General features: G+C 36.5%; 4 protein-coding genes across 4 annotated transcripts; 1 reads left to right on the top strand and 3 right to left on the bottom strand.

Moving 5' to 3' along the window:
• Positions 1 to 32,391: 32,391 nt before the first annotated feature.
• Positions 32,392 to 36,374, bottom strand: LOC127689504 (olfactory receptor 5B2-like). The gene is made up of 2 exons (XM_052189213.1): positions 35,464 to 36,374; positions 32,392 to 32,419 (listed from the first exon to the last, which is right to left on the bottom strand). The coding sequence occupies exons 1-2, from the start codon at positions 36,372 to 36,374 to the stop codon at positions 32,392 to 32,394; spliced, it is 939 nt and encodes a 312-aa protein (XP_052045173.1).
• An 8,062-nt stretch (positions 36,375 to 44,436) lies between these two features.
• On the bottom strand, positions 44,437 to 45,381 carry LOC127689469 (olfactory receptor 5B12-like). Its single transcript, XM_052189189.1, has one exon. It carries the CDS (start codon positions 45,379 to 45,381, stop codon positions 44,437 to 44,439), a length of 945 nt encoding a protein of 314 aa, XP_052045149.1.
• Positions 45,382 to 56,225: 10,844 nt separating this feature from the next.
• On the top strand, positions 56,226 to 62,622 carry LOC127689514 (olfactory receptor 5B2-like; the record flags this gene model as incomplete). Its single annotated transcript, XM_052189219.1, has 2 exons — positions 56,226 to 57,140; positions 62,608 to 62,622. Coding segments are annotated over exons 1-2 (930 nt in total), but the record flags the coding sequence as incomplete, so codon positions are not given.
• A 4,068-nt stretch (positions 62,623 to 66,690) lies between these two features.
• Positions 66,691 to 67,653, bottom strand: LOC127664980 (olfactory receptor 5B2-like). The gene has a single exon (XM_052157645.1). It carries the CDS (start codon positions 67,642 to 67,644, stop codon positions 66,691 to 66,693), a length of 954 nt encoding a protein of 317 aa, XP_052013605.1. The 5' UTR covers positions 67,645 to 67,653.
• Positions 67,654 to 72,089: the final 4,436 nt, after the last annotated feature.

Here is a 72,089-nt window from a genome sequence, read left to right as displayed (position 1 = left end):
AAGAAACATGTAATTTCAACGAATTGTTGATCATATTTTAATTTGATTTATGTCAACATAGAGGAAAATAAATATTACACAAATATTACATTTATATAAAGAAAAGTTGATATTAGATTATTATCACTATATTACCATTGAAACACAATCACTGAAATCAATTTATAGAAAAAATAGTTTATTTAGGATTACAGTTTCAGAGCAATAGAAGTCCATTATGACAGCAGGCTTAGCGACAAGAGGCAGGCATTGTGGAAAGAGCTGGAAGCTGAGAGATCACATATTCTACCACAAACATTAGGGAGAGCAAATCCTGAAAATGGGGGAAAGGCTATAAAGACTCAAATGTCTGTGTCTCCCCTAGCAAGGCTCTACTACCTATAACGCTTCAAGTAGCACCACCATCTGGTGAGAAAGTGTTCAAACAGGTGAGCAAGTGGGAGACATTTCTCATTCAAAACATCACATTTTCCAAATGCTTTAGTCATTTTTAGAGTTCTCCTGAGAAACAGCATCAATAGGATATAATATACCTGAACAAATAGAAGATATTTACTGTGGGAATTGGCTCATGTAATATGTAGGTTGGAATGTAACATGCTATCCTGCCTTCAAGCTTGAGAAGTGGAGCTGGTGATTAATGCCATTTGACTTAGACTTGAAGATCAAAACCTAAATCGTCTGGAAACTTGGTTATAGCAAATCTATATTCTTCTCAGAATAGATTTTCAGGATTTTATGGTAACCTGCTTGTTTTTCTGCCATCCCACTGATACTAAAATTTGATTAAACCAAAGATCTGATGTCTGAGAGTGAGAGATGAATGGTCTGGGCAAAGTGGGAGGAAAGGAAAGGATAGAGGAGATGAGTTAGTGAGGAGCATAAAGAAAGAGGAAGGGAGGGACTGGAGAGAAGGAGGGTAGAGAGAGGGAGGAGCTAGAGAGAGGTAGAGGAGAGAGAAGAAAGGAGAAGAGATGAGAGGATAGGGAGCAAGAAAGTAGTAGAGAGAGTGAGGAAGAGAGAGAAAGATTCAGGTCAAGAAACACAGAGAGGAGTGTTGTATTTCTTTCTGACCTAAGTAGTAGAATCATGTTCACACACATAGAAGATAGACTGTCTTAGCTCATAATTTAACTGCTTCTAATTCCTGACACCTGAATACTTGAAAATATGGGCACAGATATACCAGTAATGCAGTAAAATGGAAATATATAAATAAGCAACACAAATAACTACATTGCAAACACAAATCTATAAAATTTATCATATTCATGTCCATATCAGGGAACACCTCCATGCACTTTGCTGTTCATGCTATTTATTTAAAAAATGTGTATTTACATGTGTATTACATGTCCATATCAGGGAACACCTCCATGCACTTTGCTGTTCATGCTATTTATTTAAAAAATGTGTATTTACATTGATATGTAGTAGGAAAAATACCTGTATTAACTAATATATCAGTAGTGTTAATGGAATTTGAAAAATTCTAAGCAATCATATATTATCCAAGTATATAATTTTGTATAAAATATTTTCCAAGTTTTGAAGAAGAATGGATACCATTTTATCTATGCAAATTTATTGTGGACTTCAACTCTAATTCCACACAGGGAGGAGATCTGCGAAGAATGAGGTTACAAACTGCACCATACAAAGTTAAATAAAAATCTTCTTTTTTGCTTTCTTACAACAAATGAATGCATTCTTCAACCTTTATTATGTAGTATCAACTTTATAAATGCATTCTTCACATCCTTATTCCTCAGACTGTGAACTAGAGGATTCAGCATGGGTGTTATTGTTCCTCTGTTTCCCTTCAGAGAAAAGCAGACCTCAAATGGATATAATCTGAACATGGCACAACAAGTTACAATGATCCTAGGCATATATCCACATAGAAAGATTGGGCAATACAGCCCATCATCTTTATCATCTTAGTGGCTTAAGGAGATAAGGTTTAGTGTAAATTACAAGGGATTAATATGTGAGTGACATGTCTGTGAGTGTTTTAGTATGAAAGATAAATGCTATACTTAATCAACAAGAAAATAGAATATTTGAGAAATGTGATACTCCAAAATTACACAAACTGCTTGAAGAAGAAAATGTCTAGATTCAGGAGATGAATACATTTCTTTTTAATCTGTACGAGACAGAAGTAAAAAGTATTGGATTACAGGGAAAGAATTTTAAGGAATATTTTCATATTTCAAGATGGATCAATTCCCTCCTTTGCACATTTGTTTGTATTTTGTGATTTCCAGTGAGATGAAAATATATAACGAACATGATAAGGTCACCACTTACTAACCAAAGTGTCATCTGTCTTATTCTTTGTTTATATTTTTGTGGATAGAATCACCCTGATAAATAAATCACAGAATCTCTGTAGTGAATATTGTGACATTTTTTGTTGAAATAAAATTTTATTTATATTTTATATTTTAACTATTATTATATCATGTACATCATAATATGGCTTAAAATATTTTCTAAATGCCATATTTTGGTATGTATAGTTTTTTACCATTCTTTATAAGTTATATTTACTAGCTTCACTAAGATTTTATGAAATATTAGAAGCTTAGGCTTATATATTAATTGCCATTTACCATTAGTATTGCAAGGAGGAAAATAATTGACAAACTGGAGGGAATCATATTTAGGGGACAACAGAAGGTCCCCACAAACCCATCAGTGGTCATTGTCATCATCATCATCATCATCATCATCATCATCATCATCATCATCATCTTCATCATCATCATCAATCATCAAGCAGTCATTTTTTAAACAGGCCAACTGAGCATTGCATGGCAAGGTACTCTGCAAGGTTAATGAGAGAGTGTCTAGGACTGCCATTCAAACATTTCTATTTATGCTAAATCTTTCCACCAACACAGGCATTTACACACAAATGCTGATGACTTCCATGCTAAGGCCACTGGCTACATGATTTTCAGAGATGGCCATTCAGAATTGATTAAATAAAGCTACATAATACACTTCTTTATGATGTCATTTAAGCAAAAGAATCTTATCAGGTGGTTAAGAGAGTGTTTTATAGTTCTGGCATATTCACAGTCATTTTTTTAAATTAGATGTTTGCTTTATTAACATTTCAAATGTTAACCCCTTTCCACATTACCCCACTGAAAATCCCCTATCCCATTCCCTGCTCCCTGTGATACCCTCTTCCCCAGTTTCCTGACTTGCATTTCCCTATTCTGGGGAATGGAGATTTTACAGGGCCAATGGTATCTCCAGTCACACATGTAGCAGAAGATGATGATTTCAGACATATTGTGACATTTACATATACTTCAGACTCACATGTGTTGGATCATATGGATCATCCACCTTGAACAGGTCTGAAAACACTTTTGGTTTTTCAATGCATTTATAGCAGATCTACACCACCCTCTGCTTCTATTTGTACTAAACTTATTAATTTAGTGTTTATTCAATGTAGATACTTGACAGATTTCTATAACAGACAGAACATTTACCAAAATCATGAAACCATGTGTGGAATGCTGGACAGGTATCTTCTGAGGAGCACTTTCAGCTAACAGTCAAAAGTTCCAACCTTAGTGAGGCAGAAGAAGAACATGTAAAATCATATTTATATAAGCCAAGTTCTGAATTTATCATTTATTTTTCTCTGCACTTGTAAGAGTTACTTACTTCTTTCATATTTGAAAAATTAATATATTAAAAATCATATCTCTCATTCAGTTCTCATGTTCTATCTATAAATGACAAACTACTGTGGCCTCTAGCATAACATTTGAAAATCACTAAATGCAATTTAATGTAATTTTCATCTTTAGCTCTTTACCTTAATCATATGTGCAGGCTAATAGCAAATCCTGTGACAAGAGTGACTGCCATTCAAAGAAATGAAGGACATTCAATGAGCATAGCATGTCCTTCCTATAGAGAGATGCTGTGGAGTTGGCAGGTGTTTGGGAACAGAGATTGGGGTAGAGATTTATAGACTTGGAGATCTCTAGAGTGGTTTCCTTTGAGAATAACTGAAGCTGTTCATCATGCCATCCTAGGGAAGAAATTATTATTGGCCTTTAGGGATCAAGCTAGTTTCAACATTATATACATTTGTAATTTGTAAATAATAAATTTATCAACTTATTCATTTTCACTGTCAAATGTTAAAATCATTAATTGTGCATATTACTGTGGTATGGTATCATGAGATGTTTTCGTAGATACATGCACTGTTTAAAGTTAAAAGTCATGCTAAGCATCTTTGTCTTCTGAAATATTATTTCTTCACGATAAAGACTTAAAATATAATATTTTTCTAGCTTTTAAAAATAAAATATACAATTCTTTTCTATTTATAGTCTATTTACTGTTCAATAGGCTACTGCTTCTATGTAGTTGTAAGTTATTTTCAGTTGCTATTTTAAGTTTCTAAATATAGATGAAGCTTAAGCAGAAATCAAATATTTTAAAAAGCAAACCTTGATTAGGCACACATTTTATTCAGTATCTATAACTAAGTAGGTTAATAACATATTAAAAGGCCTACTAAGTTTAGCTAAGGTTTGAAATTAAGTTTCTAGGGACTAGAGAAATAGTAAGCAAAATAAAGCGCTTGCTTTACAAGTATTAGGGTGTGAGTTGAAATTGTCACTGTGTATTGAAAAAAATTAGGGTCTGGTGGGGTAGGGATGGGTGTAGGCACACCCTTTTAGAGACAGGGGACAGGGAGGTGGTATGAGATGTGGAACAGTCTGAGGGTGGACAGGGAGGAAAATAAAATCTGGAGTTTAAAAATAAACAAAATAAATAAATATATAAATACATCATAAATACATAAATAAGTAAAAGATAAAAAAACACCTTGAGTGAAATTACAAATGAAAATTGATTGCTTGAATAATGCTTATGTATTTGGTGATATTAAAATATTGTTAGCTTTCTTTTTAAAAATGATACTTGCACAATGACCCACAACTCGACAATGTGCAGAGAAAGAGAAACTTTGGCACACTCAGTCCTAAATGAGATATCTTCTATAAACCTTTACCACAGATTACAAATCTAAGTGGAAGAGGAGGTAGAAAGATTGTAAGATCCCCAGGTATGTATGGATACCTCTAGAGAACCAGGGTCTTCCATACAGGACAGGACTGATGCACATATGAACTCACAGTGACTAGCAGCACACACAAGGTTTTCACAGGTTCAAGCCAGACAGAGTCCCAGCTACAAGATTAAAGGGGAAATTTGTACACAAGGTCTTTCTCATAATCAAGAAGTTATTTGTGATTGATACTCTCTACAAAGAAAAGATAGTTTTCTCCAATCAAGTATCTTTCAGTATATGAACTATATTCCAGAGCAGGCTCTAAGCTCAGGAGTAGATGGCCAACACAAAATGACCTTTTTTGTTACATTCTGTGTGAGAATAGTTTTTTGTTTATTTTTTGACATATTTTATCATATTGAGGTTTGGTCAGTAGGGAGATGAGAGGTATATGGGAGGAGTTGGGGAAGAAAAATAATCAAAATGCATGGTATGATAAAGCCCTTTTAAGTTAAAAAGGATTAAGTAACTGCCTAAAACATTCTAAATCAGAGAAAAATTGAAATAACACAAATTCCAAATTTTAAACACGTTGACTCAAAGTTTTAAAATATTTATTTATTTATTTATATGTTGGAATTTTTAAAAGGGCTTTAGTCAAAATTAAAATGTACTCCTTTGTTCTAAAATGTCAGAAATGTACACAATATGTGCCCCATGCCATTATTGGGGAGAGATTTATTATCAAAATTAAAAGCTCAAATAAGTTTTTCCTCAAAGGGAGTTATAGTCAATTGGCAGACCCCCACTTTTATGATTTTAGCTTTAAAACTAGAGGAAGAATACAGATTGCACAAGTCTCCGGTCTCTCCAGGCAAGACTCCAGATGGCGCATGACTAGAGAAGTTCCCCAGAGCATGGTCAGAGATTTGGCATGGGAGAGGCCAAATGAGTGCCTCCCATTGTCATAAGCCTAAATACTGATGCAATCCCCATTGGGGTACAACAATACCCCATGAGCAGAGAGGCCTGGGAGGGCATCAGCCCACATATACAAAGACTCCTAAGACTAGGCATTCTGGTTCCTTTTCAGTCTCCATGGAACACTCTGTTGCTGCCAGTTAGGAAGCCTGGCACTAATGATGACCGGCCAGTACAAGATCTAATAGAAGTTAATAAAAGAGTGCAGGATATCTACCCCACTGTCCCTAACCCCTACAACCTGCTCAGTTCTCTACCTCCTGACAGACATTGGTATACAGTTCTGGACTTAAAGGACACCTTCTTTTGCCTGAGACAACATCCTAGCAGTCAGGCAATCTTTGCTTTCGAATGGAGAGACCCAGATTAGGGACAGGCTGGACAATTGACTTGGACACATCTGCCCCAGGGATTCAAGAACTCCCCTACTCTCTTTGACGAAGCCCTCCATCGGGATATGGCTCTGTTCAGGTCAGAAAATCCTCACATTTCCTTGATTCAGTATGTTGATGATTTACTATTAACTGTGATCACCAAGAAAGAATGCAGACTTGGGTCTGAGAGATTATTGACTGAGCTGGGTGAGTTGGGTTCCATGGCTTCAGCAAAGAAAGCTCAGATTTGCCAAACAGAAGTAACCTATTTAGGTTATACTCTTAAGGAGGTGAAGTGATGGCTGATATAAGCTAGGAAAAAGATTGTGACACAAATCCCTACTCCTGCAACCCCAAAGCAAGTAAGAGAATTTTTGGGCACTGTGGGGTTTTGTAGACTCTGGCTACCAGGTTTTGTCACCTTGGAAGTTCTACTCTACCCTCTCACTAAAGAAGTGGGGGTTTTCTTGTGGACCCCCAAACGCCAGAATGTTTTTGAAGAAATTAAAAGTGCTTTACTCAGTGCATCACCTTTGACCCTACCAGATGTAACTAAACCTTCTACCATCTATGTAGATGAAAGATCAGGAGTGGCACGAGGGGTCTTGACCCAGGCCATGGGGCTGTGGAAATGACCTGTAGCTTCCCTATCAAAAAAACTCAACCCTGTAGCCAGTGGATGGCCATCTTGCCTGAAATCCATTGCTGCTGTAGTGCTACTCCTCAAGGATGCTGACAAACTGACCTTAGGACAACAGACTATTGTAATAGCCCCCCATGCTCTAGAAAGTATCATCAGACAGCCTCCTGACTGCTGAATGATGAATGCCCACATGACTTATTACCAAAGCCTCCTGATGATTGAACGAGTGACTTTTGCCCCCACCCCCCACACTAGCTGTTCTTAACCCTGCCACCCTACTGCCTGAGATGAACCATTCACTGCCAATACATCAATGTGTAGACATCCTGGCAGAAGAAACTGGAACACGGAAGGACCTCACCAACCAGCCTTACCCAGGATGCCCTAATTGGTACATGGATGGCAGCAGAAGGTAAGCAGAAAGCCAGGACAGTGGTGTTGTATGGGAAATGGACCATCTGGGCTAGCAGTTTGCCTGAAGGAAATTCAGCTCAAAAAGCAGAACTGATTGCACTCACCAAATCCTTGTGGCTGGCACAAGGAAAGACTATCAACATCTGCACAGACAGCAGATGTTGCTTTTGCCACTGCTAACATACATGAAGCAATCTATAAACAGAGGGGCTACTCACGTCTGCTGGAAAAGACATTAAAATTGAAGAAATCTTGAGTCTGCTAGAAGCCATAAATACTGGCCATTATATATTGCTCTGGCCATCAAAAGGGCCGAGATGCCATTGCCAAGTGAAATCAAATGGCTAACATGGCAGCCAAGCAAGCAGCCCAAGGAGCTATGATTCTTATAGCCAATCAGGGGATTAAAAAGTCCAAAGATTATTATGACATCAGAGAGACCAGTTTCAGGTACACCCCCAAGGATCACTGCCAGATGGAAAAATTAAAAATAATATACAGCTACAATCCTTATGGAGTAGCAGAGACAGAAGATGGGAAATCTATCCTACTCCAAAAAGAGGGACAGCAATATTTTACCAATTTGCACCAATTCATCCTGTTGGGAACAAAGAAATTAAAGGACATTGTACACCAGGATGTACAGTCTGACTATCATGTCAGGGACCTCTCAGATATTGCTAAAGACATAGTTTAAAATTGTAAGGCCTGTGCCTTAACCAATGTGGGACATCACATAGGCACCCCTGGTAAATGCCTACAAAGAGATAGGCCAGAAGCATACTGGGAAGTTGACTTCACGGAAGTCAAACCAGCAAAATATGGTAACAAATACTTATTAGTTTTCATAGATACTTTCTCAGGTTGGGTAGAAGCTTTCCCCCAAAAAAGAGAGACAGTCAATGTAGTGGCAAAGAAGATACTAGAAGAGATTTTCCCAAGATTCAGCATTTCTTAGGTAATTGGATCAGACAATGGCCCAGCCTTTGTTGCCCAGGTAAGTTAGGGACAGGCCATGCAGCTAGGGATTGATGGGAAATTACATTTTGCTTATAGAGCCCAGAGTTCAGGACAGGTAGAAAGAATGAATAGAACCTTAAAAGAGACCTTGACTATATTAGCCTTAGAGACCAGCAGAAAGGACTGGACAGACCTCTTGCCCTTTGCCTTGTTCCGACTACTAAACACCCCAGGAATATTTAAAGTCACACCATTTGAGCTCCTCCATGGGGGACTGCCACCCTTAGGAGAAGCCGGAGGGATACTTGAGCCTGATGCTTCTTTCTCCTAAACAATGATAGCTCATTTAAAGGCTCTTGAACTGGTCAGAAAGGATGCCTGGGAACAGCTCAAGGGGGCATACGAACTGGGAACCACAACCATGCCATATAAGTTCCAAGTGGGAGACTCTGTCCTGGTCTAGCGTCATCTATCCTGTATCCTTGAGCCCAGATGGAAAGGACATTACCTGGTACTTCTAACTATTCCCACCGCCATCAAGGTTGATGGTATCCCAGCTTGGATCCATGCATCTCACGTCAAAGCAGCGCCTCCTACAGCCCAAGAAGATTCCTGGAAGCTGGAGCCGACTGATAATCCTCTTAAGCTGAGCCTACACCACCTGCTCACTACCAAAGAATAGCAACCCCCACCAGCCTATGACCCTTACTTGGCAAGTATTATCACAAACAGTGGACATGGTCCGGTCCACTTCCAAAGTCACCTCCCCAGGTACTTGGTGGCCCTCTCTGTTCCCTGATATCTGTGTCCTAATAGTTGGATTAGACTCATGGGACATTCCTGAGCTAACCCATAAGTATGTGCACCACCTACAGAAACGTTGTATGGTTAGGAGCCCTCATTCCCCATACCAAATGTCCCCTAAACAATATGAGGCAGCTTATCCCAGCTGTAAGAGCTTACCCGTCAGCAGAAAACTTCAACAAACCCCTTTTTATGTATGCCCCAGAAACGGCAGGTCTAGACCAGAAGCACACAGATGCAGGGGCCTGGGACAATTTTACTGTGGACAATGGGGACGCAAGACTACCAGAGATGCTTCCTGGCATCCCACATTCTCATGGGACTTAATCACTGTCTCCCGGAAAAATGACTCTCTTAATATCGCCTTTACAGACCCATGGAAATGGTTTACTGCTTGGCCCAAGGGATGAACCTGTGTTCCTAGGTTCTATATGTCAGGATGTGACAACAGGTTCACATTTCAGGTTAGACTAAAGATTGCAAGCCCTCCAACAGTTGTTACAACAGCCTGTATAAAGTGCTTGCAGAACAGGGACCCCTTAAGCCGCTAGACAAAGGAATCATTCCAAAGCCTGTGTCATAACTGAGGCTCCCACTAACATTCCCACCTCAACTCTAGTCACTCTGCCCCCCCACTGGAGACAGGTTACTAAACCTAATTCAGGGGGAATTCCAAGCTTTAAATGCTAGAAACTCCAATGCAACTATATCCTGATGGCTCTGTCTGGCAGCAGGTACCCCTTATTATGAAGGGACTGCAGTCACTGGTCCCATCAATGCTACCACAGACTACTGTCCCTAGGGGTCCCAAAATAAACTAACTCTGACTGAGGTATCAGGGACAGATTTATGTATAGGCCACATGCCCTCGACCCACCAACATCTTTGCAATAATACTCTGGTTGCTAACACCACTGGATCTAAGCAATATCTGCTCCCTAATAATAATAATTGGTGGGCATGCAGCACTGGCCTCACTCCTTGTGTTTCTACTACTATCTTTAATCAAAGCAGAGATTTCTGTGTTATGATTAGATTAGTTGCCAGAATCTATTACCATCCAGAAGAAGTGGTTATAGAAGCCTATGAGAGCAAGCATCAGCGCGAGAAAAGGGAACTAGTCTCCCTTACTTTAACAGTTATGCTAAGACTAGGATTAGCAGCAGGAATAGGTACTGGAACTACTGCCCTTACTAAGGGACCTGCAGACCTTCAGCATGAACTAAATACCCTCCAAATGGTCATGAACCAAGATCTAAGAGCTTTAGAAAAATCTCTCAGTCAACTGGAAGAGTCCCTCACTTCCTTGTCTGAGGTGGTGTGGCAGAACAGGAGGGGATTAGACTTACTGTTTCAAAAAGAAGGGGGCTTATGTGCAGCTCTAAAAGAAGAATATTGCTTATATGTAGATCACTCAGGAGCCATTAGGGACTCTGTGAACAGACTCAGAGAGACTAGAAAAATGCCAACAGGGCAGAGAGGCTACTCAAAGCTGGTTCAAGGGTTGGTTCTGCAAATCACCATAAATGACGACTTTGCTTTCAGCCCTGACAGGTCACTTACTGATTTTGCTCTTTCTACTAACTATAGGACCTTGCATAATTAATAAGCTGATTTCTTTTGTTAGACAAAGAATTAGTGCCATATTGCACCAAGCAGTATCAAAAGTTAGAAAAAGACAATGTACAGTATGTAGAATCAGAAATTTAATTGTTTAGTTCTAAGATTAGAACCCCCCACACTAAAAGGAGTGGGAAATGAGAGACCCCCAAACTCAAAATTTTAAAACCCTAGCAATTATCCTAGACATAGTGTAACTTAGAAAACCATCAACCTTAAGGTCCCCCGGCTTCAAAGACTAGCACTTCCCCCTGCTTCAAGGACTAGAACTCCCCCCACCGTGGCTTCAAGGACTAGTGCTCCTCCTTACTTCAAGGACAAGTGCTCCCTCCCTGCTCAAAGTAACTGTGATTGCCCAAGATAACCTGTAACCTTCCACTGAGCCATGAATTACTGCTTGATCTCCCCATTCCTTATGACATAGATCACTGCCTAAGCTTCCCCTCTCCTTTTCCTTCATAGTCTTCTTCTTTAAAAACACCCAGCTGCAGCTGCCCATGGTCTAACTCCTCTGCCCCTGTGCTGGATATGAGTGTGGCCCCAGTGCACCAGAGAAATAAACCTCATGTGTTTGCATCAAGAAAGGTCTCTCATGAATTTTCTGGGGCATCATCTTTTCCCGATACTTGAGTGAAAATTTCCCGGGATTTGGGACTCTTTCATGACCAGTTTGAAAGAGAGGATAGTCCAGCCAGCTGCTGATTACTGTTCATTCCCTCAATCATTAAGTCTATTTTCCTGATGAGAAATAATCCAGAAAATAGGCCAGAACCTAAACCAAAACCAAAAGCAAAACCAAAACCAAAACCAAGGTATAGGAGATTAATTTAAAATGAATTTCAACCTTTGACTTTCTGTGTCATATTACCAGTATCCTTTTTTTTTTAAAAAAAATACTATATTTTCATTTATGAGCTCTTTGAAGAGGAAAAAAGAATAAAAGCATTTGTACATAAATACAAGGAGTATCTTGAATAGATAATTGTAATATGTAGTCATTGAAATTTTAGAACATGCAACTTTCTTAGGAAAAAAACGTAAAGGCAAAACAAACATCTTTACATCTTTGAACCAGTTCCAACCTCAGGAAGGGGATTCAGTGTGATGATCTTCAAGTTTACACTGTGGCCAGGAAAGATTCTTTTGCTGCAAGCTTTCCCAGTATTGTTGGTTTGTTTGTTTACTGTCCCTACCCAGCGTCTAGCTTCACCTTCAATATAATTGCTTTAGAAACATCTTTTGTACTACCTATATTATATTTTGGTTTAATTGCAATTCAGCTTTATCATTATTTTTTTATTGAATTTTGTCTTTATCGATATCCCCCTCCCCTAAGACCCTCAATTCCTCCCTCTCATTACTCTCCCTGCCTCCACATATATGCCCCTCCACCTGATACACTCCCATCTCCTCCCCTTGGTTTCCCTTTGTTGGGGCCTCTGTTGCACCTTTACCTGACCAAGGACCATTCTGTCCACTAATGCCCAACAAGGGTCTTCCTCTGCCACATTTTTGGCTGGAACCATGTGTGTCCCTTGGTTGATGGTTCAGCCCCTGGGAGTCTTGGGGCATCTGGGTGGTTGAAATCATTGTTCTTCTCATGGGGCTGTAAACCCCTTCAGTTCCTCTGGACCATCCTCCAGCTCCTCCATTTGGGGTGCTATGCCCAGTCCATAGTTGGCTGCTAGCATCTGTCTCTGTATTTATAAGGCTCTGTCTGGGCCCCTCTGGAGACATCCATGGCATGCTACTTTTAGTATACACTTCTTGTCCATAGTAGTGTTGGGGTTTGTTGGCTGTTTATAGGGTGAATCCCCAGGTAGGTCGGTCTCTGGGTAGCCTCTTCAGTCTCTGCTCCACACATTGTCTCCCTTATTGCTCCTGTATTTTGCTCCTTTCTTCCATTTATTTATTTATTTATTTATTTATTTATTTATGTGAATATTAGCTCAGAAATTCTGAATACCCAAGACAAAATTCACATATCAAATGATTCCCAAGAAGAAGGAAGGAGAGGTCCTGAAAAGGCTTGTTCCAGCATTGTAGGGGAGTACCAGGATAGAGAAGTAGGAGGGGATTGATAGGAGAATGGGAGGAGGGAAGAGGGCTGAGGGAATTTATGGGGAGGGGGGAACCGGCAAAGGGGAAATCATTTGGAATGTAAACAAAGAATATAGAAAATAAAAATAAAAAACCAAAAACAACAAAAAAAAAAACAAAACAAAAAACAAAAAAGCATTCCAAATCAGAGAAAAATTAAAATAACACAAATTTCAAGTTTCAAACACATGACTCAAAATTTTAGATCATTTGTTTACTTATTCATTGTAATTTTTGGGGGGGTTAATATTTTTATTTTCTATATTCTTTGTTTACATTCCACATGATTTCCCCTTTCCCAGATCCCCCCTCCCCATATGTCCCATAAACCTTCTTCTCTCCATCCATTCTCCAATGACCTCACTCCTTTTTTCTCTGACTTTATATTCCCCTCGAATGCTAGATCAATCCTTTCCAGGATCAGTACCTTCTCTACAATTCTTCATGGGAGTCATTTGTTCTGCGATTTGTGCCTTGGGTATTCAGGGCTTCTGAGCTAATTAATATCCACTTATCAGAGATTGCATTCCATGTGTATTCTTTTGTGACTGGGTTACCTCACTTAGGATGATATTTTCCATATCAAACCATTTGCCTAAAAATTTTGTGAATTCATTGTTTCTAATTGCTGAGTAGTATTCCATTGTGTAAATATACCACATTTTCTGTATCCATTCCTCCTTTGAGGGGCATTTGGGTTCTTTCCAGCTTCTGGCTATTATAAATAAGGCTGCTATGAACATAATGGAGTATGTGTCTTTATTGCATGCCGGGAATCCTTTAGGTATATGCCCAGGAGAGGTATAGCAGGGTCCTCTGGAAGCCTCGTGTCCAGTTTTCTGAGGAAGCTCCAGACTGATTTCCACAGTGGTTGTACCAACTTACAGCCCCATCAGCAGTGGAGGAGTGTTCCTCTTTCTTCACATCCTCGCCAACACCTGCTGTCTCCTGAGTTTTTGACCTTAGCCATTCTGATTGGTGTAAGGTGAAATCTCAGGGTTGTTTTGATCTGCATTTCCCTAATGACTAATGATGTTGAGCACTTCTTAAGGTGCCTCTCGGCCACCCGAATTTCTTCAGGTGAAAATTCTTTGTTTAGATCTGTACCCCTTTTTTTAATAGGGTTATTTGGTTCCCTGGGGTCTAACTTCTTGTGTTCTTTGTATATATTGGATATTAGCCCTCTATCAGATGTAGTGTTGGTGAATATCCTTTCCCAATTTGATGGATGTCATTTTGTCCTTTTAACAGTCTCCTTTGCCTTACAGAAACTTTGTAATTTTATGAGGTCCCATTTGTCAATTCTTGATCTTAGAGCATAAGCTTTTGGTGATCTGTTCAGGAACTTTTCCCCCGTGCCCATGTCCTCTAGGGTCTTCCCCAGTTTCTTTTCTATTAGTTTCAGTGTGTCTGGTTTTACAGGGAGGTCCTTGATCCACTTGGAATGAAGTTTAGTACATGGAGATAAGAATTGATCAATTCGTATTCTTCTGCATGTTGACCTCCAATTGAACCCGCACTATTTGTTGAAAAGGCTATCTTTTTTCCACTGGATGTTTTTGGCTCCTTTGTCGAAGATCAAGTGACCATAGGTGTGTGGATTCATTTCTGGATCATCAATTCTATTCCATTGGTCCACTTGTCTGTCACTGTACCAATACCATGCAGTTTTTAACACTATTGCTCTGTAGTATTGCTTGAAGTCAGGGATACTGATTCCCCCAGGATTTCTTTTGCTGTTGAGAATAGTTTTAGCTATCCTGGGTTTTTTGTTATTCCAGATGAATTAGAGAATTGCTTTTTCTAACTCTGTGAAGAACTGAGTTGGGATTTAGATAGGGATTGCATTGAATATGTAGATTGCTTTTGGCAAGATGGCTATTTTAACTATATTAATCCTGCCGATCCACAAGCATGGCAGATTTTTCCATTTTCTGAAGTCTTTTTCGATTTCCTTCTTCAGAGACCTGAAGTTCTTGTCATATAGATCCTTCACTTGTTTGATTAGAGTCACACCAAGATACTTTATATTGTTTGTGGCTATTGTGAAGGGTGTCATTTCCTTAACTTCTTTCTCAGCCTGCTTATCCTTTGAGTATAGGAAGGCAACTGATTTGCTTGAGTTGATTTTATAACCGACCACTTTGCTGAAGTTGTTCATCAGCTGTAGGAGTTCTCTGGTGGAGGTTTTCAGATCACTTAAGTAGACTATCATGTCATCTGCAAATAGAGATAATTTCACTTCTTCCTTTCCAATTTGTATCCCCTTGACCTCCTTATGTTGTCTAATTCCTCTAGCTAGAACTTCAAGTACTATATTGAAAAGATATGGAGAGAGAGGACAGCCTTGTCTAGTCCCTGATTTTAGTGGGATTGCTTCAAGTTTCTCTCTCTTTAGTTTGATGTTGGCTACCGGTTTGCTGTATATTGCTTTAACGGTGTTTAGGTATGGGCCTTGAATTCCTGTTCTTTCCAAGACTTTTAGCATGAAAGGATGCTGAATTTTGTCAAATACTTTTTCTGCATGTAATGAGATGATCATATGGTTTTTTTCTTTGAGTTTATTTGTGTAGTGGATAGCATTGATGGTTTTTCTTATATTGAACCATCCCTGCATCCCTGGGATGAAGCCTACTTGATCATGGTGGATGATCGTTTTGATGTGTTCTTGGATTTGGTTGGCAAGAATTTTATTAAGTATTTTTGCATCAATATTCATAAGAGAAATTGGCCTGAAGTTCTCTTTCTTTGTTGGATCTTTGTTTGGTTTTGGTGTCAGCGTAATTGTGGCTTCATAGAATGAGTTGGGTAGAGTTCCTACTGTTTCTATTTTGTGGAATAGTTTGAAGAGTGGTGTTAGAAGGTCTTCTACGAAGGTCTGATAGAATTCTGCACTGAAGCCATCTGGTCCCATACTTTTTTTGGTTGGGAGACTTTCTATGAACCTTTTTATTTCTTCAGGTGTTATGGAACTGTTTACATGATCTATTTGATCCTGATTTAGTTTTGGTGCTGGATATCTGTCTAGGAAACTGTCCATTTCCTCCAGATTCTCCAGTTGTGTTGAGTATAGGCTCTTGTAGTAGGATCCAATGATTTTTTGAATTTCCTCAGTTTCTGTTGTTATATCTCCCTTTTCATTTCTACGTTTGTTAATCTGGATACTGTCTCTGTGCCCTTTGGTTAGTCTGGCTAAGACTTTATCTATCTTGTTGATTTTCTCAAAGAACCAGCTCCTGGTTTTGTTGATTCATTGTATCATTCTGTTTGTTTCTACTTGATTGATTTCGGCCCTGAATTTGATGATTTCCTGCCTTCTACTCCTCCTGGGTGAAATAGCTTCTTTTTGTTCCAGGGCTTTCAGGTGTGTCATTAAGTTGTTAGTGTATGCTCTCTTCATTTTCTTTTTGGAGGCACTCAGGGCTATGAGTTTTCCTCTTAGCACTGCTTTCATTGTGTCCCATAGATTTAGGTATGTAGTGTCTTCATTTTCATTAAGTTCTAAAAAGTCTTTAATTTTTTTCTTTATTTCTTCCTTGACCAAGGTATCATTGAGTAGAATATTGTTTAGTTTCCACATGTATGTGGGTTTTCTGTTGTTTTTGTTGCTATTGAAGACCACTTTTACTCCATAGTGATCTGATAGGAGGCATGGGATTAGTTCGATCTTCTTATATTTGTTGAGGTCTGTCTTGTGACCAATTATATGGTCGATTTTGGAAAAGGTACCATGAGGTGCTGATAAAAAGGTATATTCTTTTGCTTTAGGATAGAATGTTCTATATATATCTGTTAAATCTAATTCTTCCAAAGCTTCAATTAGTTTCATTGTGTCCCTGTTTAGTTTCTGTTTTCCTGATGGGTCCATTGAGGAAAATGTAGTGTTGAAGTCACCCACAATTATTGTGTTAGGTGCAATGTGTGCTTTGAGCTTTAATAACGTTTCTTTTATGAATGAGGGTGCCCTTGCATTTGGAGCATAGATGTTCAGGATTGAGAGTTCTTCTTGTTGTATTTTTCCTTTGACCAGCAAGAAGTGTCCCTCAGAGTCTCTTTTGATGACTTTGGGTTGAAAGTCACTTTTATCTGATATTAGAATGGCTACTCCAGCTTGTTTCCTGAGACCATTTGCTTGTAAAATTGTCTTCCAGCCTTTTACTCTAAGGTAGTGTTTTCTTTGACCCTGAGGTGTGTTTCCTGTATGCAGCAAAATGTAGGGTCCTGTTTGCGTGTCCAGTTGGTTAGTCTATGTCTTTTTATTGGGCCATTGAGTCCATTGATGTTAAGAGATATTAAGGAATAGTGATTGCTACTTCCTGTCATTTTTGATGTTATTTTTTAAATTTGATTGGTTAACCTCTTTTGGGTTTGATGAGAGAAGGTTACTATCTTGCTTTTTCCAGGGTGAATTTTCCCTCCTTGTATGGGTGTTTTCCTCCTATTATCCTTTGTAGGTCTGGGTTTGTGGATAGATATTGGGTAAACTTGGTTTTGTCATGGAATATCTTAGTTTCTCCATCTATGGTGATTGAGAGTTTTGCTGGGTATAGTAGTTTTGACTGGCATTTGTATTCTCTTAAGAGTCTGCATGAGATCTGCCCAGGATCTTCTAGCTTTCATAGTCTCAGGTGAAAAGTCTGCTGTGATTCTAATAGGTCTTCCTTTATATGTTACTTGGCCTTTTTCTCTTACTGCCTTTAATATTCTCTCTTTGTTTAGTACATTTGGGGTTTTGATTATTATGTGACGGAAGGTATTTCTGTTCTGGTCCAGTCAGTTTGGAGTTCTGTAGTCTTCTTGTATATTCATGGGCATCTCTCTCTTTAGGTTAGGGAAGTTTTCTTCCATAATTTTATTGAAGATATTTGCTGGCCCTTTAAGTTGTAAATCTTCACTCTCATCTATGCCTATAATCCTTAAGTTTGGTCTTCTCATTGTGTCCTGGATTTCCTGGATGTTTTGGGTTACAAGCTTTTTGCATTTTGCATTTTCTTTAACTGTTGAGTCCGTGGTTTGTATGGTATCTTCAGCATCTGCGATTCTTTCTTCTATCTCTTGTATTATGTTTTTGGTATTTGCATCTATGTCCCCTGATTTCTTCCCAAGGTTTTCTCTCTCAAAAGTTGTCTCCCTTTGAGTTTTCTTAATAGTTTCTACTTCTGATTTTAGATCCTGGATGGTTTTGCTTAGTTCCTTCACTTGCTTTTTTGTGCTTTCCTGTAATTCTTTAAGAACTTTTTGTGTTTCCTCTTTCATGACCTCAGCCTGTTGACCAAAGTTCTCCTGTATTTCTTGAAGTGATTTTTGCGTTTCCTCCTTATTGGATTTTGTATTTTCCTGAATTTCTTTCAATGATTTTTGTGTTTCCCTTGTAAGGGCTTCTGACTTTTGATCCATTTTCTTCTGAATTTCTTTAAGTATGTCCTTCATGTGTTCCTGTACCAGCATCATGACCAGTGATTTTAAATCCAAATCTTGTTTTACTGGTGTGATGGGGTAGTCAGGACATGCTGTCAAAGGAGAATTGGGTTAAGTTGCTGCAATATTGCCTTGATTTCTGTTAGTGACATTCCTGCATTTGCCTTTTGCCATCTAGTTCTCGCTGGTGTTAGTTGGTCTTGTCACTGCTGGACTCACCAGTGCAAGCTGCCTCTTCCCAGGTGGCCTCTGGTGCACAGCTGCCTTCCTGCATTGCCTGGAGCCCGGGTGCTGTGGCCCAGGCTGTTCAGATCCCGAAGCAGACACCTGATGGCTCCTGCCGGGTCCTGCTGGACTCACCTGCATACTGACTCCTTCCAGCCGGCCTCCCGATGCTCTTCTTGCCTCTTGTAGGACCTGGAGATGTGGCTTTGCATCCCAGGCTGTTCTGGATCCCGAAGCGGCGATCTGAAGGCTCCCGCCAGAGGCCTCAGGACTGGAACCTAAGCTCCGTGCCTATTCATTGTAATTTTAAAAAATATTTTATTTGTAATAAAAATATACTCTTTTGATCTAAAAAGTCAGAAAATGCACACAATATAATATTTTTCTTAAAACCACTAATAAGATTAGCATGGTTTTTAGATGCATGTATATTTTTAATGTATGATGTATACATTAATTTTTAATTTGAGATTTTATTATTTATTTATTTATTTATTTATTTATTTATAACATTCCAGATTTTATTCTCCTCCATGTCCATCCCCTGACTGTTCCACATCCTATATCTCTTTCCTGACCTCTATTTCTATAATGATGTACCCACACCACTCCCACCAGACCTCTAAACTCCCTGGGGACTCCAGTCTCTTGAGGGTTACGTGCATCTTCTCTGACTTAGCCCAGACCCAGCTGTCTTCTACTGTATATATGTTGGGGGCCTCATATCAGCTGGTATATTCTGCCACATTGATGATCCAGTGTCACAGCAATCTCAGAGGTCCAGGTCAGTTGAGAATGATGATGTCCATGTAGGGTCAACCCCTCCCTCAGCTTTTTCACTTTTTCCTAATTCAACCACGGGGGTCAGCAGTTTCTGTCATTGGTTATGTGTACATATATGCATTTGACTCCTTCAGCTGCTCCTTCCATCTTTCAGATGGAATTCCTGGTAGGTCTCTTTTTGTGAGTGCTCTATAGCCTAAGTAATAGTGTCCTGGGGCCCGTGAACTAGATCCCACTTTGGGCCTCTTGCTTAACCTTCTTTTCATAAGGCTCTTCTCCATTTCTATGCGTGCAGTTCTTTCAGACCAGCAGAATTATGGATCAGTTTTGACTGTGGGATAGCAACCCCATCCCTCACTCAATGCCCCATCTTTCTGATGGAGGTGGCCTCTACAAGGTCCCTCTCCCAACTATAAGGCATTTCATCTAGGGTCCCTCTCTTTGAGTTCTGAGAGTCTCTCAACTCCTAGGTCTCTATTACATTCTGGTGGGTCCCCCCAACCTTCTGCCTTCTGAGGTTGCCTGTTTCCATTCTTTCTGCTGGCCCTCAGGACTTTAGTCCTTTTCCCCAACCCAATACCACATCATGTTCCCCTCCTTCCCCCATTCCCTTTTCCTCCCAGGTTCCTCCTTCTTTTCCCACTTGCAGTTGTTTTCTTCTCCCTCCCAAGTGGGACTGAGCTGTCCTCACTTGGGCCCTTCAAGTTGTTGGCCCTTTTGAGTTCTGTGGAGTGTATCTTGGGTATTTTGAAATTTTGGCTAATATCCACTTATTAGTGAGTACATACCTTGCATTCCCTTTTGGGTCTGAGTAACCTCACTCAGGATGACATTTCTAGTTCCATCCATTTGCCTGCAAAACTATTTGATCCTCTTTCATATCAATTGAAATAACTTATATCCTTTTAAAAGCCTATATATTATAATCTTATTTATAATTTTTTTCCTCTTATAACTTTTGTGTGTGTGTGTCATGGATATTTATTTATTTATTGACTTTTTATAAATTATTTAATCTTTTTTACAGTCCAGTGTTTTCTTCCCTTTAGGCCTACCCTCTGATTTTTCCACATCCCATATTTCCTTCCCAAACCCTTTCTCCAAGAGGATGTTCCCACCCACCACATCTATTCAACCAGGCCTCCTCATTCTGTGGGGCCTCAAGATTCTTGAGGGCTAGGTGCATCTGTTCTCTCTGAGTCAAGACCTGGTAGTACTCTGGGGCCTCATATCTGCTGGATTATGCTGCCTGGTAGGTGGATCAGTGTCAGAGAAATCTCAGAAGTCAAGGTCAGTTAAGACAGCTGGTCTTCCTGTAGGGTTACCCTCCTCCACATCTTCTTCTAGTTTTCTTCTAATTCAACTGCAGGACTTACCAGTTTCTGTCAATTGGTTGAGTGTGAATATCTGCATCTGATTCAGCTGCTTGTTGGAACTTTCAGAAGGCAGTCTGCCTGCTTAGGCTACAGTGGGAGATGATATGCCTAGTTCTGCTTGGACTTAACTTCCCAGTGTGATGTGGTACCCAAGCAGAGCTCCTTTTCTCTGAGAAGTGGAAGAGGGTAATTGTGGGAGGTATTTGTAATGGTGGTACTAAGAAGAGTGGGGGGAGGGGGGTGTAATCAAGATGAACAGTGAATAAAATAAATACATATCAGATTATAGAAGAAATAAAAGGGACATTGTAAAAGGTCATTTACATTATCTGAGTAAAATCAAATAATGTTTTAAATTGTCAAAATGGTTGAAATAATGCATAATGTTATTTATATCAATATATTAAAAATACTTTTAGAATAATTTCAGTTAGTTGTGCCATTTGTGCTAGTGTTGTAATTTCTTGCCATGACGGGGTGCTTCCCAAAGGGGACTTCAACAGTCTTAGAGCAGAATAGGAAGGGGAGTGAGTGAGGGACTATGTGAAGGAAGAACGTGAGGAAGGGTGCAGCCATCAGGATGCAAGGTGAATAAGTACATACATAAATAATTAAACAAATAAGCATATAAATAAATAAATAAATAAATAAATAAGTGGCAAAGGGAACTACATACAAATCCTTTAAATAATTTCATACATAGTGTTTCCTTATAAATCATTACATATTTTTTCTTTTTTTCTTTTTTTGACATATTTCTTATACTAGATATATCCCTTACCATTTAATAATGTGTTGCTTTCTATTAGAACTTTGGAAATGTTTTCAATGAACTACCTACTGATGTAATTATAAGAAAATTACTTTAAAAGTGATGAGGGTGATAAATGAGCCACAATGCACAGAATGTGTTTCTGTAAGCAGATAATTAGGAGTGTCTATTTAATATCAGATTTTTCATAAATAAGCACCACAGCCCATTATTCAATTATCATGTCAGAATAAACTGAAGCTCAGTTATTTCATTCATTCAATTTACAAATATTTTTTGAGAATCTATGAAATATGTGTATTTCATGTTTGATAACCAAGTAAAAATAGCTACATTGCTTCTTTTGTGAAATTCATATTCTACTCTGGGGCGGTAAATGAAAACAAAACAAGAAGTATAAAGAGTGATACAGAAGGATGTACATACAGTGTGTGAAGCATGTGGAGAATACATGACTCATAAACATTGGCAGAGAGGATCCATGAGAGTGCAGCTACTGGAGCAAACATCTGAATGGAATGAAAACCCTTAGTATTGGATGAGCCAATGCAAAGCAAATGAACAAGATTGGCTAATGTAAAAAAAAAACAAAACAAAACAAAACAAAAGAAACACTCAATAGGAAAAAACTGGGAGAATGATAAAAGAACTTACTAAAAATAGATGTTCATTGTGGAGTATTTCAAAGCATTTTCTTAGGGAAAACTGCTTATTATAATTTCCCAGCTATATTAAAATGCTATTTGAAGATCGTGAACAATATGTGAATAATTCTAATTTGCTTTTTAAAAAGATTATTTATTTGTTTTTTTTTGTATATGAGTACACTGAAACTATCTTCTGATACACCAGAAGAGGGTATTGAATCAGATATACAGATGGTTGTGGGCCACCATGTGTTTGCAGAAAATTTTATTCAGAACCTCTGGAAGAGCAGTTAGTGCTCCTAACTACTGAGTGATCTCTCCAGCCTGAATAATTCCATTATCATGTGTTTTTTTATTTTCCCTTTTGAAATTTCAAGTATAAACATGTTATGGTAATACAAAATGATTCAACCCAGCAGAAATATTTATTAGTAGGAAATTTCAGAATTAATCGCTTGTGAATGTCAAACATGAAACATGTACTTTCAATTAATAATTTATCATGTTTTTACTTGACTCATCTAAATAGAGGGAAATAAATATTACACAAACATTACACTTATATAAAGCAAATGAGATATTAGATTATATGAATATATTAGTGATAAAGCACAAAGCATCAAAATCAATTTATGGAATACATAGTTTATTTAGGATTACAATTTCAGAAAGATAGAAAGCCATCAGGACAGCATGCTTTGCAATAAGAGGCAGGCATTGTGAAAGGAGCTGGAGGCTGAGAGATCACTTATTCAACCACAATTATTAGGGAGAGTGAAATGCAGTAGTGGGGACAAAGCTATAAACACCCAAAAACACTTCCATAGCAAAGCTCTACTGCCTAAAAGTCTTCAAGCAGCACCACCATCTGCTGACCAATTGTTCAAATAGGTGAGCGTATAGGAGACATTTCTCATTCAAAACATCACATTTGACAAATTCTTTAGTCACTTTTAAAGTTTTCCTGAGAATCAGTGTTAATAAGATGCAATATACCTGGACAAATAGCAGGTATTTATTGTGGGCATTGGCTCATGTAATATAGAGGTTATAGAGCAGCACAATAGCCTGCCTTTCAGCCTGAAAAGAGAAGCTGGTGATTAATGCTATCTGACTTAGACTTGAAGATCAAAGTGTTAAGAGTCAGGAAACTGGGTAGTAACAAATCTTTACTCTTCTCAGAATAGATTTTTTCAGAATTGTTACGGTAACCTGTCTGTTTTTCTGCCATCCCACTGATACTAAAATTTGATTAAACTTATGAAGGTGCTGTTTAAAAATAGGACCAGATCATCAGGTCTGATATTTGAGAGTGATAGGAGATGAATTCTCAGGGCAAAATGGGAAGAAGGGAAAGGAGTGATGAGATAAGGGAATGAGGAACATAAAGGGAGAAGAAAGGAGGGGGGAGAGAGAGAGAGACAGACAGAGAGATAGAGATAGAGAGAGAGACAGAGAGAGAGAGACAGAGAGAGAGAGAGAGAGAGAGAGAGAGAGAGAGAGAGAGAGAGAGAGAGAGAGAGAGAGAGAGAGAACCAGATTGAGGACAAGATAGCAGAGAGGAGGGATGTATTTCTTTGATGTCTGAGTGGTGGGATCACATTCATCTTCATAGATAAGAGATTCTCTTAGTTTCTCATTTAACTGCTTCTAATTATAGACACTTAAATTCTCAAAAATATGGTCACAGACATGCCAGTATCTCAGTTAGATGAAAATACAAAATTAAGCACCACAAATAGCCACATCACACACACACACACAATTCTATAAAATTTACCATATTCCTGTGAGTATCATTGAACACCTACATGCATGTCGCTGATCTAGGTATTTATTTTTATCCTTTTTTTTTTTTTTGATTTGGTTTTTTTTGAGAAAGGGTTTCTCTGTATAGCCCTGGTTGTCCTGGAACTCACTCTGTAGACCAGGCTGGGCTTGAACTCAGAAATCCGCCTGCCTCTGCCTCCTAGAGTGCTGGGATTACAGGCATGTGCCACCACCACCTGGCAGGTTTTGGATATTTTTTTTTTATTTTTATCCTTTTTTTATTGGATATTTTCTTTATTTACATTTTAAATGTTATCCCCTTTCCCTGTTCCTGCCTCCCAGAAAGCCCCAATCCCAACTCCCTCTTTCTGCTTCTATGAGGGTGTTCCTCCACCCACCCCACTCCCACCTCCCGCCTTTAATTTCCCTACTCTGGGGCATCTATCAAGCGTTCATAGGACCAAGGACCCCTTCTTCCATTGATGCCTGAAAAGGCACTATTCTAATGCATATGTAGCTGGAGCCATGTGTACACCTTGGCTGATGGCTTAGTTCCTGAGAGCTCTGGGGGGACTGGTTGGTTGATATTGCTGTTCTTCCTATGATGATGCAAATCCTTTCATCTCCTTCAGTCCTTTCTCTAACTCCTCCATTGGGGACCTCATACTCAGTCCAATGGTTGGCTGTGAGAATCTGCCTCTGTATTTGCAAGGTTCTGGCAGGGCTCCAAGGAGACGGCCATATCAGGCTCCTTTCAGCAAACATTTCTTTCTTTTTTTTTATTCGATATAATTTATTTACATTTCAAATGATTTCCCCTTTTCTAGCCCCCCCCACTCCCCGAAAGTCCTGTAAGCCCCCTTCTCTTCCCCTGTCCTCCCTCCCACCCCTTCCCAGTTCCCCATTCTGGTTTTGCCGAATACTGTTTCACTGAGTCTTTCCAGAACGAGGAACCACTCCTCCTTTCTTCTTGTATCTCATTTGATGGGTGGATTATGTTTTGGGTATTCCAGTTTTCTAGGTTAATATCCACTTATTAGTGAGTGCATACCATGATTCACCTTTTGAGTCTGGGTTACCTCACTTAGTATGATGTTCTCTAGCTCCATCCATTTGCCTAAGAATTTCATGAATTCATTGTTTCTAATGGCTGAATAGTACTCCATTGTGTAGATATACCACATTTTTTGCATCCACTCTTCTGTTGAGGGATACCTGGGTTCTTTCCAGGATCTGGCAATTATAAATAGGGCTGCTATTAACATAGTAGAGCATGTATCCTTATTACATGGTGGGGAATCCTCTGGGTATATGCCCAGGAGTGGTATAGCAGGATCTCTGGAAGTGAGGTGCCCAGTTTTCGGAGGAACCGCCAGACTGCTTTCCAGAGTGGTTGTACCAATTTGCAACCCCACCAGCAGTGGAGGAGTGTTCCTCTTTCTCCACACCCTCTCCAACACCTGCTGTCTCCTGAATTTTTAATCTTAGCCATTCTGACTGGTGTAAGATGAAATCTTAGGGTTGTTTTGATATGCATTTCCCTAATGACTAATGAAGTTGAGCATTTTTTAAGATGCTTCTCCGCCATCCGAAGTTCTTCAGGTGAGAATTCTTTGTTTAACTCTGTACCCCATTTTTTAATAGGGTTGTTCGGTTTTCTGGAGTCTAACTTCTTGAGTTCTTTATATATATTGGATATTAGCCCTCTATCTGATGTAGGATTGGTGAAGATCTTTTCCCAATTTGTTGGTTGCCGATCTGTCCTCTTGATGGTGTCCTTTGCCTTACAGAAACTCTGTAACCTTATGAGGTCCCATTTGTCAATTCTTGCTCTTAGAGCATACGCTATTGGTGTTCTGTTCAGAAACTTTCTCCCTGTACCGATGTCCTCAAGGGTCTTCCCCAGTTTCTTTTCTATTAGCTTCAGAGTGTCTGGCTTTATGTGGAGGTCCTTGATCCATTTGGATTTGAGCTTAGTACAAGGAGACAAGGATGAATCAATTTGCATTCTTCTGCATGCTGACCTCCAGTTGAACCAGCACCATTTGTTAAAACAGCTATCTTTTTTCCATTGGATGTTTTCAGCCTCTTTGTCGAGGATCAAGTGGCCATAGTTGTGTGGGTTCATTTCTGGATCTTCAATCCTGTTCCATTGATCCTCCTGCCTGTCACTGTACCAATACCATGCAGTTTTTAGCACTATTGCTCTGTAGTATTGCTTGAGGTCAGGGATACTGATTCCCCCAGATTTTCTTTTGTTGCTGAGAATAGTTTTAGCTATCCTGGGTTTTTTGTTGTTCCAGATGAATTTGATAATTGCTCTTTCTAACTCTGTGAAGAATTGAGTTGGGATTTTGATGGGTATTGCATTGAATCTGTATATTGCTTTTGGCAAAATGGCCATTTTAACTATATTGATTCTACCGATCCATGAGCATGGGAGGTTTTCACATTTTTTGAGGTCTTCTTCCATTTCCTTCTTCAGAGTCTTGAAGTTCTTGTCATACAGATCTTTCACATGTTTGGTAAGAGTCACCCCAAGATACTTTATACTGTTTGTGGCTATTGTGAAGGGGGTCATTTCCCTATTTTCTTTCTCAGCCTGCTTATCCTTTGAGTATAGGAAGGCCACTGATTTGCTTGAGTTGATTTTATAACCTGCCACTTTGCTGAAGTTGTAGGAGCTCAGCTGTAGGAGCTCTCTAGTGGAGTTTTTGGGTCACTTAGGTAGACTATCATGTTGTCTGCAAATAATGATAGTTTGACTTCCTCCTTTCCAATTTGTATCCCTTTGACCTCCTTATGTTGTCGAATTGCCCGAGCTAGTACCTCAAGTACAATATTGAAAAGATAAGGAGAAAGGGGGCAGCCTTGTCTGGTCCCTGATTTCAGTGGGATTGCTTCAAGTTTCTCTCCATTTAGTTTGATGCTGGCTACCGGTTTGCTGTATATTGCTTTTACTATGTTTAGGTATGGGCCTTGAATTCCTGTTCTCTCCAAGACTTTAAGCATGAAAGGATGCTGAATTTTGTCAAATGCTTTTTCAGCATCCAATGAAATGACCATGTGGTTTTTTTCTTTGAGTTTGTTTATGTAGTGGATTGTATTGATGGATTTCCTTATATTGAACCAACCCTGCATTCCCGGGATAAAGCCTACTTGATCATGGTGGATGATCGTTTTGATGTGTTCTTGGATTCGGTTGGCAAGAATTTTATTGAGTATTTTTGCATCTATGTTCATAAGGGAAATTGGTCTGAAGTTCTCTTTCTTTGTTGGATCTTTGTGTGGCTTTGGTATCAGCGTAATTGTGGCTTCGTAGAAGGAATTGGGTAGTGTTCCTTCTGTTTCTATTTTGTGGAATAGTTTGAAGAGTATTGGTGTTAACTCTTCTTTGAAGGTCTGGTAGAATTCTGCACTGAAACCATCTGGTCCTGTGCTTTTTTTGGTTGGAAGACTTTCTATGACTCCTTCTATTTCTTTAGGCTTTATGGGACTGTTTAGATGGTCTAGTTGGTCCTGATTTAATTTTGGTATTTGGTATCTGTCAGGGAAATTGTCCATTTCCTCCAGATTCTCCAGTTGTGTTGAGTACAGGCTCTTGTAGTAGGATCTGATGATTTTTTTGGATTTCCTCAGTTTCCGTTGTTATATCTCCCTTTTCATTTCTGAGTTTGTTAATTTGGATACTTTCTCTGTGCCCTTTGGTCAGTCTGGCTAAGGGTTTATCTATCTTGTTGATTTTCTCAAAGAACCAGCTCCTGGTTTTGTTATTTCTTGGCATCCACAATAGTACCTGGATTTGGTGACTGTATATGGGATGAAACACAAGGTGGGGCAGTTTCTGGATGACCTTTCCTTCATCTTTCCTCTGCTCTACACTTTATCTCTATATTTACTCCTGTGAGTATTTTGTTCCACTTCTCAAAAGAACCGAAGCACCCACACTTTGGTCTTGCTTCTTCCTGAGCTTCAAATGGTCTTCGAATTGTATCTTGGGTATTCTGAGCTTCTGGGATAATAGCCACATATCAGTGAGTGCATACCATGTGTGTTCTTTTGTGATTTCATTACCTCACTCAGGATGATATTTTCTAGTTCCAGCAATTTTCTACAAATTTCATGAATTCATTGTTTTTAATGGCTGAGTAGTACTCAAATTGTATAAATACACCCCATTTTCCATGCCCAATCCTATGTTGAAGGACATCTGGGTTCTTTCCAACTTCTTACCATTATAAATAATGCTGCTATGAAAATAGTGGAGCATATGCCCTTATAACATGTTGGTGTATCTTCTGTGTATGTAACCAGGAATGATATTGTTGGGTCCTCATGTAGTACTATGGCAGTCAGGTAGTATGATGAGGATGCTCCAAAGTGATTTCTAGAGTGGTTGTACCAGATTGCAAACCCATCAGCAATGAAGGAGTGTTCCTCTTTCTCCACATCCTCACTAGTATCTTCTGCCACATGAGTTTTTCATTATAATCATTTTGACTGCTGTGAGGTGGAATCTCAGAATTGTTTTGATTTGCATTTACCTGATAAGTGAGGACGCTGAACATTTCTTTAGGTGCTTCTCCACCATTCGATATTCCTCAGGTGAAAATTCTTTGTTAAGCTCTGTACTCCAATTTTAGTAGGGTTATTTGATTTTCTGTAGTCTAACTTCTTGAGTTCTTTGTATATATTGGATATTGGCCCTCTATCGGATGTAGAATTGTTAAAGATCTTTTCCCAATCTGATGGTTGTAGTTTTATTCTATTGAAAATGTCCTTTTACTTACAGAAGCTTTCAATTTTATGAGGTCCCATTCGTTGATTCTTGATCTTTGAGCATAGCCATGGATGTTCTGTTCAGGAAATTTTATCCTGTGCACATGTGTTCAAGCCTCTTTCCCACTTCCTCTATAAGTATAGGTATATCTGATTTTATGTGAAAGTCCATGATACACTTGGATTTGTGTTTTTTACAGGAAGATAAGAATGAGTTGACTTGCATTTTTCTACATGCTGACCACCAGTTGAACCAACACCATTTGTTAAAAAGCTGTCTTTTTTTTACCCTGGATGGTTTTAGGTCCTTTGTCGTAGGTCAAGGGACCATAGATAGGTATGTGGGTTCATTTCTGAGTTTTTGAGTCTATTCCATTGATCTTCTTGCCTTTATCTGCACCAATACCATACATTTTTATCACTTTTGTTCTGTAATACAGCTGGATATTTTGGACGGTGATTCTGCCAGAAGTTTTTTATTGTTGAGAAAAATTTTTGCTATCCTTCTTTTTTTGTTATTCCAAATGAATTTGCAAATTGCTCTTTCTAATTCTATGAATAATTGATTTGGAATTTTGATGGGGATTGCATTGAATCTGTAGATTGCTTTCAGCAAAATGGCCATTTTTACTATATCAATCCTGCCAATCCATGAATATGGAAGATCTTTCCATCTTCTGAGATCAGCTTTGATTTCTTTCTTCAGATATTTGAAATTCTTATTATACATTTCACTTGCTTCGTTAGAATCACACCAAGTTATATAATATTATTTGTGACGATTGTGAAGGGTGTTGATTCCCTAATTTCTTTCTTAGCCTGCCTGTCCTTTGAGTATATGAAGGCTACTGATTTGTTTGAATTAATTTTATATCCAACCACATTTCAGAAGTCATTTATCATCTTTAGAAATTCTCTAGTTGAATTTTTGGTGTCAATTAAGTATACTATCTTATCATCTGCAAAGAGTTATATTTTGACTTCTTCCTTCCCAATTTGTATGCCTTTCAGCTCCTTTTGTTGTCTAATTGCTCTAGCTAATACTTCAAAAAGCATATTGAATAGATAGGGAGAGAGTTGGCAGCCTTATCTAGTCCCGGATTTTAGTTGGATTGCTCCAACTTTCTCTCCATTTAGTTTTGCCTACTGGTTTGCCATATATTGCTTTTACTATATTTAGGTATGGGCATTGAATTCCTGATCTTTCTAAGACTTTAAACTTGTAGGGATGCTGAATTTGTCAAATGCTTTTTTTTCAGCATCTAATGAAGTGATCATATGTTTTTTTTTCTTTGAGTTTGTTTATGTAGTAGATTACATTGATGGATTTCCATATATTGAACCATTCCTGCATCATTGGGATGAATCCTACTTGATTGTGGTGAATGACTGTTTGATGTGTTCTTGGATTTGGTTGGCAAGAATTTTTTGATTTTTGCATTGGTGTTGCATTGATGTTCTCTTTTTTTTGTTTGGTCTTTTTTGTGGTTTAGGTATAAGCATAATTGTGGCTTCATAGAATGAATTGGGTAGTGTTCTGTCTCTTTCAATTTTGTGGAATAGCTTGAAGAGTATTGATATTAGATCTTCTTTGAAGGTCTGATAGAATTCTCCGCTAAATCTATTTGGTCATGGCCTTTTTTATTGGCAGACTACTAATGTCTGCTTCTATTTCATTAGGGCTTATGGGACTGTTTAGATTGTTTATCTGATCCTCTTTGAACTTTGGCACCTGATATGTGTTTAAAAAAATTGTCCTTTTTACCCAGATTTTACATTTTGCTAAGAATAAGCTTTTGTAGTAAGAGTTGATTATTTTTTTGAACTTTCACTGTTTCTGTTGTTATGTCTCCCTTTTCATTTCTCATTTTATTATTTGGATACTGTCTCTGTGTTCTCGGATTAGTCTCACTAGCAGTTTATCTATCTTCTTGATTTTTTTTAAAGAACCAGTGCCTTGTTTTGTTGATTGTTTGCCTAGTTCTTTTTGTTTCTATTTTGTTGTTTTCAGCCCTGAGTTTGGTTATTTCCTGCTGTCGACTCCTCTTTGATGTAGTTGCTTCTTCTAGAACTTCCAGGGGTGCAGTCAAGCTACTAGTGTAAGCTCTCTCCAGTTTCTTTTTGGAGGCATGTAGAGTTATGAGTTATTCTCTTACTACTGCTTTTATTGTGCCTGATAAGTTTTGGTATTATGTGTTTTCATTTTCATTAAATTCTAAAGTGTTTAAATTTTTTCTTTATTTCTTCCTTGACCAAGTTATTATTGAGTAGAGCATTGTTCAGCTGCCATGTGTATATGTGTTTTCTGTTGTTTTTGTTGAAATTTATGACACGCTTTAGTCTGTGGTGATCTGATAGGGTGCATGGACTTTTGCAATCTTCTTGTATCTGTTGTGGACTTATTTGTCACCAATTATATAGTCAGTTTTATGGAAGGTGCCATGAGGTGCTGAGAAGAAGATATATTCTTTTGATTTAGGATGAAACGTTCTATAATTATCTGTTAGATCCATTTGGTTCATAACGACTCTTAGTTTCACTGTTACTCTGTTTAATTTGTGTTTCTGTGATCTGTCCATTACTGGGAGTGGTGTGTTGAAGTCTCCCATTATTATTTTGTGGGGTGTAATGTATGCTTTGAGATTTAGTAAAGATTCTTTTATGAATGTGGATGCCCTCGCATTGGGAGTATAGATGTTCAGAATTGAGAGTATATCTTGACAGTTTTTTCCCTTTGAGGAGTATGAACTGTCATTCCTTATCTTTTTTGATAACTTTAGGTTGGAAGTCAAATTTATTCAAAATTACATTGCTATTCCAGCTTGTTTCTTAGGATCATTTGCTCAGAGAATTGTTTTATAGCCTTTTACTCTGAGAAAGCGTCTGTCTTTGTCACTGAGGTGTGTTTCCTATATGCAGCAAAATGCTGGGTCCTACTTACGCATCCAGTTTGTTAGCCTTTGTCTTTTTATTGGGGAATTGAGTCCATTAAAGAGATATTAAGAAAAAGTGATTGTTGCTTCCTGTTATTTTTGTTGTTAGAAGTGGAATTATGTTTGTGTGGCTATCCTCTTTTGGGTTTATTGAAAGATTTCCTTCTTAATTTTTCTAGGGTGTAGTTTTCCTCATTGTTTTGGCTTTTTCCATCTAATATCTTTTGTGGATTTTTGAAAAGATATTGTGTAAATTTGTATGTGTCATGGAATATCTTATTTTCTTCATCTATATTAATTGAGAGTTTTGTTGGGTATAGTAGCTTGGGCTGGCATTTATGTTCTCTTAGGATTTGTATGACATCTGCCCAGATCTTCTAGCTTTTATAGTTTCTGGTGAGAAGTCTGATGTGATTCTGATAGGTCTGCCTTTTTATGTTACTTGACGATTTTCCCTTACAGCATTTAATAGTCTTTCTTTGTTTAGTGCATTTGTTTTGACTCCTATGTGAGATGAATAATTTTTGTTCTGGTCCAGTCTATTTGGAGTTCTGTTGGCTTCTTGTATGGTCATGAGCATTTCTTTCTTTAGGCTAGGGAAGTTTTGTTCTATAATTTTGTTGAAAATATTTATTGGTCCTTTACATTGGGAATCTTTGTTCTCTTCTATACTCTATTATCCTTAGGTTTGGTATTCTCATTGTGTCCTGTATTTCCTGGATATTTTAGGTTATGAGAATTTTGCCTTTTGCATTTTCCTTTACTGTTGTGTCAAATTGTTCTTTTTCTTTTTTTAAATTTATATTTTTATTGCTTATCATATTGAACACAATTTATATTTTTATACCAATCATAAAAATAATTGGCATGTTATTAAATGAACATAAAAAGATAAAGTCTTTTTGTTTGTTTGTTTTGTTTTTAGTGGAGTTTAAAAGTGGCTATTAGTGTGGTATAAACTCAAAATAAGAGCAATTTTTAGACATTGGAGTTCATTACAATAAGCCTGTACTTGAATGTCCTTCACATCACCAAAGGATTTTACCTCCCTAGTAGCTAAGCTAAGAGTTGACAGTTCTGCTGCTCAAAGGAATGAATTGTAGGCACAATTATTTGGATACAGATTTCTTGCTATGGTCAAAGCTATTTAACTTGAGTGCTTGTTATAATTCTCAGCCCACAGAGAACAGATTACATTCGTATAAGAAATGGTGTGTGTATGAAGATGGTCTGTCCATGAAGTCATTCATCAACTGTTTTAATGGACAATGGTTTTGCTTGGAGGGTGGCACAGACATTAGCTGAGGGTATGATTCTGATTCATTGGTTGTGATGATTTTGAAAAACATTCATCTCAGAAAAAGTAACTAATATGGTCATCTTATTCAAAATAGATTCAATAATTATAAATATCAAGCTCAACATTCACTCTTTGTTGTTTTCTTGCAAGCCACCTCCCAAATTATTTGTCTATATTTCTTTTAGCTGTATAAATAATTTTGAAATATGTAAGTTGTCTAAAGACATCTTTGAAATATGTAAGCTGTCAAAACATCAAATAAGCAATCCTACTTGTAGAGAGGCTGAGATAGGAGAAACATGATTTCAAGACCATTTTCTGGTACACAGTAAGACACTGTCACAAACAAGCAGAAAGTGCATACAGATTGTACAATATTGGACATATTTCTCCAGCGAACAAATTAGAGAGATGGTTGGGTAACTGCCAACGAATTCCTTATTCCTCATATTTCTAAATTTCAATCGGTTAGGATATGTTGGTAATATTAAGTTTCATATTAAGAGATATTAAGGAAAAGTGTTTATTAGTTCCTATTATTGTTGTTAGAAGTAGAAGTATTTTTGTCTGGGTTCATTGAAAGATTATTTTCTTGCTTTTTCTAGGGTGTGTTTTTCCTTCTTGTGTTGGTGTTTTCCATCTATTATCCTTTGTAGGGCTGGATTTGTGGAAAGATATTGTGTAAATTTGGTTTTGTCATGGAATATCTTGTTTTCTCCAGCAATGGTAATTGAGTTTTGCTGGGTAGAGCAGCCTGGGCTGTCATCTGTGTTCTCTTAGGGTCTGTATGACATCTGTCCTGGATCTTCTAGCTTTTGTAGTCTCTGGTGAGAAGTCTGGTGTAATTCTGACAGGCCTGCCTTTATATTTTTCTTGACTTTTTCCCTTACTGCTTTTAGCATTCTTTTTTGTTTACTACATTTGGTGTTTTAGCTATTATATGACAGGGGAAATTTGTGTCTGTCCAATCCTTATGGAGTTCTGTAGGCCTCTTGTATTTTCATGGACATCTCTTTCTTTAGGTTAGTGAAGTTTTCTGCTATAATTTTGTTGAAAATATTTACTGGCCCTTTAAGTTGGGAATATTCTCTTTCTCTTCTATACCTATTATCCTTAGGTTTGGTCTTCACATTGTGTCCTGTATTTACTGGATGTTTTAGGTTAGGAGCTTTTTGCTTTTTGTGTTTTCTTTGACTGTGTGTCAGTGTTTTCTGTGTATCTTCTGCACCTGAGATTCTCTCTTCTATCTCTTGTATTTCATTGCGATGACTTCTGAACTCTTTCCTAGGTTTTCTAGCCCCAGCATTATCTCAGTTTGTGATTTCTTTATTGATTCTAGTTCCATTTTTAGATCCTGGATGGTTTTGTTCATTTCCTTCACCTGTTTGATTGAATTTTCCTGTAATTCTATAAGGAATTTTTATGTTTCCTCTTTAAGGGCTTCCAGCTTCTTACCCGTGTTCTCCTGTATTTCTTTAAGGAAGTTATTTATGTCCTTCTTAAAGATGTCCATTATCATGATAAGAAGTGATTTTAGGCCCAGATCTTGCCTTTCTGGTGTGATGGTGTATCCAGGACTTGCTATTTTGGGAGTCTGTTACTTATGTTCTTATGCTTACCTCCTGCCATTTGATTATCTCTAGTGCTAGCTGCCTTCACTATATCTTACTGGAGCCTGTACTTCCTGTGATCCTGGTTGTGTCAGAACTCCTCAAAGTACAGCTATCTCTATGGTCCTGTGATTCTGGGATCTTGTGATCTTAAGGTCCTGGGTATGTATCAGTGCTCCTGAGCATCAAGCTGCCTTGGGGACTCTGAAATCCTGGTGTGACCAAGCTTCTGGGCTCCTGTGATCCTGTGATTCTGATCATGTTAGAGTGCCTAGGAGTGTAGCTTCCTCTGGCTGCAGAGTTTGCACCCAAGGTAAACCAGCCCAGACCAGAAGGTACCCATTTCACTGGTCGGGCAGGTTTCCAGTGTTCCTAGATCCCTCAGTTCCAGTTATACCTGGTGGTGTTGTGACACATGGTAGGTCCTCCTTACCTCTGTTCCTATGATCCTGGGTATGTTAGAGGACCTGGAAGTGTCTCTTCTTTTGGGTGTTAAGGGACTGGCTGCAGAATTCATGTCAAATATAAACAAGTCCAGATAAGAAAGAGGTATTTATTTTAATATTGCTTTATTTGTATTTGCATTGAGATATAGTAGGAAAAATACATGTAGTTAACTGATAGATCAGTAGTTTTAATGAGATTTTGAAAACTTTAAACTATCATATATCATCCAAGTGTATAATTTGGTATAAATTATTTTCCAATAGTTTTGAAGAAGATATCATTTTATCTGTTTGAATTTATTGTGGATTTCAACTCTAATTTAGCACAGGGAGGGAATCTGAGAATGAAGTTGCAAACTGTGCCATACAATGTTAAATTAAAATTTGTTATTTTGCTCTATTTAGCAAATGAATACATTCTTAAACCTTAACATTGTAGTATCCACTTTATAAATGCATTCTTCACCTCCTTGTTTCTCAGGCTGTAGACTAGAGGATTCAGCATGGGAATGACCATGGTGTAGAATACAGATGAAACTTTGTCTGTGTCCATGGAATGACTGGAGCTAGGCTGTAAGTACATAAAAATGACAGTTCCATAGAAAATGGAGACTGCAGTGAAGTGAGAAACACAGGTGGATATAGCCTTGTGATGTCCTGAAGCTGAGTGCATCTTTAAGATGGTGACAAAAATTAATATGTAAGATGTACAAATAACTATTAGAGCAAAAAGCACATTTGAACTCGCAATGTAAAAAAGAACAAGTACCCTAACTTGATTATCAAAACAAGTGAGAGCCATTATTGCAGGAACATCACAGAAAAAGTGATGGATCACATTGGACTTGCAGAAGGAGAGAGTAAATATGTCTGCAATATGGATGGAGGTACTCATGAAACTGATGACATAAGAGCTAGTGATAAGCCATGTATACACCCTTGTAGTCATGATGGTGGCATAGTGTAAGGGCTTACACACTGCTGCATAGCGATCATAGGCCATGGAGGCCAACAGATAATTCTCCACAGTAGCAAAGGCTCCAAAAAAGAACATCTGAGCAGCACAATCATTGTAAGAAATGATCTTGTCTCCACCAAGAAGCTCAGTCATGACTGTGGGGGTGACAGCTGAAGAGTAACAGAAATCTACCAGCGAAAGATTACCAAGGAAAATGTACATAGGGGTGTGGAGCCGAGAGTCCAGGACAATCAGCAGGATCATCCCTAGGTTTCCCACCAGGGTGATGGTGTAGATGAGAAGGAAGGTGATAAAGAGTGGAAGCTGCAGGTCTGGGTCACTGGTGAGTCCCAGCAGAATGAACTCTGTTACTTCTGTCCCGTTCCTCATTATTGTCATCTTATGATAATTATATTGTCCATATCCATAAAAAGAGAAATGTGATAACTTGAAAATTTCATGGATCTTAAAAATATAAACTATATTCTTTACAAAAATTGTTTTTCATACAGTATATTTTGATCATATTCTTTCCCTTTCCCTCAACTACTTCTCTAGCTACTGCAACTTGTACTTCTACATTGCAGAATACTAGCATGTGTTTTAGAATTAACGAGGGTGAATCAATTATACACAAGTCATATTGAAGGGCTCTTAATGAAATTCAAAATTTCCAAATGTTATTTGTTAATTTTGATGTAAACATTTCAGTAACTTGTTTAGTACGACTTGCATGAATAATTCTTTTCAAGAATACATGTTCTATTATTTCAGCAAAAACCACCCCTTTCTTGCCACTCACCTGTCAAGAATTACTAGTGACTCTTTGGATCAGTCACTTCTCTATTTTTCTATCACTAATGTGTTTTAGGTCATTCCAAGTTCTGACCCTATACTTTTGAGATTTTATGTCTGTATTTTCTTAGGTAAAATTTAACTTAATTTAGCATACTGTTTTGGCTCAAAACAGCATATTTTAGAGTCTTACAATTAACTATAAAGTCGTTGATTAAGCAGTAATTTCATTCCATTTGCAGCATTTTCTCATGTTAAAGATGAAAAAAATCAAGAAATCTGGAAAATGAAATCATTCCTTGTTTAATACCATCATTTCCAACACACACACACACACACACACACACACACACACTCAGAGTACTATATATTCATTTCATATAAATGTATATTTTCAACAACATATTTATACATATCAGAGTAACTGATGTTGCATATAGTTTTGGTGGAAGAGTAATCAACCTGTAGTGTCAGTTCTGAACAATGTTATGTGTTATCAGATTTAGCAGACTTTGAGCTGAGGTTCCTGGGAGAGGTAGAAGACTATCAAATCTAACATTTATCTCCTAAGAGTCACTGGTCCTATTGTAACTTCCACAAAGATATTATTTCATTCAACTTGAAGGCATAAATGATAGTCACTTTCATATTCTATTACGAGAAGTAGAAAAACTATACTGTTATTGTCAGTATGAGGTGATGGTCTTTAAATATGATCACTGTAAGTTATGCCACATTCAAGAATTTAGTCTCAAGAATTATAGAAGCTTTGCTCCCTTATTTTCTCTCTATTCCATAATAGGTCACTGAGATCATCTAGATTCTCGTGTGCTTTTTAGACCATCCTTATGCCTGTTGTCCTTAGACTCTGCAACAATTTCAGGTCATTTTTCTTTTCTACTTTTTAAAAATACTTAAACTACTGCATTTATTTTTGCTTTTTGTTATAATGGCAAGTCAAAATATTTTCAATTTAAAAATAAAGATCAGCAGATATTTGCCTCCAACTGCTGACCCCTGTGGTTGAATTAGGGGAAAGCTGGAGGAAGCTGAGGAGAAGGGTGACCTTGTAGGAGTATGAGCAGTCTCAAGTAACCTGGTCCTCTGAGATCTTTCAGATACTGGAACACCAATCAGGCAGCATATATCAGCAGATAAGAGGTTTGCAATACATATACAGCAGGAGGACTGCCAGGTCTGGGTTTAATCAGAGAAGATTCACTTAAGTCTCAAGAGACTGGAAGCCCCAGGGATTTTAGATGTTAGGTGGGGTGGGGGTGGAGTATGGGGACATCTCATGCAGACAGGAGGGCATGGAGGAGGTGTGGGATGTGGGTCTTTTGGAAGGTGTACCAGTAGGAAAATAAAATCTGGAATTTAAAATAAATAAATAAATAAATAAATAAATAAATAAATAAATAAAGAAGGACAAAAAGAAGTAAATATAAATAAAGATCAGCTTACTGTATATCTAGAGTTACTGATTTTCAATTGCGGTAATGGCTCTCTTACATTACATAGTACAAGAATGACCATTATATCTTCTCCATTACATGCTTGTGTTTGAAAATGGGGCAACAAATTTTTCAGAGAGCAAGAACAGTATATTCAAAACTTTAGAGGGAGAAAATGTAGGAAAATGTAAAAAAATAAATATATAATTATATTTAAATCTCAAAAAAATTAAAAACAATAGAAAGAAAAATAGCCTGACTTGGAATAGTATCTTCCTTATGATTTATTTTATATAATATAAATGTTAATACATAACTTGCAATGGACTCTTAATTGAAATGAGATCTTTATTGAAGATTAATATCAATGTCCCAGAATTAAGCATTAATCCTTTAGCATTGAGAATGCTGGCTTTAGCATTGAGAATGCTGACCATGTTCCTGGGTTCGGTCAATGTTTCCTAAAAGTCTGCTACTTTACATGCCTGATGCCTCTTGCTAGAAAAGGAGAACTCAGTCGTTAACTCATTTTTAAAAAAATATTTTTTTCTTAGAAACAGGACTTTAGTGAGGATAAATTAATCTGGTTTCACCAAGTCTCATCTTTTCTCATATTTCTTTCGCGGCAAAACCAAGTCATGGACACCAAACTTTAATTGTTCTCAGTTTATGGGAGCTGAGATTTATTTGTTTATTTTCTCACTTCACTGATTTATTTTGGTGGTAATTTCCATGTTGGAAAATAATTCGTTTGAATGGATTTTTGGTGAAATAATAACATTTTTCTTTTTATTTATTCCTCTATTATATAATGCATTCTGATCCCTACTCTCAGTTACATGCCACACCCCATCTTTCCCCAGGATCCATTGTTTCTGTGTTTTTCTTCAAAAAAAAAAAAGCAGGCCTCAAATGGACATAAACCCAAGTTACAATAGGACTAGTCATATATCCACATATCAAGGCTGAGAAAGGCAGCCCAAACTTAAAATATTATCTTAGTGGCTTAAGTAGCTAAGGTTTAGCATATATTATAAGGAATTAATACATGAATGGCATGACTGTGAGTGTTGTAGTATGTAAGTTAAGTGTTATACTTTATCAACAAGAAAGTTGAGTATTTGAGAAATGTGATGCTCTAATCTTACACAAACTTCTTGAGGGCGGCAAATCTCTAAATTCAGGAGCTGAATACAGTTCTTAATAATCAGTATGAGATAGAGGTATGAGAAAGTTGAGTATTTGAGAAATGCAATGCTCTAATCTTACACAGACTTCTTGAGTGGGGGAAATCTCTAAATTCAGGATCTGAATACAATTCTTAATAATCAGTATGAGATAGAGGTAAAAAGAATTGTATTGCAGGTTAAAACATTTTTAAAGAATATTTTCTGTATTTCAAGATGGATCATTTCCCTCTTTTGCATATTTGTTTGTATTTTGTAACTTCTACTGAGATGAAAGCATATACAGAATATCATAAGGTCACCATATACTAATCAAAGTGTCATCTTTCTTATTCTTTGTTTATATTTTTGGGGATAGAATCACCCTAGTGAATAAATCACCAAGTCTCTGTAGTGAATATTGTGACATTTGAAAATACTGCAAATTCACATGTGTTGGATCATCTGTATCATCCACATAGATCAGGTTTAAAAACTCCTTTGTATTTTCATTAAATTCATAGTAGATCCATACAACCCTGTTTCTATGTGTGTTAAATATCTTACTTTAGTGTTTATGCAATATAGATACTTATCTGATTTCTATAAAAAAAAAAGAACATTCACCATACAGTAGTCAGTCCAAAATCATGAAACCGTCTATGGAATATTGGATAGGTACCTTTAAAGGAGCACCTTCAGCTAACACTCAAACTTCCAACCTTAATGAGGCAGAAAAAAATAAGTAAAATCATATTTATATAAACCAAGTTCCTAATTTATCATTCATTTTTCTATGAGCTTGTAAGAATTGCTTACTTCTTTCATACATGTAAAATTAACAGAGTAAAAAAAATTACATCTCCAATCCAATTCCCACATTCTGTTTATAAATTACAAACTACTGTGGCCAGTAACATTTTTCTTAGAGAGGTTTTCATTTGAAGGTCATTTAATCTTATTTTCATCTTTCATTATTTACCTTAACTATGCTTTCAGGCTGATAGCAAATCCCAAGATAATAGTGACTGCCATTCATAAGAGTGAAGGACATTCAATGGGCATATCATGTCCTTCTACAATGAGATGCTGTGGAGTCAGGCCGGTGTTTTGTGGCAGAGATTGTGGCAGAGATTTGTAGACTTGAAGATCTCTGGAGAGGTTTCCTCTGAGATTAACTGAAGCTCTTCATCATGCCTTCCTAGGGAAGAAACTATTATTGGTCTTTAGGGATCAAGATGATTTCAACTTTTCATATATTTTTGATTTGTAAATAATAAGTTTATGAATTTATTAATTTTCACTGGCAGTTGTTAAAATCATTACTTGTGTATATTACTGTGGTATGGTATATGAGATGTTTTTGTAGACACATACATTGTTTAAGGTTAAAAGACATGCTAAGCATCTTTGTCTACTGAAATATTTATCATTTCTTCTTCATGGTGAGGACTTAAAAACATCTTTATTTCTAGCTTCTAAGAATATAAAATATACAATACAGGGTAGTTCAGTGAGAAGCTGAAATTGATATCCAACTCAAGCAGTGGCACCAAGGCCTGACAGTATTACTGATACTATGGTGTGTGTACAAAAGAGCCTAGCATAACTATCCTCTGAGCAGCTGAGTCATATGAAGATACATCTAAACAATGGACATAAACTGGGACCCCTGTGGCTGATTTAGGGAAAAGGTAGAAGAAGTTGAGGAGGAGGATAACCCTATAGAAAGACCAGCATTCTCAACTAACCTGGATCCCCAAGTTTGCTCTGATACTGAGACACCAACCATGCAGAATACACCAGATGATATGTGTTCCATAACACATATATAGCAGAGGACTGCCGTGTCTTGACTCTTTGAGAGAAGATGCACATAGCCTTGAAGAAACTTGAGACCTCAGTGAGTGGAGAGGTCTAGTGGTGTGGGAGTTGGGGCATACAGACTTCCTCTTTGGAAAGGGTGGTTGGAGGAACAAGTATGGGATGTGGAACAGTCAGAAGACAGACAGTGAGGGGGCCTCTGAGAATGGGCACTCACAGGAGTAATTATGGAGACAAAGTGTGGAGAAGAGACTGAAGAAAAGGCCACCAAGAGACTTCCCTACATCGGGATTCATCCTATAAACAGTCACCAAACCCTGACACTATTATGGACAAAAAGAAGTGTATACCAAAAGGAGCCTGTTATGGTTGTCTCTGGAGAGGCCCTGCCCGAGCCTTACAGATACAGAAGCAGATACATCAAGCCATTGGACTGATCATGGAGTTCCCAATGGAAGAGTTGGAGGACAGACTGGAGGAGCTGAAGGGTTTTGTAGCCCCATGGGAAGAACAACGATGCTGGCCACCCAGACACACTGGAACTCTCAGGGACTAAACCATCAAGCAAGTGGTACCCCTAGTTCCAGTCAAAAGTGTGGCAGAGGAATACCTTGTTGGGCATTAGTGGGAGGAGAGGTGCTTGGTCCTGTGAAGGCTCAATAGATGTCCCAGCAAATGGAAATTGAGGTGGGATGCTGAGGTAGGATTGCATTGGGTGAAGGAACATATAGTTGGAGGCAGGGCGTTGGAGGAGTGGTTGGGGGTTTTCAGGGAGAGGGAATCAGGAAAGGTTTTAGCATTTGAAATGTAAATGGAGAATATATTCAATAAAATGTATCATGAAAAAAATTAAAGAATAAAAATACTTTATTATTATACATGTGCTAGGAATAGAATTTTAATATCACCTCTTTCATCCATGCTGGGTTTTGGGCTCCCTTGATATTGTGTATGCAGTCACATCTCTATGAGTTTATATGTATATTAGTCTTATCATATTAAGTAAATACTACAGTATTATAGATTTCCACTGCATCTTTCCACCACTTTTCTATGATGAAGCTTGGGCTTTTGAGATATGACCATGATAATAGATGTCCCACTCAGAGGTAAGTGTTTTCTGCATGTTGATCAATTATGTTAGAATTAACTATTATCATCTGGAAAAAGAAGCTCTAATAAGAGTTAAATGATGCAACAATTTGTTGTTATAAAATAAGAACTTAGTGGGAAGATTAATACTATAATTTAGCAGAATAACAGAATTGGGCTTCCACCTAAGGCTTATGACCTAGCCAGCTATGTTTTCTTGGCCCAGTTAATGCTACTAGGAAAAAGATATGCCTCTTTAAGTGGGCTTTAAAACCCTAAATAATGAGATTAGTCATTTTTACATATTATATCACTATTGTACCAATGGATCTGTTTTTCCAGGAGCTTGCTGTAACAAATTGGCATGATTTTTGAATACTATTCTACTCCAGTAGTGTAAATAGCACCTTCCAGCACTCTGCAAGGTAGTGGGTAGAGATGAAACTTCTAGTTTGATATCAGATTGATTTTTCTATGTCATATGATTCTAGTATGGTATGTTTTCAGTAATAGGGTCTTAGTTCCAAGTTATGAAGGATAACAAAGAACAATTGTTAGTCTATGATATCTGGAAGAGGGATTGTTCCTTTGTTACAGAGCAACCACATTTAAACTTTATAAAATATATGAACATCATACACACACACACACACACACACACACACTCACACACACACACACACACACATACATATGTATATATGGAGACTTTTCTACTACTTTTATAGTAGTGGCCTTCATATGACATTTTCAAAAACATAGTGTTAGTTATTTTCCCCCATATATGTTGATTCTTTTCTCTGCTTTCCTATCTCTCATTCTATTAACTCTCCCTTTTCCAATATTTTCTCCTCTTCAGACTATGTATATTCTATTCTCTTTTTCTTTGAATCACGTGCCAATACCATTATAACCTCTTAGTAAATTTCCTAGGCACTCCAATTTAAGCAAGTATATCTAAATATTCAAATATAGACTACATGTATTAAAAACAATATACAGTGTTTATCTTTCTGAATCTGGATTACGAAATTTATTATGATCATTTCCAGCCATATTATTTTTCTGTGAGATTCATAGTTTTATATTTCTTACAGATGAATAGTACTCCATTATATATGTGTTCTACAGTTTCATTATACACCAATCAGTTAATGGGCATCTAAGTTGTCTCCTTTTCTTGACATTGAACCGAATAGCATCAAATAGAGATGAATAAGTGTATCTGCTGAATATAGAGTCTCTTGGGAATATTTGAGAACAGGTATAGGTGATTCTTGTGGTATATCTATTTCACACATTTGCAGGAACTTTTACACCGATTTCCATAGTGATCACAACAGTTTTCACTTCCACCAACAGTACAATAGTGGTCCCTTTTCTATACATGGATGTTAGAATTTGTTATCTTTTGCTTTTGTTTTTGGTCTTAGCCTTTCTGACAACAGTAAGATGAAAACTCAAAACAGTATTAATATCAATTTTTTCTCATGGCTAAGAATTTGAACATTTGAAGAATATTCCATAGCAAATTCCATTACTTCTTTTGAGAATTCTGTTTAGTTCCATGCCATGGTTTTAAGTTGAGTGATTTATTTTCTTGATATTTACTATTTATTTTTTATTTTCATTTTAGAGATAAAGTCTCTATGCAGCATTGGCTGTCCTATAATTCACTCTGTAGACCAGGCTGGCCTTGATCTCAGATATTCACCTGCTTCTGCCTCTCAAGATTTTGGATTAAAGGTGTTCCTCACCACTACCTAGCTGTGATGTTTATTATTATTTTTTAAAGCTTTGTATTTTCTTGATACTAACCATCATCCATTTTATTGCAGGTAAGGATTTTCCCCATGGGTTTCTCATTAGAGATGAATATTCAGTGCATATATACACACATGAGTGGATATGAGAATGAGATATTCAATATGACCATATTGATTTAAAATGATTTTTTAAATCTAGTATTCTGCCTTGATGAGTGATTGATTCTAATCCTTGGATTCTAGTGCACTTATTAAACAGGTGCAAAATTATTTTAATAATTACAACTCTATGGGCTGGATAGCCAACATTTTGCATACATTTAGAAGGCAAATGAAACTGTCATATGGTAGATTTGTTGCAAAACTAAAATATGAATGTTATGACAAATTTTGCATTCCCTACAGCTCTTTTGAATGCACCCTTAACCTCCTTGTTCCTCAAGCTGTAGACCAACGGGTTGAGCATGGGAATGATCATGGTGTAGAATACAGATGCCATCTTGTCAGTGCCCATGGTGTGACTGGAGCTAGGTTGTAAATACATGAAGATGACGGTTCCATAGAAGATGGAGACTGCAGTGAGGTGGGAAGCACAGGTGGAAAAGGCCTTCTGGCGTCCTTCAGATGAACGCATCCTCAGAATAGTGATGAATATAAACAGGTAGGAGATCATGATGACCACAATAGAAAAAAGAGCATTAAAACCCACTACAAAGAAAATCACTGTCTCACTGACAGTAGTGTCTGAGCATGAGAGGGCCAGGAGAGGTGGAGCATCACAGAAAAAGTGATCTATCACATTGAACTTGCAGAAGGAGAGCCTGAAAATGTTCCCAGTATGGATAGAGGAATTGAGGAAGCCACAGACATAGGAGCCTATGGTTAGACAAGCACATGTGTTTGTAGTCATGGTGGTAGCATAATGCAGAGGCTTACACACTGCTGCATAACGGTCATAAGCCATCACAGCCAAGAGGAAGCTTTCTGTAGTTATAAATCCCACAAAGAAGAAGAACTGTGTGCCACAAGAATTATGGGATATGGTTTTGTCTATTGAAAGGAGACCTGCCATTACATTGGGAGTAACAGCTGAAGAATAACCAAAGTCCACAAGAGATAGGTGACTGAGGAAAAGGTACATGGGAGTGTGGAGGTGTGAGTCCAACAGAATCAACCCTACCATTCCCAGGTTCCCAAGCACAGTGCTGAAATAAATAAGAAGGAAGACAATGAACAGTGGTATCTGGAGCTCTGGGTTATCTGTTAACCCTGTGAGAATGAACTCAGTCACCTCTGTACTATTCTCCATTGAGGATTATGTTGCTGTCCTGTAGCAAAGAGAAAGGAGATGAGAATGAGAATAGAGAGGAGGCTGCTGGTTCTTTCTATCTATCCTCTCTATGCCTTTTTTCAGGATGTCAATGCTCCTTTCCAGCATTCTGATCCAAGTGGCTGTAGCAGCAAAATTCAAATTTAATTTAGAAGTAGATCATACTATGTTTAGAAGAGATGATATATCTTGATCTAGTAAATCCACATATGACTGAATTGAAACTTATAAAAAAGTCTTTGATAAGACTGCCAGATTAATTGCTCTTTAGAAAAGCACAAAGTCTGCACTTGAAGTTACAAAGCAAGAAAAATTATTTTTTTTCATGAAACTAGAATTCTTTCATGTATTATTTTGGTCAGGGTAATATGCAATAGCTGGAAATAAATGCGTTTCATTCATTTTTTTGAATTTTTGTTGTGCTTTGTTTAGTTTTCATCTTTGGATGTGTGGCTAATGAAACTCTGAGCTTTGAAATTTTTAGGTTAATTCTTTCACTGTAGACAGAATCTAAATACCACCGATTTATTTCTTCATATTGTGTAGGCTCAGGAGCAGTGGTATGTAATAAGGTCCTATTTCCTAGTTTATTCATGCCTCATGGTATTCTGTGGTAGAACGTCTTATCTCTTGGATGTTTGTTTCTTACAGAAGACAACTCCAGCTACATGAGGCTTCTCTTACTTCATCTACACCATATACATCTCCCAATGGCTGCATTGAAATATGATCAATATAGAATTTAGGATTTCAAAATGAGTATTTTGCTAGTGTATAAATATTCATATCATTAATTCTTTTAGAAGTATTAGAAAATGTACTTAATTTTACTCTCATTTCAGTTTATTCCATATATGTAACGTTATATAAAAAGAATAAAAAGAATCCATTTAATTTTAATTAGTGACATGCCTTTTACCACAGACAGAACACATGAGCTTATATGCGAAGAATTATGGAATATACCCAATAAAAATTTCATTCTTGTAGTAAATCTATTTTGCTTTCACTTCTAGGTATCCTGGATTCCTGACCCTAATTCATTTCCAGGTCAGAAACATTTGGATGCAAATTCAAGCTATATTTTATGTAATGTCTACAAAATTGTTTAATAGGTGTATGAATACAAATTTTCTTAGAAACTTTTTTTGACTGAAGTTATAATCCAAACTTGAATTATACTATAAAACATATATTATACATTGGTATCCAATTAAGGATCTTTGTTAATTTTGATTTCAGAAGTAGTTAATACACAAGATGGTTCTTCCAGATGAAGTAAAATTAGAAGTTTGCTGCCAAATTCATGACATTTGTATTCTTCATATACTCTCCTTCTATCCTTCTGATAGTTTCTTCTCATTTTTCATGAAAGATTTCTCACTTCATACGTGAATGGCCAACTCATTTATGTAAAGCACAAGAATTCCTTTATGTTTTAGTCATCATAGATATAAACTTACATATCTGCACTTTATTTGATTATAAAAGCATATATAAGGTGGATGATAAAATGCAGATAATATATATCTAATACATGCCTTTATTTTTGTATTTCTTAAAATATAGGAGAACCTTTATTTTGTGTCATTATGTTTCTATTCTTAGAAAACAAGAAACCTTGCATAAGATAAAACACAAAATAAATAAATTATAAAATGTATATGTAAGTGGGTGGAGCTGGAAACAATTTATCCCTAATGAGGCAAACCATATCTAGAAAGAGAATTATATATTCTGTCATATGCAAATATAATTTTTAGTCCTTATAAATGTGCAATTTTTAATGCCCATTGTCAATAATGGGAATTACATAAGAAAATATAGATGTCTGCTTAAGTCATGCCTGTTTTGGAATCTCCAATTATTTATAAATCAAGAATATTTATAAATAAAGTTTGAATTTGCTATTTATTTGTGAAGTTCATTTACCTAAGTATTTTAGAAATTTGATGTAGGAACTGGAGAATTGTCTTGGCAGTAAAACAGCTAACTGCTCTCATAGAGTATATAGGTTCAATTCCCAGCACTCACATGATGACTCATGACATGTAACTTCAGTAATAAGAAGTTTCATGCATCTAATCATTCTATTTAATAAGTTTTATTATATCTTCTGTGAAAAACAATATCTATTTTAGTATTATCTAATTTTTAAATCTTCTTTGTTCATTTATTTATTTATTTTCCTTCCTTCCTTCCTTCCTTTCTTCCTTCCTTCCTTCCTTCCTTCCTTCCTTCCTTCCTTCCTTCCTTCCTTCCTTCCTTCCTTCCTTAACTTGCTTACTATAAATGAGTACACTGTAGCTGTATTCAGACATTCCAGGAGGGGGTATTGGACCATGTAGCTGCTGGGAATTGAACTCAGGACCTCTGGAAAATCAGTCATAACTGCTGAGTCATCTCTCTAGTCCACATAGTTTGATTTATAAAGGGTGTTTAATATAAAATAAAAGGATTCAAGGAAATATATGCAGCTCATGAGACTGTTTTAAATGCAACTCAGAGCAAATGATCTGTTTTTCTGAGTCTTAGTTGTTTAAAAACAGCTGGATCTTCAAATATTTGGAGTGCCCTGTTCTCTATATAACTTTTGGATAACTTTTTAAAAAATAAAAATGAATAAGCTGTATGAAGTCCTAAGTGCTGTCTATTTCTTAATTCTCTTAATAAGCACCATGTTGGCCTTGGGTGTGAGAATTTTGCTGATTTCTTACTCCCCAGTAATGCATTTAACATATGTCCTAATGTTTGAAATTTTCAGATTGAAGTATTTAAATAAATATATATTGAGCTTTATCCTTATTTTTTATTTGTCAAGAAGAGCACAATGATTTATTTCCTTTTTTCTTTTTTTTATTCGTGAAATAGTGATTTAAAATTGCTCCGTCTGTGTAATAGTTAATATATTTTGTTTCTAATACCAGCTAACTTTCTATTGCTAGAAGTAGAACTTCAGTTTAGACATTTTTAATATCACAGCTATAGCTGATATATTTTTGCAACTATTTCTGAGCATTTTGTAACTTATTTTTAAGTTCTAAACGTTATCATTCATTAATCACTCTTCCTTTTCAAATTATTACTAAGATTTTCCTCATCTCACTAACATTTTACCATTATAACTCTTTGATCTTCTCATCAGCTCCAGAATTAGTTACGATAAAATATATTGTCATTTTCCCCAATGAGTCAACCGAGATTATAGTAGTTTTAAATAAAAAAAAAAATTAGCAAAGCAGAGACTCATGCTCTAGTAACTCTTTCATGTTATACAATAAATACATATGTTACTTTTTACAGTATCATCACTGGATTTGAGCACACAGCCACTGATTGTCTCCAATACAATATATGAAACACTACCATGTAAGCTCTAGGTGAACCAATGGGAAAATGGCTGAGCTCATGTAATATATTTTTTCTGGTTACTTCTTGAAGACATGAGGGTTATGGGTCTGACCCAGAGGCTTACCTTCTTTCCTGAGTAATGTAGCATGCAAACATGGCGCCTTCATACAAAATTCATATTTCAGTTCTTGAAAGTAAGATAATATATTTGGATATTTGGAGTCTCTTACTTAGTGTTTGGCACAGAAGTTAAAAATGTTCAAATGAAAGAAAAATAACACAACTGGTTTTGCAAGCCTCTATCATAAGCTCAAGGTCCCACATCTCCTGGGTTTCCTTCTTAGATAAACTATCTGAGCTCTTTAAATTTCATAATATGCTCATCCATAAAAAAGAAACAATAGACTGGTAATCCTAAGATAACCTGCTTTGAAGGATGCCTGGTGTGACAAAAATTACTCTTCACCATTTCTCATTCATGATAAAGTGTGCTTACTGCTTTCATCCAAATGAATAGTACCATTGCTATTTTTTCTCCAGGGAACGTACTTTTACTAATCATGCCATTTGGGGAGAAATTAATTATTGGTTCTAGACAACAGTTTCTAGTCATATCAATAACAAAAACAAATGTAAAAAAGGCTCTTGTTACTAGCCTCTAGTGAGAGGCCATTGAAGTTATCACATGTTAAGAATTTGCAACCAGGAGAGAGATCTGTAGTCATGGAACACCCATAGGAAATACATCTCAAGAGGACATCAACAAGCCTTTATCTCACACAATTGGGGAATAGGGAATTAACAATTCTATGGGATTCCAACTGTTTATTGATGGATACCACAGGATTATTTTCAAAAATTATTTAATCAAATCTATTACTAATGCAAGAATTATAGGATTTCAATTTGAATTTTTGGTTATGGGATAGGAATTTATATTTTGTGTGTATATTACATGTATGACTCCATTAATTGACATTGCAAAACTTTTTAAGAATATTTTTATTTTCTACATTCTTTGTTTACATTCCAAATGATTTCCCCTTTCCCAGATCCCCCCTCCCCATATGTCTCATAAACCTTCTTCTCTCCATCCATTATCCAATCACCTCCCTCCTTTTTCTATATCCTTATATTCCCCTCCAATGCTAGATAAATCATTTCCAGCATCAGGACCCTCTCCATACTTCTTCATGGGATTCATTTGTTATGCAATTTGTGCCTTGGGTATTCAGAGTTTCTGGGCTAATTAATATCCACTTATCAGAGATTGCATTCCCTGTGTATTCTTTTGTGATTGGGTTACCTCACTAAGGATGATATTTTCCAGATCCAACCATTTGCCTAAAAATAGCTTATGCTCTAAGATCAAGAATTGACAAATGGGACCTCATAAAATTACAGAGTTTATGTAAGGCAAAGAACACTGTTAAAAGGACAAAATGGCAACCATCAAATTGGGAAAGGATATTCACCAACCCTACATCTGATACAGGGCTAATATCCAATATATACAAAGAACTCAAGAAGTTAGACCTCAGGGGAACAAATAACCCTATTAAAAATGGGGTTATGGATCTAAACAAAGAATTTTCACCTGAGGAAATTCAGATGGCCGAGAGGCACCTTAAGAAGTGCTCAACATTAGGGAAATGCAAATCAAAACAACCCTGAGATTTCACCTTACACCAGTCACAATGGCTAAGGTCAAAAACTCAGGAGACAGCAGGTGTTGGCAAGGATGTAGAGAAAGAGGAACACTCCTCCACTGCTGGTGGGGCTGTAAAATGGTACAACCACTTTGGAAATAAGTCTGGCTGTTCCTCAGAGAACTGGACATGACACTTCCGGAGGACCCTGCTATACCTCTCTTGGGCATATACCCAAAGGGTTCCCTGGCATGCAACAAAGATACATGCTCCATTATGTTCATAGCAGACTTATTTATAATAGCCAGAAGCTGGAAAGAATGTAGATGTCCCTCAAAGGGGGAATGGATACAGAAAATGTGGTATATTCACACAATGAAATACTACTCAGCAATTAGAAACAATGAATTCACAAAATTTTTAGACATTGTGAAACTTTTGAGAAGAAATGAGTCTGCTTTAGCCTCCTGAGTTTAAACAAAAATGTTGTGACTTTTTAACAATTTAATGAGACTTACTAAAGAAATTAAGAAATGTTCTTTGCATTTGGGGTGTTCAAATACAGTGGTTATAAGTATAAAACAAACACCATAAGAATCACAGAAAACTGAAATGTGTTCATCCATACACACAAAATGTCCATAAACACTAAACTGGAAGCCATAACATATACCCCCAAAAGCCTGTAGGGTGAAAGAAAGATGAAACATATATGAATTAAATTAACTTAAAGTTAAAAATAGCATGTTGCTAAGTTTTCTGAGCCATTAGAAACAATGAATTCATTAAATTCTTATACAAATGGATGGAGCTGGAGAACATCATACTAAGTGAGGCAACCCAGTCTCAAAAGATCAATCATGGTATGCACTCACTGATAAGTGGATATTAATCTAGAAACTTTGAATACCCAAGACATAATCCACATATTAAATGATGTTCAAAATGAATGGAGGAGTGGCCCCTGGTTCTGGTAAGATTCAGTGCAAGAGTATAGGGGAATTCCAGAACAGGGAAGCGGGGAGAGGTAGATGGAGGAACAGGGGGAGAGAAAAGGGCTTATGGGACTTGCAGGGAGTGAGGACCCAGAAAAGGGGAAATCATTTGAAATGTAAAGAAAAAATATATCAATAAAAAATAAAATAAAATAAAAAGAAATAAAAAATAGAATGTTATAAGATATTTATTCATTCATCCATTTATCTATCTATTATCTATCTGTTTGTCTGTCTGTCTGTCTATTTAAAACTCCAGATTTTATTCTGCTCCTGGTTCACACTTCGACTAGTCCCCATCCAATATCTCATCCCCACCACCCCTGTCTCTACAAGGATGTGTCCACTCTCCCAGACCTTCATTAAACAGATACTGAGGATCTGAACTCAGGTCCTAATACTTGCGAAGCAAGCACTTTATTTTGCTTATCATCTCTCAAGTTCCTAGAAATTTAATATCAAACCTTAACTAAACTTAGTAGGGTAGGGTTTTTAATGTGTTATTAACCCTCTTAGTTATAGGTACTGGCTTAAATGTGTGTCTAAGCAAGGTTTTTTTTTTCTTAAATGTTGGATTTCTCCTTAAGCTTTACTTACATTTAGAAACCTAAAATGACAATTGATATTAACTTACAACTACATAGGAGCAGTAGCTTTTTGAACAGAAAAAAGACTATAAATGGAAAGGAATTGTATATTTTATATTCTTAGAAGCTAGAAATAAAGCTATTTTTAACTTCTCACCATGAATAAATGATAAATATTTCAGTAGACAAAGATGAATAGCATAACTTTTAACAATGCATGTATCTAAAAAAACATCTCATATACCATACCACAGTAATATACACAATGATTTTAACATCTACAGGGAAAATGAATAAATTCATAAACTTATTATTTACAAATCAAAAATATATGAAAAGTTGAAACCAGCTTGATCCCTAAAGACCAATAATAGTTTCTTCCCTAGGAAGCCATGATGAAGAACTTCAGTTATTCTCAGAGGAAACATCTCCAGAGATAATCAAGTCTACAAATATCTGCCCCAATCACTGACCCCAAACACCAGCCAGACTCCACAGCATCTCGTTGTAGAAAGGACACACCGTACCAGTTTAATGTCCTTCATCCCTTTGAATGGCAGTCATTCTTGCCTCAGGATTTGCTATCAACCTGCAAATATAATTAAGGTAAACAGCTAAAGATGAAAAATCACATTCAATGACCTTCAAATGATTTGCTACAGGCCACTGTAGTTTATCATTTACAGATAGAACATGGGAATTGAATGACAGATGTGATTTATTAGTATGTTAATTTTACAAATACGAAAGAAGTAAGTAACTCTTACAAAAGCATAGAAAAATGAAGGATAAATTTATAACTTGGTTTATATAAAAATTATTTTACTTATTTTTCTTCTGCCTCTCTAAGCTTGGAAGTTTTGACCATTAGCCGAAAGTGCTCCTCAGAAGATACCTATCCAACATTCCATAGATGGTTTCATGATTTTGGGCTGACTACTGTAGGGTGAACCTTCTTTCTATTATAGAAGTCTGGTAAGTATATATATTGCATAAACACTAAAGTAAGAAGTTTAGTACATATAGAAGCAGAGGGTGGTGTGGATCTGCTATGAATGTATTGAAATGGCAACAGTGTTTTCAAACCTAATCTAGGTGGATGATCCAGATCTGAGCCTGAAGTATTTATAAATATCACAATATTCATTACAGAGACTTGATAATTTATTCATCAGGGTGATTCTATCCCCAAAATATAAACAAAGAATAAGATGGATAACACTTTGATTTGTAAGTGGTGACTTTATCATGTTCTGTATATATTTTCTTCTCAGTGGAAGTTACAAAATACAAACAAATTTGCAAAGGAGGGAAATGACACATGAAATATGAAAATATTCCTAAAAATGCTTTAACCTGTAACCCAATACCTTTTTTTGCCTAAATCTCACCCTGATTATTAAGAAATATATTCAATTCCTGATTCTAGAAATTTTTTCCTTTAAGCAATTTCTGTAATTTTAGACATCACTTCTCAAATGCTCAATTTTTTTGTTGAAAAAGTGTAACACTTATCTTACATATGACAACAATCACAATCATGTCACTCATATATTAATCCCTTAAAATATATGCTAGACCTTATCTCCTGAAGCTGCTAAGACAATAATTTGTTTTAAGATTGGACTGCCTTTCCCAGACTTGATATGTGGGTATATGCTTTGTCTTATTGTAACTTTTTATGGGATTTTCAGTTATATCCATTTGAGGACTACACTTTTTCTAACAGAAAATAGAGGAACAATAGATCTCTGGGAGAGGTAGAATGTGGCATGTAACTGAGAGGAGTGATAAGGTTATATTTTATGAGAGAAAAATAAATTAAAAGAAAAAAGATAAAATAGCATTATTTTTCAAGAAAAATTTCAAATAAAATACTTGCCAACATGGAAATTACCACCTAAAGAAATCTGTGAAGTTACAAGTGGCCAATAAAGAACGAGGCTTGCTCTCCATGATTGGCTTAGCCAAGAAAGCCATATGAGAAACGGTGAGATTTAATGAAAATGGGCACTTTTATCCTAACTAAATGATTCTTTCTAAGAAAAAAATTACTTTTTAAAATGACCTGACTATTGAGCTCTCCTTTTATAGCAAGAGAAATCAGGCCTAGAAAGAAGCAGACCACTAAGGTGGAAGCCAGGAACATGGTCTGAAGTCTCAATTAAAACAAAGATAAAGCCAGGCTTGCATATGAGACATTGATATTAATTTTCAATAAAGGTCTTATTTTTATAAAGGTACACTGCAGGTTCTGTATTGACTTTTGTAGTATATAAAATAAATAATAAGGAAAATAATATTCCAAGTCATGTTCATTTTCTTTTAATGATTATTTTATTTTTGGTATTAAAATATAATTATATAGTCTTCTCCTTACCTCTTCTTTCTCTAAATTCTTCCATATACTTTACTTGCTCTCTGTCAAATTTGTAGCCTCATTTTTCAATCAGAAGAATGATATGAAAAAGAGTGGCTATTTTTTAACTTTGTAACATAAGAAAGTAATTATTGAAATTGAAAAGAACTAATTTTAGATATACAATTAAGCTTATCCTTATTTTTAATTTGAAAAATACTTTGACTTGCTAGTGTAAAAAGGCTAAAATAAATGCAATAGTTTAAAAATTAAAAAAAAAAAAACAGGAAAGAAAAATGACCTGAAATTACTGCACGGTATAGGGACAACAGTTATGGGTAGGACATAAGGATAGTCTAAGAAGCACATAAGAACACAAATGATCTCACTGAGCCTGTATCGAATAGAGAAAAATCAAGGGAATAAAGCTTCTATAATTCTTGAGGCTAAATTCTTGAATGTGGCATAACCTACATTGATCAAAATTTAAGGTCATCACTTCATACTGACAATAACAGTAGAGCTATCACTTAACAAACTGTAGCTAACAGTCACAATTTATTGTCTTTGATTTATGCTTATTTCTCCGAATAGTATCTGAAAGTGGCTATCATTTATGTCTTCAAGTTGAAAGAAATAAGAACTTTATGGAGGTTATGCTAGGACTAATGACTTTTAGGAGACAAATATTAGGTGTGATAGGCACCTATCTCTCCCAGGAACCTCCACTCTATGTCTGCTAAAAACAATGGCACAACATTGTTTAGAATGACACTACAGGCTGAGGATTTTTTCTCCCACCCCTAGCTATCAACAACATCAGGTACTCTGAGCATGCCATGGTGTATCCTATGAACTCTTCAACCCTCTTGAATATTTATGGATTTGTTGATATATATGCTGATGAAAATATCTATATCTACATATAGATATATAGATATATGGATATATATGTTTTGGACAGTGTTGGTATTAAAGAAGGTATGATCTTAATGTTCTAGATTTTACAGTTTTATTTCTTTTACCACCAAAATGAAGAAATATGAGGCAGGTAAGATTAAATTACTGCCTAATCAATTTCTTTGTAGTTATCTGTAAAACTCTAACCTTTTGGTGTGTTTTAACAAAAAGAGTGAGTTCAGTTAAATTCAATTTTACCTAAGAAAATACAGGTATAAAACCTCAAAAGCATAGGGTCAGAGATTGGCATGGTCTGTAAAAATTAGTGATAGAAAATAGAGAAGTGTTGGTCGTTGGTGGCGCATGCCTTTAATCCTAGCACTTGGGAGGCAGAGGCTGGTGGATTTCTGAGTTCGAGGCCAGCCTGATCTACAGAGTGAGTTCCAGGACAGCCAGGGCTACAAAGAGAAACCCTGTCTTGACTCCCCCCCCCCAAAAAAAAGAAAAGAAAGTAGAGAAGTGATATATCTAAAATGTCACTAGTAGTTCTTGACAGGTGAGAGGAAAGTAAATGTTAGATATTGGTGAAATGATAATGGAACATGGCTTTATGGACAGAATTTTTCTTCCAAATCTTATTAATCAATGTATTAAATTGCTTATATCACAATTAACAAATACATAAAATTTTAAAATTTTGAATTCCATTAAGAGCCCTTCAATATAACATGTGAGTAACTGACTCACACAAGTTAATTCTAAAGCCCATGCTAGTTTCCTGAAACTCATAAATACAAGTTGTCATAGATAGTAAAGTGAGAAGGATTTGTGAGGAGTTGAGAGAAGGGGAAAGAATATGATCAGAATATAATGTATGAAAAATATTTTTAAAGAATATAGTTAATATTTTTACATTACATGGAATTTTCAAATTATCATGTTTTTTAATTTTTATTACTATGGAGAGTATAGTGATTATAAGATGACAATAATGAAGAACAGTACAGAAGTAACAGAATTCATATTGCTGGGACTCACAAATGACCCGGGCCTGCAGCTTCCACTATTTATCACCTTCCTTCTCATCTACACCATCACCCTGGTGGGAAACCTAGGGATGATCCTGCTGATTGTCCTGGACTCTCGGCTCCACACCCCAATGTACATTTTCCTTGGTAATCTTTCTCTGGTGGACTTCTGTTACTCTTCAGTTGTCACCCCCACAGTCATGACTGAGCTTCTTGGAGGAGACAAGATTATTTCTTACAATGATTGTGCTGCTCAGATGTTCTTTTTTGCAGGCTTTGCTACTGTAGAGAATTATCTGTTGGCCTCCATGGCCTATGATCGCTATGCAGCAGTGTGTAAGCCCCTACACTATACAACCATCATGACTACAAGTGTGTGTACATGGCTCATCACTGGCTCATATGTCATCAGTTTTATGAATGCCTCCATCCATATTGCAGACATATTTACTCTCTCCTTCTGCAAGTCCAATGTGATCCATCATTTTTTCTGTGATGTTCCCCCAATCATGGATCTCAGTTGTTTTGATAATCAAGTTAGGGAACTTGTTCTTCTTTACATTGAGAGTTTAAACGTGTTTTTTGCTCTAATAGTTATCTGTACATCTTACGTTTTAATTTTTTTCAATATCTTAAAGATGCACTCAAATTCAGGACATCACAAGGCTATATCCACCTGTGCCTCTCACTTCACTGCAGTGTCCATTTTCTATGGAACTGTCATTTATATGTATTTACAACCTAGCTCCAGTCATTCTATGGACACAGACAAAGTTACATCTGTATTCTATACAATGGTCATTCCCATGCTGAATCCTCTAGTCTACAGCCTGAGGAACAAGGAGGTCAAGAATGCATTTATGAAATTGGTACCACATTGTTAAGGATGAAGAATACATTCATTTGATAAAAGGGAAAAATGGAATTATAATTTAACTTTGTATGGTGCAATTTGTAATTTATTCATTCTCAGATCTCCTCTCTGCACTGAATTGTAGCTGAAGTTCATAACAAATTCAAGTAGATGAAATAATATCCTTACTTTTTCAAAACTCTTGGCAAATATTTTGTACATAATTGTATACTTGGAAGATATACTATAATTTTGGGTTGTCAAAATACCATAAAGACTACTGATCTGTCACTTGACTACATGTATTTTTCCTACTATATCTCAATGCAAATAAATGTGAAGCAATTTTGAAATAAATACCATGAACAGAGAAGTATATCTCGGAGTTCTATGATATACATATGAGTGTGGTAACTTTTTTAGAATTGTGTGTGTAATTTGGTTGTCTATGGTTCTTAATTTTATGTTTTCATCTAACTGAATTAGTGTTATGCCTGTGACCATATTTCCAAGAATTCCAGGGTATAGATTTAGAAACTGTTAAATTGGAAATTAAGACAATTATCTATGTGGCTGAACGTGATCCTAGTACTTAGACCTCAAAGAAATACATTCTTTCTCTCTGTCTCTCTTTCCCTCAATCCTCCTTCCCCTTCTCTCCCTCCATTCCACTTTCTTTATGATCCTCACTTTCTCTTCTTCTCTATGCTTTCCCCTTCTTCCCCACTTTTCCCCGAGCATTTATTTCTTCTCACTCTCAGACACCAGAAGTGATGATATGGTCCTGACTCTTTTTTGAACAGCACCTTTATTAGTTTAATTAAATTTTAGTATCAGTGCGATGACAGAAAAAAACATCCAGGTTACCATAAGATCATTAAAATCTATTCTGAGAAGAATATAGATTTGCCATATATAGCCCAATTTCCTGACTCTTTAGACTTTGATCTTCAAGTCTAAGTCAGATTTCATTAATCACCAGCTTCTCTTCTTCTCAAGCTTAGAGGCAGGATATCATGGTACTTTCCAACATCCATATCAAGTGAACCAATGCCCACAATAAATGCCTATTTGTTCATGTATATTATATCCTATTTATGATGTTACTCAGGAGAATCCTTAAAATGACTAAAGCATTTGGTAAATGTGATGTTTTGAATGAGAAATGTCTCCTTATATGCTCACCTATATCAACACTTTATCACAGGACTGTGGTGCTGCTTGAAGAGTTTTAGGTAGTAGAGCATTGATAGGGGAGGTGCAGGTTGTTGAGTCTTTATAGCCTTGCCCTCATTTCCATGATTCCCTCTCCCTGATGTTTATGGTTGAATATGTGATCTCTCAGCCTCCATCTCCTTCCCAATGCCTTCCTCTTTTTACTGAGCCTGCTGTCATGATGGACTTCTATCCCTACGAAACTGTTATCCCAAATAAACTTTTTCTTCCATAAATTGATTTTGGCAATTTGTGTTTTATCAGAGCAATGGAAAATTATCTACCATAGTGATGATAATCTGATATCTCACTTGTTTATATAAATGTAAAATTCGTGTAATAATTATTTCTGTCTGTGTTGACATAACTCATGTGAAAACATGATTGATAATTAATTGAAAGGACAGGTTTCTTCTTTGACATTCACAAGTGAATAATTTTGAACTATTAATAAATATTTCTGCTGGGTTAAATCATTTTGTATGATAAGCTTATACTTGAAATTTCAAAAGATAAAGTGAAAAACACATGAAAATGGAATTATTCATATGCTGCTCACCATCTTCGAATGGCATTTTAATCAATGGAATTTAATTATGAAATACAGTTTTCTTTCAGAAAGTGCTGTGAGGCCAGAAGACCTCTGCTCTGGAGAGATGATATGACTGAAGACACATCAAACTGATCCTGTGCCATAGTGCTCCATGCCCAAATACTGCCAGGAATCTCCCAGGAGTGCTAACAAACCTGTGAGCACAGATAAGAACATCACTTCTGCTCAAATTTCTGTCCCAAGAGGAACTGGTCCAAATTCATAAAGATACAGGCACCAAGGAGCAGCCTGGGACAGGATCCTGGAGCTGACTCTGAGCCACAGATCTCCATACCCAAATTCCTCCTGGAGAGAACTGGTCTCCCAGGAGTATTAACACATAGGCTTGCAGGAATGACAAGGCACAGTCAGAGACAGCACGACCATCTAATACCACAGATAACCAGATGGCAAGATGCAAAGTATAGAACATAAGCAACAGAATCTATAGCTACTTGGCATCATCTGAAGCCAATTCTCCCACCACAGTGAGTCCTGGATATTCCAACACATCAGAAAGCAAGACTCTGATTTAGAATCACATCTCATGAAGATGATAGGTAACTTTAAGAAGGACATAAATAGATCTTTACTCCTGAGACTGAGCTGTTACAGCCAGTAACACGGGGAACATCTGAGTGTCAGAGCAGTTGGTACAAGGACAGTCATGGCCTTGCCTGCATGCAGGAGCTGGGCAGTCCCACAAACCTCTGTGCATCTCTTCTGCCAGGGAACATCTGCTCTGCAGGGAGTCCAGCATTTAGAGGGAGTTCCCCATTTATGGGTGAGGCCACCAACTTTGCTCCTGTGACTGAGCAGACAATTGCAGCCAGGATCTCAGGGAACAACCCTAGTGTCAAATCAGCTGGAGCAGGGTCCCCTAAGACCCAACCTGCACCCATGAGTTGGGCAGTACCACAGCACTCTGTGACAGGGAAGAGTTGTTCGTACAGTGGTCCTGAGACAGGATTACAGGCACACAGGAGGGACAAGCACCCTCCAGAGACAGCAGGACCAGCTAACACTGGAGATAACCAGATGTCAAAAGGCAAATGTAGGAATGCTACTACCAGAAATCAAGGCAACATGGTGCCATTCAAACCCAATTATCCCATAACGGCAAGTCCTGGATGACCCAATATACCAGAGAAGCCTTTTTTGGATTTAAAAATCACAGCTCATGATGCTGATAGAGGGCTTCAAGAAGAACATGAAAAACTCCTTTAAAGAAATACAGTTAAACATGTAGAAGCGCTTAAAAAATTACAGGAAAACACAATCAATCAGGTGAAGGAATTCTGTTTGTGTACCCAGTCAAACAGAAAACCACCACAAAACCACCGAGGATCTAAAAATAGAGGTAGAAACAATAAAGAAATCACAAAGGAAAACAAGTCTGGACATAGAAAACCTAGGAAAGAAGTGAGGAGTCATGGATGTAAGTATCAACAACAGAATACAAGTGATAGAAGAGAGAATCTCAGATGCAGAAGATACCATAAAAAGGATTGATACAACAGTCAAAAAAAATGAAAAATACAAAAAGCTCCTGACCCAAAACATCCAGGATATCCAGAACAAATTGAGAAGACCAAACCTAAGGAATATAGGTATAGAAGAAAGTGAATATTTCCAACATAAAGGGCAAGTAAATGTCTTCAACAAAATTACAGAATGAAACTTCCCTAACCTAAAGAAAGAGATGCCCATGAACATACAAGAAGCCTACAGAACTCCAAATTGACTGAGCCAGAAAAGAAATTCCTTCAGTTACATAATTAAATCACCAAATGCGCTAAACAAAGAAAGAATGTTGAAAGCAGTAAGGGAAAAAATTCAAGTAATATATAAAGCTAGTCCTATCACAATTACACTAGATTTCTCACCAGAGACTATGAAAACCAGAAGATCCTGGGCAGATATTATACAGACCCTAAGGGACCACAAATGCAAACCTAGGCTGCTATACCCAGCAAAACTCTCAATTACCATAGATGGAGAAACCCAGGTATTTATGATAAAATCAAACTTGCCAATATCTTTTCACAAATTCAGCTCTTCAAAGGATAATGAATGGAAAACACCAAACAAAAGGAGAGAAAATACACCTTAGAAAAAGCAAGAAATTAATCCTTTTTCAACAAAATCAAAAGAAGATAGCCACACAAACAAAATTTCATCTTTAACAAAGAAGATAATAAGCAATGACCATTTTTTCTTAATATCTCTTAACATCAGTGATTTCAATTCCCTAATAAAAAGACAAAAACTAGCAGACTGGGTACACAAACAGGATCCAACATTTTCTGCATACAAAAAAAAAAAAAAACCCACCTCAGTGTCAAACTCAGTCACTACTTCAGAGTCAAAGGTTGGAGAACAATTTTTCAAGCAAATGGTCCCAAGAAAAAAGCTGGAATAGCCATTCTTCTATGGGATAAAATTGACTTTAACCCAAAAGTTTTCAAAAAAGATAAGGAGGAACACTCCATACTGGTTAACGGAAAAGTCTACCAAGATGAACTCTCAATTCTGAACATCTGTGCTCCAAATGCATGGGCACCCACATTCATAAAGGAAACCTTACTAAAGCTCAAAACACACATTTCACTCCACACAAGAATACTGGGAGACTTCAACACGTCACTCTCAACAATGTACAAATCATAGAATTAGAAACTAAACAGAATTAGAAACTAAACAGAGACACAGTGAAACTAAGAGAAGTTATTGACCAAATGAATCTATCAGATATTCATAGACCATTTCATCCTAAAGCAAAAAAAAAAAAAAATACCTCTCAGCACCTCATGGCACCTTTTACAAAACTGACCATATACTCTGTCACAACACCGACCCCAGCAGATATAAGAAGATTATAATAATTCTGTGTATCTTATCAGATCACTGCAGCCTAAGACTGGTCTTAAGTTCAAAGAATGGAAAAGGAACATACATGTGGTCTTTGAACAATACTTTTCTCAATGATAGCTTGGTCAAGGAGAAAACAGAGAAAGAAATTAAAGACTTTTTAGAATTTAATATAAATGAAGGCACACTATACCAAAACTTATGGGACACAATGAAAGTAGTGCTAGGAGGAAAACTGATAGTTCTAAGTGCCTCCACAAAGTAAATGGAGAGAGCTTCCAGTAGTAGCTTGACAGTGCAACTGAAATCTCTAGATCAAAAAGAAGCTAAAACACCCAAAGGAGTAGACTGCAGGAAATAATCAAACTCAGGAATGAAATCAACCAAATAGAAATAAAAAACACTATCCAAACCTCAACAAAACCATGAGCTGGTTCCTTGAGAAAATCAACAAGGTAGATAAACCCATAGCCAGTCTAACCAGAGGGCACAGAGGCACTCCCCAAATTAATAAAAAAGAAATGAAAACAGAAATAACAACAGAAACTGTTGAAATTAAAAAACAAAAAACTAATCAGACCCTACTACAAGAGCTTATACTAAACAAAATTTAGAAATCTGCATGAAATGGAAAACTTTCTAGATACATACCAAGTGCCAACCTTAAAACATGGTCAGATAAACCAGCTAAATAGTCTAATAAGTCCTGAGGAAATAGAAGCAGCTGTTACCAGTCTCCCATAAAAAAAAAAAAAAAAAAAAAAAAAGCTCAGGACCAGATGGGTTTAGATGGGAATTCTATCAGATCTTAAAAGAAGAGCTAATACCAATATTCTTCAAACTAGTACATGAAATAGAAACTCAAGGAACACTACCCAACTCATTATATGAGTCCCCAATAATGCTTGTACCTAAACCAAACAAAGACCAAATAAGGAAAGAGAACTTCAGATCAATCTAGCTTATGAACATAGATGCAAAAGTACTCAACAAAATTCTGGCCAACGGAATCCAAGAATGCATCAAAATGATAATTCACCATGATCAACTAGGCTTCATTCCAGGGATGCAAGGATGGTTCAATACATGGAAATCCATCAATGTAATCCACTATATAAACAAACTGAAGGAAAAAAACCCACGTGGTCATTTCATTAGATGCTGAAAAGGCTTTTGACAAAATTCAGCATCCCTTTATGATAAAAGTCTTAGAGAGATCAGGAATTCAAGGCCCATATCTAAACATAGTGAAAGCAATATACTGCAAACAAGTAGCCAATATCAAACTAAATGGAGAGAAACTTGAAACAGTCTCGCTAAAATTGGGGACCAGGAAAGGCTGCTTACTGTCTCCCTATCTATTCAATATAGTTCTTGAAATCCTAGTCAGTGCAATCAGAAAACAAAAGAAGATCAAACATATACATATTAGAAAGGAAGAAGTCAAAATGTCACTATTTGCAGATGATATGATTGTATACTGAAAGCGACCCCAGAACTTCCAACAGAGAACTCCTACAGCTGTTAAACAACTTCAGCAAAGTGGCTGGATATAAAATTAACTCAAACAAATCAGAAACCTTCCTCTACTCAAACAATAAACAAGCTGATAAAGAAAAAAGGAAAATGACACCCTTCACAATAGTCACAAATAATATTACATACCTTGGTGTGACTATAACCAAACAAATGAAAAATCTGTAGGATAAGAACTTCAAGGCTCCGAAGAAAGAAATCAAATATTTCAGATTTAAAGATCTCCCATGTTCATGGAGATTAATATAGCAAAAATGGCCATCTTACAAAAAGCAATCTACAGATTCAGTGCAATCCCCATCAAAACTCCAAATCTATTCTTCATAGAGCTAGAAAGAGAAATTCTCAAATTCATTGGGAATAACAAAAAACCCAGGATAGCAAAAGCTATTTTCCACAACAAAACATCTCCTGGGGGAAATCACCATTCTTGACCTCAAGCTCTTTTACAGAGCAGTAGTGGTTAAAAAAAAAAAAAAACTGTTTGGGATTGGGGCGGAGACAGACAGGACAATCAATGGAATATTATCGAAGACCCAGAAAAGAACCCACACACCTCTGGTCACTTGATATTTGACAAAGGAGCCAAAAATATCCAGAGGAAAAAAGAGAACATTTTTAACAAATGGTTCTGGATCAACTGGAGGTCAGCATGCAGAATAATGGAAATTGACCCAATCTTATCTACTTGTACAAAGCTCAAGTCCAAGTGGATCAAGGACCTACACACAAAACCAGACACACTAAAGCTTATAGAGGAGAAAGTGGGGAAGAACCTTGAACACATGGACATAGGGGAAATTTTCCTGAATAGAACACTGATGGCTTATATTCTAAGAATAAGAATCAACAAATGGGACCTCATAAAACTGCAAAAATCCTGTAAGGCAAAGGACACTGTCAATAGGACAGAACAGTACCCAACAGATTGAGAAAAGATCTTCACCAATCGTACATCTGATAGAGGGCTAATATCCAGTGTATACAAAGAACTCAAGAAGTTAGACTGGCATTTTGTCCGACTAGCAGTGTCCCTTGCCTTAGAGAAACTTTGCAGTTTTATGAGGTCCCATTTGTTGCTTGTTGAGCTTAGAGCATAAGTAATTGGTGTTTTGTTCAGGAAATTTTACCATGTGCCCATGTGTTTGAGGCTCTTCCCCAATTTTTCTTCTATTAGATTCAGTGTATCTGGTTTCATGTGGATCTCCTTGATCCACTTGGACTTGAGCTTTGTACAAGGAGATAAGAATGGATCAATTGGCATTCTTCTATATGCTGACTGCCAGTTGATCCAGCACCATTTGTTGAAATTACACTCTTTTTTCCACTGGATGGTTTTAGCTTCTTTGTGAAAGTTCAAATGACCATAGGTATATTCATTCATTTCTAGGTCTTCAATTCTGTTCCATTGATCTACCTAACTGTCTCTGTAGCAATGCCATGCTGTTTTTATAACTATTGGTCTGTAGTACAGCTTGAGGGCAGGCATGGAAGTTGTTTTATTGTTGAGAATAATTTTTGCTGTCCTGGGATTTGGTTATTGTAATTGAATTTCAGAATTATTCTTTCTAACTCTGTGAAGAATTGATTTGGGATTTTGATGGGGATTGCAGTGAATCTGTAGAGGTATTTTGGTTAAAGGACCATTTTTTTTTACTATATTAATCCTGCTGATCCATGAGCATGGGAGATCTTTCCAGCTTCTGAGGTCTTCTTCTGTTTCTTTCTTTGGAGACTTGAAGTTCTTGTCATACAGATCTTTCACTTGCTTGGTTAGATTCACACCAATATATTTTATTTGTGACTATTGTGATGAGTGTCCTTTTCCTAATTTCTTTCTCAGCCCATTTATCCTTTGAGTAGAAGAAGTTTATTGATTTGTTTGAGTTAATTTTGTATTCAGCAACTCTGCTGAAGTTGTTTATAGGTTTAAGGATTAGATGATGGAATTTTCATGATCACAAGTATACTATCATATCATCTGCAAATGGTGATATTTTGACTTAATCTTTTCCAATATTTATCCCTTTGATCTTCTTTTGTTGTCTAATTGTTTTGGCTACAACTTTGAGTACTATATTGAATAGAGAGGGAGAGAGTGGTCTGCCTTGACTCGTTCCTGATTTTCGTCAGATCGTACTAAACAATCTTGAGTACAAACCTTGAATTCTGCATCTTTCCAAGACTTTTAATATGAAGGGGTGTTGAATTTTGTCAAATGTTTATCCATTATCTAATGAGATGATCATGTGGGTTTTTTTCTTTGAGTTTGTTTGTATATCGACATACATTGATGGATTTCCATATATTGAACCATCCCTGCATCCCTGGGATGAAGCCTATCTGATCATGATGGATTATCATTTTGATGGGATCTTGGATTTGGTTTGTGAGAATTGTATTGAATATTTTTGCATGGATATTTATAAGGGAAATTGGACTGAAGTTCTCCTTTCTTGTTGGGTCATTGTGCAGCTTATGTAACAGTGTAACTGTGGCTTGTAAAACAAATTATGTAGTGTTCCTTCTGTTTCTATTTTGTGAAATAGTTTGAAGAGTATTGGTATTAGATCTTTCTTGAAGGTCAGATAGAATTCTTCAGTAGAACCATGTGGCCCTGTGCTTATTTTAGTTGGAATATTTTTAATGACTACTTTATTTCTTTAGGAGTTATGGGACTTTTTAGATGGTTTATCTAATCCTTATTTAATTTTGTACATTGTACCTATCTAGAAATTCATCCATTTCACCTAAATTTTACACTTTTGTTGAGCATAGGCTTTTGTAGTAGGATCTGATGATTTTAGTAGTTAAGTCTGGATACTGCTCTCAGTTCTTGATGATAGGGACACATCTCTTGAGGATCTTCTTGGGAAGTAAGAAAAAGTGATGTCTTGGGAGCATTCTTTTTCTCATTAAGATTATGTCATCAAAATGAAAATAAAATATATAAGTAATGAGGTCAAAGATATAAAAAACCAGTCATAAGTACATCTTTCAGTGTTTTATTAATTAATTTCAAAATTTGGAAGCAATATATATATATTGAATTCTTACATATGTACACACACACACAGCACTGTTTAAAATGTATGCCTATTTACATACTTAATATATTTTAATGTGATTTTAAAATGTAAAAGAGTAAATAGATCAAATATAAATTACCAAATCCCAGCAGTTCTTAAAATTTTCCTTTGCATTTCTCTTTTAACTATGTTATGCACTTGCTAATATTTTATATAAAATAGACTTCAAGAGATGAATGTATTTGGCAGGAATCCCTATGTATTGTAGAGCTTAAAACTAACTTATGCACAGATAAAATGAGAGAGGAATAAAAATCTTACTTTCAAACTGAAATCTCACTATTACATAAAAATTTTGCATTCTCAACAACTTTCTTGAATGCATTGTTGACTTCTTTGTTCCTCAGGCTATAAACCAAAGGGTTTAGTGTGGGAATGATCATAGTATAGAACATAGATGCTACTTTATCTGCATCCATGGAATGGCTGGAACTGGGTTGTAGGTACATGAAAATGACAGTACTATAAAATATAGAGACTACAGTGAGGTGGGAAGCACAGGTGGACAAAGCTTTTTGGTGTCCTTGGTCTGACTTCATTTTCAAGACAGTAATAACTATGAAGAGATAGGAAACAGAGATGATCAGAAGAGCAAAGAAGACATTGAATGTTGACAAAAAAACAAGAATCATTTCACTGAGGTGTATATCAGAGCAAGATAGAGCCAGGACTGCTGGAACATCACAGAAAAAGTGATGGACCACATTAGATTTACAAAAGGAGAGGCTGAATATGTCCCCAACATGAAAAATGGCATTCAAGAAGCCACAGATATAAGAGCCAATGTTCAAAAAAATACAAACACTTGTTGTCATCCTGGTGGTGTAATGCAGGGGTTTGCATACTGCTACATAGCGGTCATAGGCCATTGATGCTAAGATGTAATTTTCCCCAGTGGCAAAGCCTACAAAGAAGAACATCTGTGCAGCACAGGCATTGTAGGAGACAGGTTTGGAAACTATGAAGAACTCAGATATGACCATGGGAGTGACAGCTGAGGAGTAACCCAAGTCTACAAGTGAGAGGTTACAAAGGAAAAAGTACATGGGTGTGTGCAAATGAGAGTCCATAAGAACCAATATTATAATCCCCATGTTTCCAACCACATCAATGAGGTAAATGAGGGTGAACATGATGAAAAGGGGAACCTGTAGGCCTGGATCATCAGTTAGTCCCAAGAGAATGAACTCTCTCAGTTTAGTACAATTCTCCATCATTTATGTGGGAGTCAGTAGATATCCTGTAGAAATGAGAATTAAAGGAAGAGAATGATAAATAAAAATAGATTCATGGTCAATAAAAATAAGTTATTATGCCATTCAAAGCAGAAATATGTTTAATAAATACTAATGGTACAAGGATATAGAGAAAATAGAACTGGGAGTTTATTATTTGCTTGTGTGAACGTAATTTACTATATGGGAATGTAAGTTACTATTGTGACTACTATATAGGTTCCTCAAAAATGCATAAACATTGGAAGGGATACATTCTGGATATGAATCTAAAGGAAAAGGATTCTATCAATCTATCAAACAGTTGCCTGCATATCCATGTGTGTTTTACAGCAGTGTAGATATTATTTCATGCTAGGAATTGACTCCCTCAACAAAGGAGTAGGTTTTATACCAAGTTGTCAGCCCTGGAAAAATACATAAAAGTAACATTATCATACAGTCTGATAGTATATATATCAACAATTAATAAAAAAATAGAGCACAAATCTGAAAAAGAGCAGGGATGTATATGGGGGTAGGGGTTGTAGAAGAGAAAGGGGGAGGTGACATAATATCAATAATAAATGAAATAACTTTTTAAATTGGTATAGAGATAAGTATTATTCAACTATAGAAAAATTAAATCCTGTCATTTTTAGAAAAATTGATAGATGGAGTCTTAAAAATTGAACCAGACACACACACCCACACCCACCTACACACACACACACACACACACACACACACACACAAATGCTTATTTCCAGGTTGAAAGCTTTTTTGAAAAGTTAATGTGGATACTGTATAGTAATTAACCAACAGCTGAGGAGAAAGTGGAAAGGAACTGGGGATTGTTTCAATAATAACCAACTAACACAGTCAGAAGGATAAGCTGTGTTGGATGAAATTAGCTCACAATAAACTGTTGCATATTTTATAAGGAATGGGAAGTAATCAGTTTAGGGTCCCACATCTAATTAGGAGATAAAAATGTTCATATGCTTTATTTTATTTATACAAATTCATTGTGCAGAACCCAGAAAATATACAATTATTATGCAATTATTACAATATACACAAATTTAAATTAAATGGAACATCTTAAATGTAATTTGATACAGACTACTGTATAGGTTCCTCAAAAAATACATAAGTATTGGAAGGGAACTTGTAAGCAGTCTGAAAACTTTTTTCTTTGAAAGCTACTGCTTTCTTTCTCAAATACTTCATTGTTCTAGAAAGTACTCCTATTGAATTTCATTCTTAAAATCTAGGCCCACAGCCAAACAATGGATAGAGTTCAGGGAGGCTTAGACAAGAGTTGAGGAAAAGATTAAGGGCCCTGAAGCATAGGAACTTCAAGGGAAGACCAACAGAGTCAACTAACCTGAACCCGTGGAAGATTTCAGAGACTGAAGCATCAACCAAGCACCACAGGAGCTGGACCTGTGCAACTTGGTCTTCATGTGAGCTCCACAACAATTGGATAATGGGGAGTCCCTAAAGCTATTTACTGTCTGTTGCTTCCATACACCTAACTGGGCTGCCTTGTTTTGCTTCAGTGGTAGAGGATGTGCGGATACCTGCTGAGACTTGATGTGCCAAGGAGTGGCAATACCCAGGGGGACCTCCATCTTCTCAGAGGAGAAGCAGAGAAGGATGGGAGAGGGACTGTGTGAGGGGGTTACAGGGAGAAAGGTGGAAAATGATTGGGATGTAAAGTGAAGAAATAAAAATGGACAAAAAACAAATCTATATATCCTAGTATGAAAAAATTTATTGAACTCAGTTTTGGCTTGGAATCATCATAATGTAGTTGGATATCAATTGTTAGAATTTCAACTGCATAATTCTTGGATTGTGAACAATCCATGGGTATGTTTGGGTGAAAATCATTATTGGTAAAATTATTAATTGACTTATTATGAAGTTTTAAATTAGAAAACAAGACATGCCTTCACTGACAGTGATTCCCTACCATATGCCCATAGAGTCTTTCTAAGCTCAACTTTAAAAAGGTATAATATTTTATAAGACCTTACTCTTAGATGAAGAATTATAGGATATTAATTGGTACTAAGAAATGGAAAATCAGTAAATTCTAGTAAATTCTAGGAGAGAACCCCTTGACATGTTATTTAATCCCAGGTAGTCAGCCAATATACATATGAACAACATCAAATATAAAAAAATCCCCGAAATTTATCTCAGTTTTTGTCAATTCATGTAGTCACATCTATGTATTTATAAGCTGTCAATTTCCATGTCTGTTATTTTTGTCGGTGTTGTCCCCTATGGTTGACTGATAAAATCAAAACTAAATCAAATATTTCCCATCATATCTGTGTTTTTTCTCTTACAGAAGCTATATACATTTTGTGAGAATTATCATCCTCATCACTAATGAAAGTTCTGATACTCATTCCCCAATAGCGCTTTAAAAAGTTCCCAGCATCAAGTTCTGTGTTTTGGTAACTTTTTAATACAGTTATCTCTCTTCTTTTACATAAATTAAACTTTTACTAAGCCATATGCACACCAATCATACCCTCATAAAGTGATTTTTGTATTAAAGTGCTGGAAGATTGTTCACACTGTAACTATTAGTGTTGAAAATATAAGGACCTGCATTCAATATCCAGAACCCATTTTAAAGAATGTAAAGAATGATAGCATGCACTTATTATTGCAATGTTAGTTTGGATACAGAACCTTGGATGGATGAAAGAATGAATGAATGAATGAATGAATGAACAAAACAAGCACCCCATAAAGAATGACAGACAAATCTGGTGTCTGGGCTCTACATATGTACACTGGCAATCTCACACATACACTGACACGATAATGTACTTTTCTTACCTGTGTATATGTCAGATAGAAGTTTACCTTGCCTCTGGACAAGAAAACTTTTTAATTATAAGTGAAGAGTCTAGAATCAGAACCTCAACCATGTAACACATAATGCTCACAAGAAGTAAAAAGAACCAAGATCATCATAAAGAGAAAACAATAAAAAAAATGGGAGAACAAATATTCTTCTGGGACCATAGACCTTGGTTCAAGGATGGACTGCAGAATTTATTCTTACTGTGCCTTTGAACTGGTCACTTATTTGCTATTTATTTGAAAACTAAGCAAAATAAAATAACCCCTACAACATAATTAACAGAATCATAATTGAAATAGATATTTTTTTTACCTATTCCCTTGAATAAAGGGACTGAAAATCTGGGTTTTGCAAGTCTGAAACTTTGTCATGACAAAATGTATAAATTTGGGGCTGGACAGAGAACTCTGGCTAAGAGCACTGGCTGCTCTAGAGGATCCAGATTCAAATGCCAAAACCCATGTGATGGGTTACACCCATCTTGTAACTCCCATTCCAAATGTTTCAGTACCCACTTCTGGCCTTCTTGGGCACTGGATGAATTTACCACATGTAGACAAAACACCCACACACATGAAATAAAAAAATAATTTTTTTTTTACCAAAAAAATTGTGTCAATTATTTTGCAGAAGTTCTATTTTGGAGACATCTTAGAAATGTCACTTACCTTACTCTAACCTCAGTTTTGGATCAAGTATGCCATGAACACAGAATTAGGTCTCTGAAGAGCAAATAAAAGAATTCTGATAATATGGTTCAGGAACCAGTTGTAACTTTAAACTCACTCAGTATAATTATGATTTGGATTGTTTCTGTCCCTGTTCACTGACTAATGAAATCGTCAGTTTGAGGGAGACGGTTCAGAAGAGTGACCAATGTGTCTGCAGTGCAGATGAACTCTGCTAAAAATCTATGTCACACAGAAAATTGTACTGTGATTTTACAGGCCAATTAGAAGGACCAAGAAGGAGATGTGGAAACATGAAGACATCAGGCATCAGGGAAATAGTCTCCTATGACACAACCATAGGGCCTTATCTATTTACTTTCAACAGAAGCAATTAAACTGCCTTTGGGACCAAAATTAATGGTTTCATAAGTGTTCAGATGCACCTGTGTTTTTTCTAGCATTTATTTGTTCAATTAAAATGCAGCTTATGCAGATTAAATTGTATTTACCTTGGGTCTCAGTTTTTACTTTAGAAAAAAATGTATATGACCATATACTTAATTTTGTTTTTATGTTTTCTTTTGCAAAATAATAAAAACATATTAATGCCATCTTACAATATCTAGCATCCTGTGTGGATTATATTTTCTACCATAATGCATCTGTGTTTCACAATGAGACATTGTTCCTTTTTATTATTATATGGTATCTAATATGTGAATATACCCAGATTATTTACTGATAAATGAGTAAGTGTATAGTTTATATTAGTTAAAATTGGCACACATTTTTAATTCCAGCATTCAAGAGGCAGAGTCAGGCAGATCTCTGTGAATTTAAGGCCAGTCTGTTCTACATAACCAGTTCCAAGGCATCCAAGGCCA

Source organism: Apodemus sylvaticus, chromosome 1, assembly GCF_947179515.1.
Source record: "Apodemus sylvaticus chromosome 1, mApoSyl1.1, whole genome shotgun sequence".
Taxonomy (NCBI): domain Eukaryota; kingdom Metazoa; phylum Chordata; class Mammalia; order Rodentia; family Muridae; genus Apodemus; species Apodemus sylvaticus.
This window is presented reverse-complemented; position numbering and strand designations above follow the sequence as displayed.

Coding starts and splice junctions, on each gene's coding strand:
- LOC127689469 (XM_052189189.1), bottom strand. CDS start 45,381: ATGGAGAATAGTACAGAGGTGACTGAGTTCATTCTCACAGGGTTAACA.
- LOC127689504 (XM_052189213.1), bottom strand. CDS start 36,374: ATGACAATAATGAGGAACGGGACAGAAGTAACAGAGTTCATTCTGCTG. Junction 32,420..35,463: donor GTGAAGAATGCATTTATAAA/GTGGATACTACA, acceptor ACAACAGTAAAG/GAAAATGCAAAAGGCAAAAT.
- LOC127664980 (XM_052157645.1), bottom strand. CDS start 67,644: ATGATGGAGAATTGTACTAAACTGAGAGAGTTCATTCTCTTGGGACTA.